This window comes from Zootoca vivipara, chromosome 3, assembly GCF_963506605.1.
Source record: "Zootoca vivipara chromosome 3, rZooViv1.1, whole genome shotgun sequence".
Taxonomy (NCBI): domain Eukaryota; kingdom Metazoa; phylum Chordata; class Lepidosauria; order Squamata; family Lacertidae; genus Zootoca; species Zootoca vivipara.
In genome coordinates this window covers 18198766-18270854 of record NC_083278.1, presented here as the reverse complement: position 1 = coordinate 18270854, position 72089 = coordinate 18198766, and positions in this window count along the sequence as shown.

The following is a 72089-nucleotide window of genomic DNA, read 5'->3' as shown; positions in this document are numbered from 1 at the left end:
GGTCTCCCTTGGTAGTATATTCCTCATTTCGGGAGGAGGGCCATGGCTTCAGGCAAGCACGTGCTGTGAATAAGAAGGTCCTGCAAACGTGGTGATGGCAGATCTGGTTTTTTAATTAACACAGACAGAGATGGCATGTAGAAAGGGGACTGACTTGACAACCAAATAGGTGTTCAGTTGAGGAGTACAGGACCCTTGCCCGACTGTAATGCGCATCCCCACAATTTTGTTCCTTGATTGTTGCACCCCAGCTGAGCTTCATAACAGAGAATGACATTGTGTAAAACCGAGTAAAAATGTCCTCCACAATCTGTTGTTCTGTTTGCCATAGGCAACTTTAGGAGGGGCAATTTAGCAGTGTGTGGGTGAGAGAGAGAGGGGGGGAGGGAGAACTCATTTTCAGGGTGGCTGTGTTTTCTTTAGGTCCAGCTTATTCAGTAGTGAATGCAGAGGTTTATTATTATTATTATTATTATTATTATTATTATTATTATTATTATTATTATTTCCTTGGAGAACTGTATCATATTACAGTGGTACCTTGTTTTGAGTCCGGGATCCGTTCCAGAGTCCCAGGCGCTCAACAAAAGGGACGCTCAACAAAGCGCAGCTCTGTGCGCACACGCAGAGCGGTTTGCGCTTCTGCACATGCGCAAGTGGCAAACCTGGAAATAACCTGTTCCGGTACTTCCGGGTTTGCCACAGTCATTCGCCAGAATGGACGGTCGATGGGGCAGACGTTTGCAGAGGTATTACTGTATATCACAGATACCATCAAGACTAAATATAGCTACTTGAGCCATTCCAGGCTAGTGTTTACAGACAACATCCAATGGACTAGAGTGAAATTTAACCTTCCAGAAATGGAAAAGTTCCTGTGATTCACAAAAGGCTTTTGATCCCACAGAGCAATCCCTCTTGTGCGATTCTTGCTGATTCCTCTGATTCCCCGCACACACACACACACTGTCCTAAAGGTCCCCCACCCCACCTGATTTTAAGAAGACAGAAGGGCTAAAAAGGGAATATGCTATTGACAAAAAGTAGACTCTGGAGGGCCATGCAAAAGTAAGTCAGAAAAAATAAATCCTGCTCATATTAAAATAAAGCAAACCGAGTGAATGAATCCAGCATAGCCCTTAGAAACCATTTATGAAAGATTTGACTACATTAGTTTGGAGAATGCATAGGAAATGTAGATAGCTACTTCCCTTTCCTGGAATGTGCTATTATTGTATTTGATTCATCTTGTCTAGACTTTGCGATAGACCCAGGGGATTAAGCTGTATTCATTCTTTCATCAATATAGATTTATTGCAATGAAGGGCACTGAAGCATGATTTCCACATTTATTCTTCCTTGCAATTTGCTGCAGAACAATATGTATTTTAAGCAGCATTACTAAAAGACAATTGTAGATCAATACGATCATGTTAATTTTTAAGAAGCAATTGTAAGGTCAGCAGGACACATTCTCATAACCCATTATCGTCCACTAATGGTTGCATTGCTCAAAGGCGCATTACTTTTCATTTCTCGGGCACTCTGCAGATAACTGCACATCACACAAACAAAATAGCCTTCATCCTGCATAGTACAGTCCAATAAAACACCTAAACAGAAGCACATTGGAAAGTCCTTCATTGCCAGCACATCCACAAAAAAGGCTCGCAACACATAATATGGAGGAAAGGCTATATTTATATAAAATGTAACAAGGAGGACCTGCAAAATAAACCCAAGGGACAAAACCAGTCAAAATATAGACTGAGCAGGAATTTTACTACGGCAAGAGGAAAGATTCCCTTCCCTACCCCTGGGCATGTCTACGGACCCGAAGGATTGGGAGTGAACCGTCCTCCTTGCCTCAAGGACTTTGAGTGTATGACTTGACAAAAATGATGTAGTCCTGCCAGTTTAGCATTCACCCCATTAAGCCTAAATCTCCCCACCCCCCCGGATCCCCAAGTCAAGCTGGCACTACGATATCACAAGTGTCCTTAACCTTATAATGCCTCAAGTTTAAAATAGATCTCATATTTTACATTTTGTCTTGACTCAAGATATATACCACTCCAACAATACTCTCAACAGTATGGAACAGTAGAGTAGCAAAAGTGGGGGTCACAAGGGCAGTTGCCCCAGGCGCAAAATTGTTAGGGGAGCAAAATTTCAACACCTCAATACAGCTGCGTGCTTCTGTCGCTGGGCTCCATTGAAAATGACTTCTCCACTCCTGGGTGATGCAGACACCGTTAGGCAGTTCAATGTGCTTGTGTACTGTGTCTGTATCCCTTCCACCCACCCCCTCTGCACAGCCTCAGAGGCTGACAACCCACGCTACACCACTAGTATTGAGCAAGTGAATTAAGAGGATCTCAAAGGCCTATCAGAGCTGCCACCCCACCCCGCTAATCCTACTAATCCCTTTCAACAGGCAGCTGGAAAAATCCATGCTCCAAATGGAGGGATGCAGATGTGCAGAGAAGAACTGTGCCGAGTTTAGGCAGGTGCCAAGTTAAATAGCCTGGCACCTCTGCAGCTATGCAGACGGAGTGGGAAGTTGGGGTGTGACAAAGATTCTTCTCCCCTAAGTGTAAGAGTGACATGGTCAACAGGGTTGTTGCTGAGCTTCATGTTCAACTCTTAACAGGGATTCGGGGTGGGTGGGGAATGTATGAAATAGGTCAAGGGTCGGCAACCCTTGGGGGTCATTTAACTGGCCCATGGACCCCCGCCGCCCACTTGGGGACCCCTGCTGCCTGCTCGGTTGGCTCCTGTGCGCCACGCTAAACCAGCATGGAGCAGAGCGGGGACCGCATTCTGCGACGCTGGCTGGCTTCCCATTGGCTCTTCTGTGCCGGAAGGAGCGCCTGAAATAGCGTTTGTGGCCCACCGCGGCGTCTGCAGGACTGTGAACCGGCCCAAGCCACAAAAACTTTGCCGACCCCTGAAAGAGGTCTTTTGTGTCCACGACTCAGATGAGGATGTTCATTGGCTTGTGTAACTAATCAAATTTGTAGCAGGCAGGATCTCCAAAATCCCTCTCATATTTTTCCCCCCACATCAAATCATGCTTCTTTGAGCTGAAATTAATGCCAAACAAATAACTGAACTTGGATTGAACCAAGGCATTTCGTACAGCGGAACTAGTTCCCGGTTTAAGGGGAAGGCTTTGTTCGGTGCCCCCTCACCTACAATGGTGGACATCACAATGACCCAGAACAATGCTCTGTCATTTGGGGAAATCTGAAATGGTGCTAGTTTCTGGATCTAGCTAACCCGCTGGGGATGGAGAGTAGGTCCAGTGTCATTGGTGGATTTTGCTCAGACACTCAGACTCAGCAGCTGCCTATGCTGATTTCAGCCCTGTCTTGATGGAAATCAACTTTCTCTGTTGACTAAAAACAGGATCCTCTATCTTCTCTTAACCCCAGTCTTCGACCCAGTGGATTCGCCTACTGTTGCAGCCAGGATTCTTGGGCTGCCTTTCCTTGGTCTTCCTGATGCTCAGCAAAGACCAGTAAGTTCAGGCAAATAATTGTGAGAGTCCTAACAGCAGCAGGAGCACCCATATCCCTTCCCCTTTCCTCTGTTGCTTCAGCAGGATTGCTGAGGGCCCCACCCATGTATTCTGGTTGCATTTGTGCAACGTAAATTCCATGCACACAAAGTCTTGCCCTACGATGCCATCTAGTGCTGCAGGACATCAGGTTCTTTCTTATTTCAGTTCCCCTTCCTGTTTTGTTTAAGCCTTGCCCTTGAGGTACGTTTCTCAACGGGGAGGAGCTGCGTGTGGAACCGTGGGGGTTCAACGTGGACATTCCAAACACAATGATTCCTGTGGAAGAAGATCTTTAAGTCTGTCGTACAGATGACAGAGGTAAAAAACGGAGATTGCTAACAACACAGAAGGACGTGAAATGAAAATAACACCTCGCCGCCAGGAGTGGAGGTTCCAGCAGATGATAGAAGCTACACTAGTAATCAATAATCGTGGGGTAGCCCCTCCTGAAGGGGCAGGCAGGCAACCCTCATTCCACCGGTGGTCTCTCTCTGCTGGGCTGTGTGAGGGGAGTAATTTTCATTGTAAACAAATCTTTACCATGCCAGAGCCTTAATGCCAGTTTCAGCAGCAGCATCTCGCTCCCACCGCTATTTTCCTCAGCAGCAGAAACCTGAGCCCTGCCATTAGCAACTGCTGAGCTGGGTCTTTGAAGAGCCTGGTATCTCTTCGCTTGACAATTTACAGGCAAGAAAGGTGCTCATCACAGCGCTGAAGACAAACCGCCTTGCTCCAAAAAGGTTTTGGGGAGCTTTCCTACATTCACAGATACCAGGCTTTGGTTTCGTTTTCATCTTTTCCCCCAAGTGGAAGAAAAGCTGGAATTATTAAGCGATGAATCAAGCTTCCAAAAAGGAGACAACATGTAATACAACCAGAACTGAGATTTGATATCAGTTTGTTAGAGCATGGTGTTGATAACACTAAGGTTGCAGGTTCGATCCTTGTACGGGACAGCTGCATATTCCTGCATTGCAGAGCGTTTGGACGAGATGATCCTCGGGGTCTCTTCCAACTCTGCAATTCTATAATTCTGTGCTGGTCTACCTGTAAACACAGGGTGCCAGTAAGCAAAATAGCTTGCTAGGGAAGCTGATTTTAAAAGGGTCAACCTATTGGCGTCAGTCACAAAATAGCTGCCACAGGAGCATGGTATAGCACAAAACACTTGCTACATCTAAAGAGCGTAAAAAGAGGCAGGGCCACAACATGGTTTGGATGCCCCCATCCTCCTTTGTAAACTGCTCTTTATGCCTCTCCCCTGTTCAAAACAGATGTGAGGGTGTCTACTGTCAGCCAATGAATTGTGGGCATAGATGTGGGCACATTGGGCATAAGAGAATCCAGGCCGGTGCAGACAGGAACTGTGCAAGACGAGCAAACAATCTCTCAAACACCGAGAGATTCCACAAAATTCCGATATCTTGCGGGCATCATAGGGGTGGAATCTAGACGCATATAAAAAAACGCTGTGAATTTATTATTTTCATAAAGATGTATTGAAAAATATATTGAATTTGCCATAAGCTCACCACCTCCATCTAGTGTCACATTTGTATAATGCACTTAAAATGTTATATTTGTAGTTGTGTAGCTGACTCCATGATCACACTCGCAGGCACAGTAGCACCCCAAAACTCTGTGTTGCATGAACCAGACAAGCAAAACTGCAATGTACTGTAGTAGAAATACAGTTCCCAGCTAGAAGCTATGTGATGGGGGGAAATGACAATACGTTTCTCTCTATTCTGGCCAAAGTAAAACCCACTGGAAACTGTAATTTATTAATCATACACAGATGAAATGTAGAAATGTGAAATCATCCACATAAATAAATAGCTGCGATGATTAATACATAACCTTTAAGCTCCCACAGATTCAGAGGAAAATTTCCCCCCATCACTTGAAAGCAAATGCTATTTTTGTCTTAAAATTAGCAAGAAGTAAATAGCTGAAAGGATCTGACCTTTCACGGCCCGCTGGCAATCTCCAGACTTTGCAAACTTCTCGCAGTCACATATTGTACTAAGAAATTATGAATTAACCCTGGGAGAGTGAGGGCGGCGGTAATTCTCCACCTCTAGTCTTTTCATTGTCTCGTTATTCTTATTTATAGTTTGTTGAGTCTGTAAAGTCTTCTGCCAAGGCTCAGTAAAGTCTCCAGCTTTTACAAGACTGGGAGACAAAACATCCAGCTTGGTCCTCTGTATTATAGCCTTAAATAAAACTATTAAGGCTCTCCATGGGGAATACAGCTCTCCCTCCCTTCCATACCCTATTAAGCTTTACAAGAATAGTTTGGGGGCAGATAAACTGCTCCGTGCTGCCCTTTTCCCCTGACTGGACACAATCTTAAAAGTTGTGGAAATACCCTTTAAAAAAAGCCTATAATTATTATTTTTTAAGTTATATAAAATGGAAAGTAAGCACAATGTGCATTTTTGGAAAGACTCCTGAACTAAGCAATTTTGTGATTCTATGTTGGTTCTATTTCACTGCACTCTTTTAAGTTTGTTTGTCTTCATCCCTGTAAAACAGCCAGAAGAACTTCGGTTGTGAGGCAGCTAAATTAGATAATTCAATAAAAGTAAATGATCAAAAAAGAGATCAGGCTTGTTTTCAACGAAGGAGAGAAGAAGAGGAGTTTGGATTTGATATCCTGCTTTATCACTGCCCAAAGGAGTCTCAAAGCGGCTAACATTCTCCTTTTCCTTCCTCCCCCACAACAAACACTCTGTGAGGTGAGTGGAGCTAAGAGACTTCAGAGAAGTGTGACTAGCCCAAGGTCACCCAGCAGCTGCATGTGGAGGAGCGGAGATGCGAACCCGGTTCACCAGATTATGAGTCTACTGCTCTTAACCACTACACCACACTCTATATTGCACTATTCAGCTCCAGCTTTTGGACAACCCATTGGAGAATCCCATTGGCCACTGTGAGAACAGGATGCTAGACTAGATGGGCCTTCTTTTGTTCTTCTGTTTCCTTGCATTATGTTAAAGTTTTGGCTGCACTTTCCTCAAGCCTTTCCCACTGAACCCAGTGGGACTTAACTAAATAAATAGGCAAATCATTACTTTTCCACCATGGCCCCCTCACTCCCTAGTATACTTTAAGAACAATAAGTTTGGGGTATTGTATTTTTTTTATGTTTCCCACCTATTACCATAATGTTATCAACACAGTACAAACTAGCATGCTTTTGTAGGGTTGCCATGTGTCCTCTTTTCCCAGGACACATCCTCTTTTTCAGGGGTAAAATTTCTGTCCGGGTGGTTTTTTTTTATTTTGCCAAAACGTCTCTTCTGGCTATTCTTTCTGGATGAGACGTAGACATAAGTGGTGGCTGAAGACTTGCTTTCCTCTTCTCTTCATACCTGCCAAGTTGCTGTCCGAGAAATAAGGGACCGGGCCGGAAGTAGCAGACCAGAAGTAGCACTGCCACCATTTTGGATCTGGGCGGAGCATGCTCAGAAGTGACTTTTGATGCTGCTTTGCCCAGTTCCAAAATGGCTGTCGCGCCAGAAGTCGCACTGCAGCCATTTTGGAACTGGGCAGAGCAGCATCAAAAGTCGCTTCTGAGTATGCTCCGCCCAGTTCCAAAATGGCCACCGCGCCAGAATAAACTGGGAAAAAACAAAAAAATCCGTTTTTTCAGCTAAGAACAGCTGGAAAAAGGGGGATTTCCCGGAAAAAACGGGAGACTTGGCAGCTATGCTTCTCTTCTCCTGCCCCCTCCCCCAATCCATCACAGCTTCTATAGCCAACATATAGTAGGGGTGTTTAAAACGAGAGTCCTCATAGCATCCTCTTTTTTGCTCATCAAAATATGGCAACCCTATTTGAGATAAAGGATTTGCGCTTTTGTCATGTGCACACACATTTCACATGTCAATATGATCCTAATTGGAGCTGAGACAAAACACTTCAGAAGACACCTATTCTGAGAAAAGATTATGAGATTTTTTGTTTTCCTTAACACCCTAGAAAAAGAATTTTCTCCAAATGTTTTTTTTTCTTTCTCTGTGTGTGATGGCTGCAGGTTTTTATTTCTACATACACACACACTGCTAGGCCCAGGAGAATGCAAAATGGCTGCCAGGCTGCCAACACAGTTACTGTTGTTGCCATTGCAGCTGCAGCAAAATATCACAACTCTAGCTACACTCAGCAGCTAGAAACACACAACCTCCAAGTGTCTCTATTTTCCAGGCACAGTCCCAGAATTATGAAAGCCATCCCAGCTTCTGATTTGATCCTGGAATGTCCCCATTTCCCCTGCTAGCACTGCCAGCACGGAGTTCTGAGAGGAGAAAGAGCCGACACTTGACATGAGCGACCATGATGGCAGTTGTTGCGACTGTGAAAGAACAGTTGCCTCCCCATGGCCACTGTTGCTGGCCTCCTTCCTTGGACAGAAGAGCTCTTGATTTTTTTTTTTTACAAAATCCTTTGTGCATCCATGTCTAATCTTGCCCCTTTCTAAAATTTATTGGTGTGTGGTTTCATTTTTGTAATTCTACCAAAAATAAAAATAAAAATAAAACATTGTCGGGATTAAGGGGTTTCCTTGGGATGATAGAGGGCTTGTGTCCCTTTGGTGTAGTGGTGGTAGAAATGTTCAGTGGGTGGTGGGAGCCATAAAGGGGGGCGGGGAGTGAGGAGGGTCATTGGGTGAGGGGGAGTGAGAAATAGGGTTGCCAGACTCAATAGTGGACAGCACTTCTGTGCCTTTAATTGTCCTGCTCTCTTTTGAGTCTGGAAACCTTAAAGAGAAACCAGCAGACCCTTTGTTTAATTTCCAAGCAAAGGGTCTGCTGGTTTCTCTCTAAGGTTTCCAGACTCAAAAGAGAGCAGGGCAATTAAAGGCACAGAAGTCCTGTCCACTATTGAGTCTGGCAACCCTAGTGAGAAATGTCCCTGTTTTCAACTGAGGAATACTAGACGATATGGAAACACTGAAAGCTGGGAGCAGACAAGCTGGCTCATTGGCCTGGATATTTCGCTGCCTAACTTTCTTTAGATCTAAATAGATCTATTTAGTTTTTAAATGAAACCTATGCAGCTGAGTCTCTGTTGACTGTGGGCCTCCTCTCACCAGCTCTGATAGCTCCTATAATGCTTCCTGGCCCTTTAAACTGCCTGCATGGCAGACGTCTGGCAAGCCATATGCCATAGCTGCCAAGTTATCCCTTTTTTTAAGGGATTTTCCCTTATGCTGAATAGGCTTCCTCGCGAGAAAAGGGAAAACTTGGCAGCTATGCCATATGCAAACTATTCCGAGCTCATTGCAAGATGGGCAGACTATACATTCAATTTAGCCAAAATGAAAAAATAGATATCATTAAAATTCATCAGCACAATCTGGTTACATTCATTCATTGATGTTCAGCAATAGACTAAAGTAGCCCATCGGTACTGATGCTTAAAAAGTTTTCAGGAAAGCTTTCGGTCCATGTAGTTCACTGGAGACAAGAAACAGAAAATCGCAAATGTTTTTGTACTATTTTGTGAGTTTCTGCTGTCAGTCTTGCCCCCCCCCTTCTTCTCCATCTTTTTTCTCCTTAGAGGAAACTAGATCATCTGCTGCACCTTCACCTTTCTCTCTTTTCCTTGCGGGTGTCAGCCTTGTCAATCACCGTGCAATGATCCAGCTCATGAAAATGTGTCACAGCAAGCAGTGCTCTGACCTTCAGCTCTCCCCTCTGCTGTGACAAACGGGTTTCATTTGCCACTTGAAGAAATGAGCTTTCTATCCCCCCCTCCCTAGCTCAAACTGTATTCTGGCTTCCAAGAAAGTGGTGTCGGGGTGGGGGTGGGGAGATACTGCATTCTGTGTGTGACTGGGGAAGTGGCTACACAATACCAGGAAGATTTTAAAAACACAGTGGTAGATTTAACTTCCCTCTAGCACAAGTAAGGAATGCAGGTGGCGCTGTGGTCTAAACCACTGAGCCTCTTGGCCTTGCCGTCCAGAAGGTCGGTGGTTTGAATCCCCGAGGTGAGCTCCCGTTGCTTGGTCCCAGCCCCTGCCAACCTAGCAGTTCGAAAGCACCCAAAAAAGTGCAAGTAAATTAATAGGTACCGCTCTGGTGGGAAGGTAAACAGTGTTTCCATGCGCTGCTCTGGTGTTGGTGTTCCGTTGAGCCAAAAGCGGCTTAGTCATGCTGGCCACATGACCCAGAAAAACTGTCTGTGGACAAATGACGGCTCCCTTGGCCTGTAAAGTGAAATGAGTGCCGCAACCCCAGAGTCGTTTGTGACTGGACTTAACTGCCAGGGGTCCCTTTACCTTTACATTTAGCACAAGTAAAGGCCAGTACAGGTTTCATTAAGGTTTGAACCAATCTTTCTCCCTTTCTCTCTCTGTCTCTTCCTTTCTCCCTCCCTCCAACCCCACATCCTTTCCACCAGGTTGACTTTTCATCTTAAAAACAAAAGACATAAACATGGTAGGAGAAAGGTATGCAGATGTGAAAATGTGGGGAGTATAAATCTTTCTAAGTCTATGGTGGTACAAAACTATCGGTAGCCCGACAAGTGGTTCATCCCTCCTCCTGTTGGGGTGGTCCTTTGTTTTGGAACGCCACGCTGAAATCTGACGTTCTGCTTTTGCGCCACTTCCCTGAAGCCACAACTTTAGTCACCTTGATCAGGGCAAAAACAATGCCACCTAAATTTATGAGACTGACTTCTCAGCACTGTCAGCAAATGCTGAAAGGAAAACGTCTGTGGGTAGCAACCTCCATTAAAGTCTATTCATTTCCATCCTCATTTTGCCCTGTAATCTTGAAGAACACATTTGCTCATTTCCAGGTGGGTGAGTGCCATGTTCTCTTGTGATGCTATTGTTTGCAAACAGGAGAAAAAGCTACCGGGAAATATCACCCTGTCCATAAAATGTTCCTTTGTAATAATGTCAGACACCACTAGGGATGGTGGCTGGAATTATCTACAAGTGGACCAAGTATTGAAATGGCCAATAGTTTGCTTTTGATTCCAGTGAATTTCTGCAGATTTCCCTAATAGCAGTTCCTGTTATGTCCCCGCCCCCACCCCAATATGATGACATTTGTTCTAATAAGTCAGCTGCCATCATCATCAATGTTGGATCTTAACTGCCAGCTAGCTGGGTTTTGCTGAAATGCACATTCACTTTACCTTCTGTCTCATGGATTCACTCTCAAGGTGATTATGTTAGCTATTAACCATCATTAACATTCATGGTTTCATTGTTCACCTTTCTTTCACTTTTTGGCCACCTATAACTTAGCCGAGTGCACACAGAAAGAACAGTCATTGTCTTACATCTTAATGTGACCCTTACCAATATAACCAAAAATGGGGCTCACTCATATTAAAATGTGAGTCCAATGCATCGTTACATCATTTATTATAACATTATAATAAACTGTTAATGTTCCCATTATCCTATTTATGCTTATTGCTTTTCATTATTAATCCATGGAAAAATACAAACTGCATTTCCCCCCCTGGGCAAATTGGGATATCCTAAGCACACCCTGCAAACTATGCCTTGAACAATGTGAACTGGGGGAATTTTTTTTGGGGGGGGGGGAGGTGATTGATCACTCATTTGCTTGACAAGTTGTTAACATACTAGCTGACAAGAAAAAAAATGGTGAAGAATGGTAACTACAGGGTGGGGGGTCCTGTCACTTCCTCACCCTCACTTAAGAATCTGAAGAAGTGTGCATGCACACGAAAGCTCATACCTATGACAAACTTAGTTGGTCTCTAAGGTGCTACTGGAAGGATTTTTTATTTTTATTAAAACAGACAGTCAGCCTAAGGTAAGACACATACTTCAATTGGCAATTATCACCTAACTGTGTTTTCAGACGGCTCTGAAATCATCATTAAAAAGTAAACAGTGGTGTTACTTTCAAACAGTTAATAGACCAGAATAGATAAAAATAATGAAGTGAAAATTGAAGTCTGTCAAATCATAATCCAGAAAGTTGTAGCTAGGCTCTGGGTTGCATTTTTCAACCTTTGCCTGAAGCTAACCTTCCATTCCCGAGTGCTCACTGGAAGGACAGATCCTGAAGCTGAGGCTCCAATACTTTGGCCACCTCATGAGAAGAGAAGACTCCCTGGAAAAGACCCTGATGTTGGGAAAGATGGAGGGCACAAGGAGAAGGGGACGACAGAGGATGAGATGGTTGGACAGTGTTCTCGAAGCTACCAACATGAGTTTGACCAAACTGCGGGAGGCAGTGGAAGACAGGAGTGCCTGGCTTGATCTGGTCCATGGGGTCACGAAGAGTCGGACACGACTAAACGACTAAACAACAACAACAAACCTTCCATTCAACTGGCTTGGACCTACTGACTCTCCAGGGTGTCTTTGTTTCTGTATGGAGGAAAAGCTTTCGACAAAAGAAACACCCAGCTATATGGATTACCCTTGGGCTGCCTCAGGGATATGAGAAGCCTAGAGTAGCTCTCAAGCAATGCATTGTATGATCTAGGCTCAATCTCCAACTGCACTATAATTTATGGAAAGCCCCTGGCCAAGAAAGCAGTTGACTTTCTTTCTGCATTCTTGGCCTACAAGCATCACAGAGTCTTCACAATGGCATGCCCTCCTGAAGGGAAGATACAAAAAAAACCACCCACCCAACCCTACCATGAATGCAAGTGTCCCTGCAACTCTGGAGAGGTTGAGTTGGTAACCCATGTTCTCCTCCTTGTGCTTTTCCTTTTACTGTGATCTGTGTAAAACCGGTAGCAAACACTTCTTATCAAACCTGCCAGGGCGATCAGATGCATTTTATGGCCTTCTACTCCTTTCAGATTAAAATGCATCTATCACTCTTAGTGTAGTGCTGCAGCAAGCAATACCAGTCGGGAACAGATATCCGACAGATATTTGTAATTTTCCTATTTGGAGATTGTGACATGATGGCATCTTTTATGTTCTTGATGCCCATTTTATTTCACTCTATGTGATTTTTAGTCACTTTTTTCTACTCTGTTTTATCATCTTTCAGTCTATTATATCCATTTTAGCTAATGTGTTTTAGGTGCTTTTCATTTTTTTCTCTCTTGATGCTGGTCATTGGCTATAGCAATAAAGATTTTATTTGATTTTGATGCCTACAAAAAAATGTTGCATGGGGGGATGCCTCCTGCTCAGAGTTCCAGCCAGCCTGCCATGCTCTCTTCAAGGATTACCAATTTTACTTAAACAAGCACACAGCTAGCCAGCACCCCACAGCCACCTATTTTGGGGGTTCCCTGCCCTTAGAAGTTTCTTTTCTTTTTGTACTTCTGAGCAACTCAGGGTTCTCCCAGGCCTACTGATACCTCCTCCTTGTGTGTGCCCTTTTTGTTGCATAGGTGTTATGAAGAGACTCAGCCATCCTATATAATAATGTCCAAGTTGTCCCTGCGTCCAGTTGTCCCGTGTGTCCCTGGGGTACTGCGCATGGGCCCCAGGGACACAGGGATTGGACAGCAGAGACGACGTACACACACGCGCACACGCTCTCCCCCCCCCGACCCCTCTGCCAACTGCCGCTCCCGGCCGGACAAGCGCCTCAGTGTGCTTGCGCTAAAGAGCGAGGAGGAGGAGGAGGCTGCTTTAGCCCCTCCCCCCCCCTACGACCAGCAGACCAAGGGGCTCAGTACCTTGGATGCCGGTCTGGTGGGACATGACGGCAAGCAGCTGCCAGGAACTGCCGCCTCTCGGGCCGGGGGCAAAGGCAGGAAGCGGCGCCGGGGAAAGAGAGCCGCAACTCAGCGCCTCGCTTGCCTTCGCCCCGGCGGAGGCTCCTTCGGGCCAGGCAGCGGCGCCAGGACTCGGGCCGGAGACACCGGGAAAGCGGCAGAGACGTCTGCTTCCTGTCGGCGGCTGCGAGAGAGGAACGGAGGAGGAGAAAGCAGCGCTTTCTCCTCCTCTGTTCCTGTCCCCCTGCCGCCGACAGCAAGGACGGGTCCCAGGGTTCGGAGAAGCGCTGCACAAGCGCTTCTCCTAACCCTGGGATGTCTGCTTCCTGTCGGCGGCTGCGGGAGAGGAACGGAGGAGGAGAAGGCAGCGCTTTCTCCTCCTCCGTTCCTGTCCCCCTGCCGCCGACAGCAAGGACAGGTCCCAGGGTTCGGAGAAGCGCTGCACAAGCGCTTCTCCGAACCCCAGGATGTTCTAGCGCCCGTTATTAAACGGGCTGAAAACCACTAGTTTTGAATATATACCTAGCACCTAAATTCTAACATATTGATTTTGTCTGGGAAGGTCTTAGATTCCCAAGGACTAGAAATTTGTGAGCGTACTTTGACTGCCCTCCATTCACATAGATCAGGCACGTCCAACTTCCAAGAGACTGCAATCTACTCCCACTATATAAAAAACAACAACTGGCAGTGATCTACCCATCAAAGTTGTTGAGGTTTTTGTGGGGGAGGATGAGCCAAAGTACGAATGTGAAAACTGTGCACTTGATCACCATGATGGGGTGGGGACCAAACTATCAGTGCAACCTACCCTCTCTTTGATCTTATGCAGGAATCTCACCTCCAAATCAAAGGTTTATAAGGGATGCTTTGCAGTTAGTTAGTTGGTTTGTTTGCAGTCCATTGTCCAGTTTGTAAGATGTCTTCTCTTTCCTTTGACTTGCATGGGATTTTCTATTTAATGCATTGAGCAAAAATAACTTTCCAAATGTAGCCTTTAACATGGAACACTCAAAAAATTCCTTCCAGCAGCACCTTAGAGCAGTGTTTCTCAGTTTGTGGGGTAAGTCCTAAATCTCAGTGAATTATGACTGTAAGAAACACTTGCCAATTGCTGTGTTGGTTGCAATCTCCTGTAATAAGGCTTCACAAGCCGCTGATTTCTCTGCCAGCACGTGCTCCTCGCCGAAGAGGCCGCTCACTCCCTCGTAGGCGCTGCTGGCTGCCCTCCGGAGGCTGTTCTGCTTGTCGGCCCGCGGCCTCGCGCCGATCAAGCCCCGGGCACCGCCAGCAAGAGCAGCGAGAGCGAGACAAACAGCAGCAGCAGCACCCGCCGGCTGCCTCTCACGTCCGAGGCCGTGGTGGTGGCTGTTGAGAGCTGCGTTCGCCCTGCGTCGTGACCCGGCCAGCTTCCTTTCCGGCGGGTTAGTGTTGGATATTGGCGGCCACCAGGCACGTGACAATGTAAATCGCCCTTCTCGTCGCTGCACGTCGTGGCACACCAGCCAGCGTCTCGCGGCACACTAGTGTGCCGTGGAACAGCGGTTGAGAAACGCTGCCTTAGAGACCAACTAAGTTTGTCATTGGTATGAGCTTTCGTGTGCATGCACACTTCTTCAGATACACTGAAACAGAACTCACCAGATGCTTATATATAGTGAGAGGGTGGGGAGGGGTGTTACTCAGAAGGGTGGTGGGAATGGGTGATTGACTGACTGATAGCTGTTGACAACTGTTGTTGTTGTTGTTTAGTCATATAGTCGTGTCCGACTCTTCGTGACCCCATGGACCAGAGGACGCCAGGCACTCCTGTCTTCCACTGCCTCCCACAGTTTGGTCAAACTCATGTTCGTAGCTTCGAGAACACTGTCCAACCATCTCGTCCTCTGTCGTCCCCTTCTCCTTCTGCCCTCAATCTTTCGCAACATCAGGATCTTTTCCAGGGAGTCTTCTCTTCTCATGAGGTGGCCAAAGTATTGGAGCCTCAGCTTCAGGATCTGTCCTTCCAGTGAGCACTCAGGGCTGATTTCCTTCAGAATGGATAGGTTTGATCTTCTTGCAGTCCATGGGATTCTCAAGACTGCAATTGGTCTTACAGGAAAAACCAAGGAGTAAGATGGCTAAAGATAGCTTCATCATGTATAAGGAGATAAGAATCCAATGTCTTTATTCAGACCTGGTTTCTCCATGACTTTAAGCTTGGAAATAAGTTGCAGTTCAGCAACTTCTCTTTCCAGTCTATTTCTGAAATTCTTTTGTAATAAGACAGCTACTTTGAGATCTTGTATAGAATGTCCTGGGAGACTGAAGTGTTCTCCTACTGGTTTCTCTCAGTCGTACTGGTTTCTCTCAGTTTAACTGGAACACTCAGTTGAACAATTCTCCCCTCATAGCCAAAGCGTGTTCAGTCTTATGAGCTCATTAGGAAATTCCGAAATGTTCTAAGGAGGAATCCATTTTTTTCTCCATTACTTTATCCTACAACCGCTTGAGGAAATGCTTCTGGACCTTGAAATACATTAGATCTCTTTCTTTGGGTTTTTTGTTGGATGTCTTACCCCAAGCTTTGGACAGTCCCTTATGATTTTGTAGATATGTCATGATGGCTTTCCTAAAGGTCTCCTAGTTATTGTAAATCTGACTTAGATGCTGTTCTGTTAATCATAGCTGCCAAGTCTCCCGTATTCCCTGGGAAACCCCCGTTTTAAACGTTTTGTTTGTTTGTTTGTTTTTTCCCGGTTTTCTTACCGCCCGGGGGAGGCTCCTTCTGCGCATGTCTGGAGTCTCTGGACATGCGCAGAAGCGATTTCTGGTACGGTGGCCATTTTGGAACTGGGCGGAGCATGCTCAGAAGCGACTTTCGATGCTGCTCTGCCCAGTTCCAAAATGGCCGCAGCGCGACTTCCGGCACGGTGGCCATTTTGGAACTGGGCAGAGCATGCTCAGAAGCGACTTCTGGTGCTGCTCTACCCAGTTCCAAAATGGCGGCAGCGCTACTTCCGGTCTGTCGATCCCTTATTTTTCCAGCAGGAACTTGGCAGGTATGCTGTTAATTAGTGCTAGCTTGATTGGTGTTTCCAGGACCCTGTATCATACAGTTACAATGAGCACAGCTGTCACAAATAAAAATAACTTTTGACTTTCAATTCACAAATACTGTTTACTATGTAGCTGGCAACACAAGGCACAGAAACAGCTAATTCCTGACAACTTAAGATCCCGGCAAGCGACTAATGTTAGTGAACCTAACGTTTTACCGGTACTTTTAACAATTATTTAATCAGAACAATCTTTAAAAAGGGGAATTATTGTTAAAACCAGAGAGCAGCAGATTGGAATGTGAGGAACAGCTGGAAGCTAACTAAGGCATGCTGCACCCTGGAGTTAAGATGACATATAAGAATTTTAATACTCAGAAATATTTGCATATATTTATTTCCACTTCACAGCTACAAGTACTTGCTCAAGCTTTGGTACCAAATGTTGGAGGCACACAGCCCTGTGTACCAAAAACCAGAAACAAAAGAAGACTTGCTAGGCTAGCCACCTTGACATATCCTAGCAAGTCAAGGATATAATTATTACTATTATTCTACGTGCTTTCTGGAGTTGTTATGCAAAGGAAGATATGGGCAAACTCTTAAGTTTAGGCAGGCAATTTGCTCAGAATCCAGGAACTTCATTTTTTTTATTTTTCTCAGATGCATCTCAACTTATTCTTGGAAATTCAAATCAGCCTCCTCACAAAAATTGTAGGTCTGGAACTGGATGTGGAGGTTGTGTATTCAAGCAAAAGTGTGTTTGGTTGGCTGGTCTAGTCACCAAGTTCACATCAACAAGCATTTGAAAGCTGTTGTACATCCATCTACAAAGTAGCTAACTTTAATATCTGCATCGTGTCAAAGCAGTCAAAGAGTTTTGTCAAGAGCAAGAGGTTCCCTTTGGCACACATACCTACAAATATTCTGGTGAATTGGCCACCTGTACGCCAGCAGAATCTCATTTTATATCCTGAGCCAGAAAATAACCGCTCTGAAAGGGCACAGAATCCGTAATCTGTCTGGAGATTAGAAGCCAGGACTGATATTTCAGGATTTGTCAGATTTTTAGGCAGACACAGTGGGAAAATCCCAAAATGGAGAGAAGGATGTGTGCACAATTTTTGGGTTGGGGGGGGGGAGATGGGGACAATTATCAAGCAGTTTACATGGCACAATCTAAAACAGTAAAAACATATTAACATAAAATGTGAATACAAATTAAGTAAGCAATTTTAAAACAATTCTACATTATAAAACGATACATTAAAAATAAATGCCCGGGTAGGTTTGCTGAAACAAAAAATGTTTTCAACAGGTGCTGAAAACAATGCAATGAAGTTACCTGTCTGATATTTATGGGTACCAAATTGGGAGTTCCAAAAAGCAGTGCTCCCAGACTGAAGGACTGATTCCTTGAAAGCGTGAAATGAACATTATGCAGCATTTGTAAAAGTATACTGTATGTTAGCCAGGCCTAAACTGAAATTGACTGAAATTGGAATGTGTTTATCTACGATTGCCCACAAATGCCCCCCACAATCCTCTCCACCACCTCTTCCAATAAGAAGATATTTGTAAAAGCTACTATCACTGATGGCAAACCGGCAGTAGTAAAGCAAAACTCTGGTCATCACCACCTTCCTTCCCAGAGTGCTTCTGGAAATAATATTTCTAACAGTTTAGAGAAAATAGTTTAAAATGAAGGGGAAAGGGATTGACAACTGAAACCAGGGAAGGGCGGTGGGAAGTCAATGGATTCTGAGAATCCTAAATGTGAAGGTGAATGATATGTTTAAATTGAAATTTGTTATGTAAAATCTAATAAAAAAAATATTTATTAAAAGAAAGAAAGAAAGATAATGGCGGCCAGATCTCTGCTAGCGGTGCTTTTCCACAAGCAGGAGTACACCTTTTTACACATTCAAAAAGGAGGGAAAGGCGGTGGTATTCTACCCTGTTATAATTTAAGCCCATTCTTCTACCACCAGAAGTTGTTTGGGTGGTTGAATATGAGCCCCCCCCCAAATGACACACACCCCTCATTTTTCACCTGCAAATGGGGTTTCAGGTATCTGTTTTGGTCAACCCCTGTAAAGCCGGACAAATTTGTATTCCTAAGGAAGTAATTATGAACTCTGGCAACATCACTATGCGAAAGGGAGCAAATGATTGTCACATCCTTTCAGAACAAAACAGTTATCTTGGAGTAGTCATAAGCAGTAGTGGAGCTGTTTTTCATGGTTCACTACTTATCAATCACCATTTGCCAACGTTAAGGTCACAAAAGCAACATTTTCATTTTTTTGTTGCCTTAGAGGAACTGTGACTTTGTGCCTATTGTCAAATGTAACCTTTATAAATGGGGGGGGGGGGCTATTTTCAGCAGTACTTTTGTTTATTGTGATGTGTGTACCTTTTCCTTATAAATTTAAAAGCCTCTGGCTGCGAATGATAGAGAACAAATCACAGACTTAGGATTCACTCATTCCATGGTCCTGCAACAAGAATGTGCAAAGCAGGATACTGTACTGAGTCTGATCATTAGCCAATCTCGCTCAGAACCATCTACAATAACTAGCAGTGTATCTCCAAGATTTCAGATGGGAGTCTTTCTGAGATGCCAGGAGATGCCAGGAAGTGAGCCCTGAGACCTTCTGTATGTGAAACAGATCTCTGGGCTCCATTGCACTTCTTCCATGTCACAGGAGCGTGTGGATCAGTACTCACACAGTTCAAAGGTGGAGTTAATGCTTTTTTAAAGCAAAAACACGATCTCCACAGACTTGCTTGCGTGTCAGGCCTATTGAGCAGAGCAGCACATTCCCAGTGGTCTTCCTCTATGAAAACCAGCTGCCAAGACTGAAAGTCCCCACACCTCCCCATAGCTGTTTAAGTCCCCTCCTCTTCAGGGCTCCCCACCCCAGCAATTGGAGAATGTGCCTGCAGTCAACCTCTCCTCGGCCCTCGTCATGCCTCTTCTGGTTCTTGTACACGAGGGGGGAGGGGAGCTTGTCACAGCAGGAGGGGGAGACACTCAGCCTTATTCATCTCTGCCTTTTGACCTTCCACCCTCCTGTTTCAGTTTCTGCCTCTGATTCTGGACCTCTTTCTGCCGCAGACTCTCCCCGCTCATTAAACCTCGTTACCTCTTCACTTCCAACACCTCCTCTTCCCAGTCTTCTCCCTCTGACCACTCATCATTGTCCCACCACCACTCCCTGGGCTCTGAGCCTTCTTCCCTTGGTGGTTCCCCAGCTTGTTCCTCCCACCATTCCTCTATGTCCAGCCAGTACAAACTTCCATCCCAGTAAGTAGCGATCAGTGGAGCAGGGTGGAGTGGCTTGATTCACCTGGTGTGGAAGTTGCCAGCAGTAACCAAGAGGGAGAGGGGAGAACTCGCAGTCAGTGTGGTGCAAACTCAGCAGCAGAACTGATCTCATGCTCATGCTCCTGACTCACATTGCACCGAGCTCCCCACCGCTTCACCCCTCTCACTCTCAGTTGCCCCACATCACTCTGCCCTTTGGGCTGCTACTTGCTCCCATGTGGCTTCCTTGCCTGGCCTGCTGCAGCACAAAAGACTTCTCACTACACCTATATTTGGGAGGTAAGCCATCTATCTGCCTGCATCACAGCACCTGCTGTAACATTCCACTAATTTTTCAAGTTTGAACCTGTGCTACAGAGATAAACCACCAAATCACAGAGCTGGTCTGAAAAACTACACTTATGTTTATCACTTTCAGCTTCCGTTAGGAACTGTCAGTCTGGCTAAATTTTCTAAAACATCCCCTCTATGTAATTAAAGGGGAGGGAGGGAGGGACCCACTTGATTAAGGAGTCACTTTTCAGTTAATGATATTGGAGCATTCTGTTGTCCAAAATGCCTGGCTTCCATTTTATTGCCAATTGATATGGTGGCAAATTTAGCACTTTGCATGCATGTAAGGGGCGGGGGGGGGGGCAGCCATGTGAAATGCTGTGATAACTGAGTCCATAGTATCTCAAATTACCACAGTAGGATGCACCCTTTCCATTAGAAATTAGAAAGTTTGGAAATGAAGGATTTCCAAGCTAGTCTCTTATAAGCAAAATTCCACAGGTGGATTATTTTCCAAATTTTAAAGCTTTACTGGCACTCAATGCCAAGAGAATTCTTGTAGTGCTTTAGTTTTGGTTCAGGATTCACAAACAATATCTTCCTGCCGGGTCTTACTCTCCCAAGGAAGGAGCCTGCTGACTTTAAAATTGCTTTGTGTTTCGACAGCTTTCATGCTTTGCTCTTTAATTCATGCCTAATGTGCTGACAAATGGCAGTGAGCTGGCAAAGCCTTTTTTTTGTTACACCTAAATGGGATTTGTAAACCACACGGTGGGTGATGTCTAAAATACAGTACTCAGAACAACTTAAGTCCATTGATTTCAATGGGCTTGCTCCAAGTATGACTTAGATGGAAATCAGCCTGTGTGTCACTGGTAAAGGAATAATTATGGATCTGTTAAATCTGTTTCTTATTTTTCCAATTTTAAGTTCAATTCTCCACATTCTCTTCAAAGTTTTTGATTAAGATAAATGGTGCAAATTTCTCCTAATATACATATTTAAATGCAATTTTGCCAAATATACACATTTTTGCAAAGCAATTTCCCCAATGTAATGCTTTTTACTGTTATCTTCACTAACATATATATACATTTATATGCAAAATATATTAGTATTCTTGGCTCGGAAAGTGAACTGCAAAATTAAGAGCTATGCAGATTTTGTTCACATACCACTCTGTCTTTGATGTTCCGGTAATCTTTCCTCGATTGTCTCCTCAGTGGCTTGGCTGTTTAGCAGATTAAATCCTCCCTCCTTGTCTGAAGCATGTCCAAAACTTAAATCTAATTATTCATTTTAAGTAATGGAACTTGTTGCGCTGCAGGGATGGCGTCCAGGAGAGCGGCTATCTTGGGTGCTTTCCACCCAGTGCCCCCCAGCCCCTCCTTCCTTCCGAATTTGGGTTGAGTGGACATCTGCAGATGAGACTGCATCTTCCCTTCTCTGGGAAGAATTTGGGAGGCTGCTTTACTCCCATAACAGCCTCTAATTAGCCCTTGATAGTTGGAGCGATGGGATGTTCAGCCATCTTCCGTCGCGCCTCAAGCAGAAGCGAGAGCTATGCAGATTTTCAAGGATGGCTGTGTTTTTGTTTCAGAAAATGTGAGTTGGGTATTATTATTATTATTTATTAAACTTGTATACCGCTCTTCATTCTCAGCTCTCGGGGTGGGTACATTTGCCTTTAATTGCAAAATGAAATGCATTTTTCCTCCATACCTACTAGTGACCAGCTTTCCCCAACCTGGTGCCCTACAGAAGGTTGGCAGTTTGTTTTCTTACTACAATTCCCATCAGCCCCAGCCAGCATGTCCAATTGAGGGCAACAAGCTGGGGAGAATATAGCAGGTTGAAGTGCTTGGTGTTCACATTTTTAGTTTTGCATAATGGGACTGAATTATATTATAAAAGGCACCACCTATATCAGGCATAGGCAACCTTGAATCTCCAGATGTTTTGGAGATCCCTGACCACTGGCCCTGTTAGCTAGGGATCATGGGAGTTGTAGTTCCAAAACATCTGGAGAGCCAAGGCTGCCTATGCCTGACCTATATCATCAGTATTTCTGAACATTGTTGGCAGTCACCTAAGTGCAGTTTGGTTACTTAAGATACAACAATTGTGGCTTTCTTGGAGGACCCTTCATATTTATTAAAGACACTAGACACCCTCATTGTTTATTCATTTCATATATATATTCACATCAATGTCAGTGAATTGTAAGCATCCATGGAGTAAACATAACATTGGGACATTGTGTGTATAAGTGTATTATTATCTACCAAACAGGCAAAATGAATATTTTCTCCATGGCAACTGACAAAGTTTTTAAAGAACACAGCCACTTGCTCTTATTTTCTTGGTTTTCCAGAATCAACAGTTGAAAATGATCCTCCTGTTACATATTTTAAACACAACCCAGAGTTTTGTGATATGCTTAAAGGGAAGAGGGAGTGATTTGCACTTTCAGTATAATTAAGACTGAGCCAAAACTACTCATGTTAGATTTTGTGAACATCAAAAAGCACCTCGTGTTTTCAACAATTCTTTGCCTTTGTTGCGAATATATTTGTAGACTTCCAGTACTATTTGTCTATGTGACAATATCTTTCTTCTTTGTTGCTCTCACTGTCTTTACCCTCTACCTTTGGGCTCTCACATCATTCCTCTCCCATGAAGATTGGCTGTCTGTCTCGGATTCCTGGGTGGGACCTTTCCTCTGGGCCACATCATTTTCAATCTCTCAGTTATTAAAGGAACCCATACTGGATGCAGGAGTTGAGAATTTCTGCCACCTCATTTTCCTCCTCTCCATCTACCACCTGTATTGGAAGAGGCAGGGCCTGTGTAATGCAAAAGACAGGGCAGAACAATGCAGTGCAGGGAAATTGGCCAAAAAAGAGAGATGTAATTGCAGCAGAAATGTGATGGGGTTGATTTGTTTCAAGGTGCAGATTGGGCCAATGAACCAGGCATCTTACTTGTGCAGAATGGTTTTTGTTGTGTTGCAGAGCGAGCTGCATTACTATGTACCAATTCAGCTGAAAGTAGGGAGGGTGACTCAATATTCCTGCTGTTAATTGATGTAAGAGCAGATGTACTGTTCTAGTGTGGTAATGGTACATTCAGCCTATCTGTCTGGCTGAACATGGTAGGCTGGAGAGATGAAGCTGAAAATGCCCAGAAGGCCCTGAAGGGCATGCCAAAATCAGGAGGTGAAAATGGCTCTGCTGTGCCCTTGACTAGCCAGGCAAGAGACGAAGTGAGCCAGTTAGGTAAACATGAAGTATGACTTTCTGACATAGGGAGATCTGTAATAAAGAGTAAGAAATCTATGGGGAAGTAAGAACGAACACATTAGCAAAGCAGAAAGGAGATGCCTGACCCATTTTCATGAATTACGTAGGATGTTCTAGGTAATGTGCAAAGCCATCAGAAAAGGGATGAATGGGAACGTAGGAAACTGTCTTATCCTGAGTGGGACTATTAGTCAATCTAGCTCAGCATGGCGTACTCTGACTGGCAGCAACTCTCCAGGATTTCAGAGAGAGTACCTTCTTAACCCTACCTAGAGATGATGATGATTGATTAAATTTCTATACTGCCCTTCATACGAGAAGCACAGTGTGGTTCACAATAAAAACAACAACACAAAAATGCAAACAAAAACAATACCAGCCACACACTGTTTAAAAGGGCATAGATGTTTTTGCCTCTTCTAAAGATATGTAACGGAGGTACCAGGTGAGCCTTCCTGGGGAGGGCATTCCACAAGCAGGGAGCCACTGCAGAAAAGACCCGTTCTCATACTGTCACTCTCCGGACCTCTCGTGGAGGTGGCACACAAAGAAGACATGTTGTGGATGCAGCCCCAAATTGCCCACATTGCCCACATGGTCTTTTGTGTTCTTTGCTTCGTATGTTAATTAACTCATCTTAAGGACAGAATTAGTGATGTAGATGGCCTATGGGTCTGAGCTACTGTTTCTATGTCCTTATTAGCATAGAGCAGGCATCCCCAAACTGCGGCCTTCCAGATTTTTTGGCCTACAATTCCCATGATTCCTAGCTAAGAGGACCAGTGGTCAGGGATGATGGGAATTGTAGTCCAAAACATCTGGAGGGCCAAAGTCTGGGGATGTCTGGCAGAGAGGTAAGGCAGTTTAAAACTGGATACAGTCATACCTCGGTTTAAGTACGCTTCGGTTTAAGTACTCCGCGGACCCGTCTGGAATGGATTAATCCACTTTCCATTACTTTCAATGGAAAGTTCGCTTCAGGTTAAGTATGCTTCAGTTTAAGTACTCCACGGACCGTCTGGAACAGATTAGTCCACTTTCCATTACTTTCAATGGGAAAGTTCGCTTCAGGTTAAGTACACCTCAGGTTAAGTACGGACTTCCAGAACCAATTACACTCATACTTTGGGTTAAGTACGCTTCAGGTTGAGTACTCCGTGGACCCGTCTGGAACGGATTAATCTACTTTCCATTACTTTCAATGGGAAAGTTCGCTTCAGGTTAAGTACGCTTCAGTTTAAGTACTCTACGGACCGTCTGGAACGGATTAGTCCATTTTCCATTACTTTCAATGGGAAAGTTCGCTTCAGGTTAAGTACGCTTCAAGTTAAGTACAGATTTCCGGAACCAATTGTGTACTTAAACCGAGGTACCACTGCACTGTACATGCAGAAATGTTTTCATCTTGTAGATCAAGCTCTCCAATAAAAACACTATAGCGCAGGCTATAATCAAAAACTTAAATCTCCCTTAAAACATGGGCAGAAATTTTCTTTTTAAAAAAGTTGCACCTCACACGGTTCGTTTTGGATGCCGAGATGCATTTTTGTTTTAATTTCTGTGTCTTCTGAACTCCCGTAAAGCCTTTGTGATTTGGTTTCCATCAATCCAAGAGATTAAAGAATGTTTTCATTTCTTAAAAGAAGAATTTTGTAATAGATGTGTTGACACCAGGTTTCTTAAAATCCCTTTTTAATCATAAAAAAAGAATCCCTGTTCTGTATGGAGTTAAAACCGCATGGATGTTGTTCTTTATAGCAAGTTTTCAGAAGACACGAAAGGATATCAGTAGTAACAGCTGGATATCCCCGTAGGTATGAACTGTTTCTGATCAGGCTAACACCATCTTAACACATCCTCCTCCACCACTTTTTAGTCACTTCCAAAGATGGTACGAATAAAGCATCTTTTCAACAATGTCACCATCTACAAAGAGACCTAACAGCTGAACAGGGTGCATCTTATCAGTGCATGTCAGACTGGAATGCATAAAAGGGAAAGAAGTTTACTAGAAGTTGTAACTTTGAATGGGGATAAAAAGTGGTGTTTTCTTTCCTGTACTGCTATCTTCTTGCTCTTAAATACACAGTTCAGAAGGAGAGAAAAAAACCCAAATTGTATAAAACCCCAGATGCAAGATGGAGAAAGAAAGCTATGAAGGATTTCATATCCTTGAAACATCGCAAAAGAAGAAGAAGAAAGGGCTTTTCAAATCTCTTTTCAAGTACTATTCAAGATTTTCATTCCCAGTGTTAGACTTGCTTAAAAATGTTCATCAAAAAGTCTGAACAGTGGAAAATTGCTTCTTCTTTTGGTAGAAAATTGATCCTATTCAAGATAGGTCCAGGAAAACCACCCAAAATAAATTTCACCTCAAACACCCTCATGTTTTTCAGATCCCTCCACTATAAAATATTATCAGTATTACCACCATCTGAAAACTAATCAACTGTAAGTTAACGAAAGGATAAAAAATGCTTTCTGACAAAACCTTTGACAGAAGTAGATAGCTTCAACACGAATAAATTACCACCACCTCAAAAAAAATTGGGGGAGGCACTGCCTAGCCCCCATGAGTCCCTGTCAGGAAAAAAGACAGGGTAACAACAACAACAACAACAACAACAACAACAACAACAACAACAACAACAACAACAACAACAGTTTCATGTAGGGGCTTTCCTACATGAATTCAGATAAATATAACTTTGGCATGATTTGTAATGTTGCACTTTCTTTAAGCAGAAGAAGGTTCACCTGACAGATGAAGCTCTACAAGCCTACTCAGAAGTAAGCACCAACTTACTCTGGAACTTACTTCCAGAGACATTTAAATATAGGATTACAATGTCCCACCATCATTCTGACCTACCTTATCTGTATACTTGGAGTTAACTGTCCACCAAACTCCACCCCTCTGCCATTCTTGCGGCCTCAGTATCCAGCTGCAAATAGCAGGCCCCGAAACCAGAAACCAGAAGATATTTTGAAATAATAAATAATGCTTAAGGATTCCAGGCCCTTTGATTCATAGCTGAGTCTTTCAATCACAAGCCGTCTGTCACTTATAGTCTCTCTACTTAATAACATGAACAAGACAAGCTTTCTTTTTGCACCTTATGACACACACACACAAATGGATACCGGCATTGTAGTACACCTGGATTTATATCCAACAGCCAGATCACCACCCTAAATTTTATATTAAAGCCCAGTGAACACCTGACTTAAGTCAGTCCGAAAGTCATTTGTTGCTTGACTTTGCTTGCTGGGAAGGCTGATGGGATGCTGCAAAGTCCACAGGATCTATAGTATCAAATATTTTGTTTTTAGTTGGTGAACATTATTGTCCTGGTTCCACAGTGATGAGGCAGAGTGAGACAGCTACCTTGGGCAGTGGAATCCAAGGGGTGGCCCCACACCACTGCAAGCACCAGAGAAGTAAGGAGAAGTTGTGGAGGTGGCACCTTCCAGGTTCTGGTGAGATCTCACTGCCAGTCCCTGCCACTTCCCCACCCTTCTCAAGCACTGTCATGGGCACCTACCCGCCACCTACCCCCAAGGTGAGGAAGAGCGACTGCAGCTTCTGGGTTCCAGTGAGATCTCATGAGACTATCATAAGATCTCAATGTAAGCCAACACCACTGCTTCCCCTTGCTTCTCCAGTGATGCTGCAGTTTTGCATCAGGCGGTGAGGAAGGATGGGCTGCCGCTGCCTGGTTATAGCTGATGAAGTCAGTGGTTCAGAATCCTACAGTTTTTTTCAATGCAGTGGAACACCAAATCAAGTGTGGGGGTGTTAGAAGAGGGGTAGTTCCTCTGATGGGGGACATGCCATGCAGCGGCGTAGCTAGCCGCCTGGCTGCCCGGGGCGGCAAACCCAAAGGTGTTTGGGGTGGGGTGTCTGCCGCGTGCATGCGTCACACGTCACGACACATGCGTCATGATGCACGATGCACACGTCACAACGCACGATGCACGTGCACACAGGAGGCATACAACACGGCGGCATGGCAAACCCCGTGAGCAAGCCGCGGAGTGAGGCAGTCTCGCTTGCATTGGGGCTTCTCCTCGATGGCGGCGGCCGCGTTGCATGGTAGTGGCGGCGGCCGTCAGAGGTGATCAGCCCCGCCCAGCCTGCTGCCCCCCGCCCAGCTTGCCGCCGGGCGGCGCGCCCCCGCCCCCCCCATTACTACGCCACTGATGCCTTTATCCTTCTGGGGTAGTTTGTCCACCTTGGGTCCCCACCCTGCACTAAGCTCTCAACTGTGGCTCCTAGAAGTTGTCAGCAGGACTCACAAGAAGCAGCTTTGACTGACTGGCTAAACCTGGCGAGGGTAGCTAATGGGTCTCAAACCCTCAGTGTGTTATGGAGTTCCTCTGCATGTGAAGATGGACTCTGGCAGATTTAGCAGGCAAGACCAATAGTGGGTTCAAATGCCAAGAAAGCAGTTGAGGGAAGGAAATGGGGGGGGGACAGATGAGACTTGTCAACCTGGGGTGGGGAAGGAGCCCATCTTGAAGGAAAACTCTGATCCTAAACCTCTGCTGTCTTGCAGGATATCTTTGGGAGAAGAAAAGGCGAAGGAGTAAATGCTACACAGATTCAGAGTGGAGTCCCTATGATGGTTGGATGGTGCCTTGTACAGCAACTCCTTCCAGCAAACTCCTGCAGCCAGGCTGGACCAAATGTATTGCTCTGCTTTCCTTTGGACCACACCAGTGAGGACGAGAAAATAGGGGGGGGGTCTTGTCATCTAAGCAACCCAGGACTTCCATACACACTTCCCAGGCTTGCACTCCAGGGAAGTCACTTTGGTGCTGCTAACACAGTGGTTTGACTTCACCCGTGGAGGCACACTCCATTGTCTCTTGAGACAAATGGATGCCAACAAAGAACACTAAATAAGCAAGCCAAGTTTATCTGTGCCATCTAAATGAGTGCTGGAGTGTTTTTGGCCCTCCAGATGTTGTTGGACCCAACTCCCACCATCGCTGATGAATGGACATAGCAGATGGGACTGACAGGAAGTGGGGTCCAACAGAAGCTGGAGGACTTCAGGTTCCCCTTCCTTGATCTAAAGTCTTGGTATGCATGCCTGTGTATCTGCTTTTCACAAAGAGTGAATTGCATGGCTTACCAGGGACCTGAAGGACTTAGACCTCAAAAACTCATTTCCAGCAATCATACTTATGCTATTTAGAAATATCTTCACACATACTGCTAAGGTAGTAAGTTCTAGTGACTCTTCATCCTCACCAGTATTTTGGCTCAAGATTAATAGCCAGCCTATGTCTCTGACATTGATGCCATTAATTAAAAACAAGAGTACTCAAACTGTTCGACAGATGTAAAAAAATCTTAAGGATTTGACCCTTATAGTTCTTACCAATTTTTGGAAAAACAAGGCCATATAAAGTGCCACTTGCTTTAACTCAATATATCTCAAAAAATCTACATTGAAAGCTTTCTGTAATTGGTCTAAAGTGCTTTCCCTAAACTTTGCTAATGTGAAACTACACTTGCAGTTCTTGTAGCTGCAAGTTCATTAACTTGTTTTTCAAGACACTTAAGGTTCGAGATGGAACCACTAACAATTCTCCAGTGTCTCTCTCATGTTTTGTCTGATAGTGCACTTCATAAAGACTTCATTCCCTTCATCTTACAGACATTATTGTTGTACCACATGCTGATGCATGGCAGATCAAAGATATACAAGCAGAATTTTAAAAAAGATCTAGCCATATCCAAGGCTAGCTGAAGTTATCTTAATTTTGTTTCCCCACAGTTTCCCCAACATCTTCTTGTATGTGACAAGAGGGAATTGTGTTTCTCTCTCTTCCCCACCCCCAAGGATTTCCTGAATGGGGGACCATGTGAATTGGGTTTCATTAAGTGGGGATGCTTGAGGAACTTTTTTTTACCATAGTTCAGTGGTAGCGAACATCTGTCTTTCCTGTAAAAAGTCCTAGGTTCAGTTAAGGACAGACAAGTGTGTCCATTTCAGTTCACCTCCGTTTCTCATTTTTCCCAATCTTAGTCATTTCATTTATTTGCTGCATCATTCTGCTTTTTTTAAAGTCCACATGCAATTTCATCAGCATTTTAGTGTGCCTAACATATACATTTTTCTATACACTTTAGCCTAAAATAAGTAAAGAAAAATTCATTGAAATGAGGCAGCAGCAAAAGAGAACAGCCCACTCCAGGGGGAAGTGGGTGTTGAAACTGAGGTGATACCAAGATCTCCCCCCACAAAATTGCACTTGCTAAATCTCCTTGTTTCTCACTGCCACTGAAAATAACAGCAGCAGCAGCAATGTTGCATCCTCCCCCTCCCCCTTTTCTTTCCTTGACTGCTGAGAGAACCTGGTTTGGATTTAAAGCACGGTATCCATTGGATAGCGAGGGAACCCAGTGCAAATGAAGATCTGCACGCACAACTTGTGAGCACTATGCTTCATGGGCACTCAGGGGCAGCTCCATCTTAGCTCAGCATCTTTTGGAATGGGCCATGGGAGCAGAGAGGTAGCAACATCACCTGTTGGACCCTGGACCTGCTCCCCACCCCAATTCAGTGATGGCTGGAACCACTACAGGAAGAAATCCACAAGGTGAAGCTCTCATGACCAGGACTTGTAAACAGGGGCATTTGTGAGGATGCTGAGTGGAGGAGTAAGAGGGGGAAGCCCAGAATGTTGGTTCATGGTGCACACAGAAGCAAGAAACCTGGATGGCAAGGGAGCTGCTTCAGGGTCCTGCAACACCTATGCCATGTTTTGCCTTCTTGCCTGAGAACATGCAAAACTATACCTGCAGCAAGTGCAGGTTCATTGCCTTGCTGGGAGAGAAGGTACAGCAACTTGAGGCCGGTCTATCCACACTTGGTGCTTTTGGGCAACATGAGGAAATTATTGCTAAATCAGGGTGGAGTATCGTGGAATGGAGATGCAGGTGGAGTGCCACGGGGGGCGGGGGAGAGAGAAAATCACCCAGTGCAGGAGACAAAACCCTGGAGGAACATGACCCAAAAAGTGAGGCTGTCAACAGCCATGCTGTGTCCCTGGAGCTGCAAAATTGATATCTAAAGGGCTGTAACATGGAAGAGGGAACCAGCTTGTTTTCTCCTGCTCCAGAGGCTAGGACCTGAACCAATGGATTCAAATTACAAGAAAGGAGATTCCAACTAAGCATCAGGAATAACTGTCTGACAGGAAGTGCTGCTCAACAGTGAAGCAAACTCCTTAGAGAGGTAGCGGGCTCTACTTCCTTGGAGGTTTCAAAGCAAATGTTGAATGGCCATCTGTCCTAGATGCTTTAAATTGAGATTCCTGCATCGCACGGAGTTGGACGAGATGACCCTCAGGGTCCCTTCCAACTCTAAGATTCTATGATATACATAAAATGAATATTGAGGATTGTGATTTTTGCATGTGGCTTTCACCAACGTATGCATTTTCATGAAAACTTCCCCTAAAATACACACATTTGAGGTATCTCAGAACTGCATTGCAAAATTCAGCGAAGGGCAAATTACAAAAGAAAACTGTGTTTTGGTTCACATATTGTTCTGGGGTGAGGATTAAGTGGGTTCTCATTAAAATGTGAACCAAACTGGATTGTTCCCCATTCCTAGGTTCAGTTGTCAGCATTTTCAGGTAGAGCTGGGAAAGATTCCCTGTGTTAAACCGTGGAGAACTCCATCAGTCGGTGTAAACTGAGCTAGATGCAACATGGGTGTGACTCAGTACAAGGTAGCTTCCTGTGCTCCTATATGAGATTATAAAGGTAAAGGGACCCCCGACCATCAGGTCCAGTCGTGTCTGACTCTGGGGTTACGGCGCTCATCTCGCTCTATAGGCCGAGGGAGCCGGCGTTTGTCCGCAGACAGTTTCCGGGTCATGTGGCCAGCATGACAAAGCTGCTTCTGGCAAACTAGAGCAGCACACGGAAACGCCGTTTACCTTCCCGCCGGAGCGGTCCCTATTTATCTACTTGCACTTTGATGTGCTTTCGAACTGCTAGGTGGGCAGGAGCTGGGACCAAGCAATGGGAGCTCACCCCGTTGCAGGGATTCGAACCGCCGACCTTCTGATCAGCAAGCCCTAGACTCTGTGGTTTAACCCACAGCGCCACCTGGGTCCCTATATGAGATTATATCGCAGGCTAATCTGAAGATTGGAGTTGGAGACATTCACTTCTCTGAATGTCGCAACACAGTTCCCAGAAGTTCATATATAAAATATAATATGTATATATAAAACAACATGCATAGCACATAAAATATATATATTTAAGCATATTTTTGAGTGGGGAATGCATATTTTATACATGGATTAAAAATGTATTCAAATAGTATTGGGGGGGGGCATTTTTACATTTAAGTCATTTCCATTCCACATTTTCAGCAACGGAATGGAATTATAGCTACAAACCTCCAAAAGTTAACGTGACCTGAAATAGATTCACTGGCAATTACCTCAGCTTCTCAGACACCTTCATCCAAACAGACTATAATCTAAAATTGTGTGTCCCTGGTAGACTTTCCTGAATAATCTGGAGCACCTGAAATTAGACAGGCACTGTATGGCGTATTGAATTGGGTTATCCTTGCCACAGCACTAATAGGCTATAGAGAAGGAGCTGGTCAATAAACCAAGGGATTTGTCTTGAAGCCCTCTTCAGAAGTTTGCCTCCAGAAACTTGCCAAATTGCACAGGGCTTCTGAGTGCAAAGAAGAGCTTCTGCACACCCACCTGGACATATGTGGGTTCTCCCTATCTTCAACCCCAAATGCAGAGGAAATGCAAATGCAGGGAAGGTGGGTCCAGTATGTGTGAGCCCACTCCCAGCTTCACCTATTCATGGAGCATGCGGAAACAGAGTGCTGAAGTGAGATAGGAGAGAGGCTTTAGCATAAACCTCTCCCTGGTCTGAGAGTTTATGACTTCAAGATAGTAGTCTTTAGATAACTGGGAGGTGGGGCAGTTAAGGGGCTGGGCCTCCTTCCCCTTTTTGCAAGCCCCCTCCTTTTAAAAGGCTACAGGAGGTAGGGATGTCAGGGAATTCAGATGAAAATGGAAATGTGAGTAGAAATTGCCAATGTTCACTTAATCTGTTCGATGTCCAGAATGGAAATCAACCAATTTGCTGCTGCTATTGCTTTTCAGTCCACAAATAATATGCAATGTGATGTGAAGGAGGAGGAGGAGGAGGAGGAGGGGTTGTTATTATTTTTTCCCATACACATTGTTTTGCTTTTGCACTGAAATGAAATAATGTAGTGACAACGTAATATTTGTAAGTTACATAATTTATCCACAGCGTACAAGGCAAATAATGTAAGCTATGGACTCACAGGGTTGGACATAAACCAAATCATACAAAAGAGGAAATCCCAACAAACTGTTGATATGAAAAAAGTGGGAAAGAAAATATTATTAAGCTGATAAAATGGAGAAGAGACCCGTGTACATTGACCTTGGTAGAAAACTGGGATATAGCCGATAATAACTAAATAATGGGCGGAATTTCACACAGCACTAAGTGGGGTATTGTGTGATGAATTAGGTCCACTCACACAATTCCCCCCACACACACACCGCTTCCTCTACACAGAAATCTGTTCTGGGGTTCCCCCGCTACCCTCCACAGGCATACACAGGGTGAGGGGGGGCAATGTCCCATGGCACGAGCAGACCTCATTCCATGCCTGCAAAAAATAGTTGAATCATGCCCAAGATGTCTGTCTCCAACCTGTTTGGCCTTGATTTTGAATTGCAGGAAGAAGTGTCCTCAAACACTTCAACGATTCAACAACAATAAATTGTCTCAGCAGCAGATAAGGGCTTAGGATCAGGGGGGCGAGTGCCAGAGTAAAATATCATTACATAGACCCTCTGCTTCAAACAGATGTGCATGGGCAAATTCTTTGACACAAAGAATTACAGGAGGTTAGCACTGATAGGACAGAGGCCCTCTGAGATTCATTGTTATGGCCGCTGTAGAATAGAGAACATAGTAATAGCTTCTACAATAAAAAGTGATTTTTTTAAAAAAAAAATCCAAATGAAACCAATGAAGCAAGCTTTCTGTGATAGCTTAGGAGTGCACTTTGGCATGGCAAAGCTGAAAGAGAAACAAAAAAAACCAAACACAAGAGGGGGAAAGTAATAAACTTCTGCTACCCATGGGCAGGGTTCGCAGCAGTCGAGCAAGACAAATAGAGGGGGAAAGCAGCTGCTGTCACTACCCACAGGGAAATGTAATGGCCCCAGTTATGACCTCCCAAAGACAGAACCATGCAGAATAAGTCAGGAAGTTACAGGGAGCAAAAAATAGAAATAAAAAGTGGGCCTATGGAGCCTGCACTGAACCATGGAAAGAAGTGGTGTTGCAGCTGGAATGAGAGATGCAGTTGACCTTTCAGAAGGCTGTAAACCAAACATTGAGGGGTGGCTTGTTTGTTTGATGACAACAACAACAACAACAACAACAACAACACCCCAGTTTTGTTTGTTTGTTTGGTAGCAGTCCCCGTCTTCTATATTCACAGAAACGTGAGTTGGAAGCCCTGGGCTAGATAAAAAGATCTGTCTAGTCCAATATCCTCCCGACCCCAGTGGCCAACCAAATGGCTCTAGGACAGGGACAGCCAACATGGCAGTGGCCAACCAAATGGCTCTAGGACAGCCAACATGGCATCCTCAAGATCTTGGCAGACTCCAGTCCTCAGCCAGCATGGTCAATGGGCAGGGATGATAAGAGCTGAAGTCCAACAATATCTGGACGGCACCCCATTGGCTCACCTTGCTCCAAGAAGTTTGCTTCTAGAGATTGAAATGAAGATCCCTTCGTTGTTTCTCCCAGGGTAAGGTATAAAGAGATCTGCTGCCAAGAAGGTTCTGTCTAGGTTTATGTCAGATTTGTATTCCATGAATATGTTTAATCCTGCTTTAAAGGAATTTGCCAGTGACCATGACAAAATCTTATCTTAGCGAATGCCATATATTAAGTACACTCACTTCAGGCAAGCTTTTACCTAACAAAAATAAATAAATACAGTCGTACCTTGGTTTTCGGACAGCTTAGTTCTCAAACATTTTGGCTCCTGAACGCCGCAAACCTGGAAGTGACTGTTCCGGTTTGTGGACTATTTTTGGAAGTTGAATGTCCAATGGGGCTTCCGTAGCTTCCAATTGGCTGCAGGAAGCCAACGGTAAGCCAATCAGAAGCTGCGCTTTGGTTTATGAACATTTTGGAAGTCAAACGGACTTCCGGAATGGATTCTGTTTGACTTCCAAGGTACGACTGTATAACTGATGATATCTAACACAACAGAAAAGGGTGGACAGTGGACAATGTGTGGACATGTCCAACTCCTCTCTATACAGCACATTGTGGTCCTACTCCTTCAGTCCATTATTCCTGTCAGGAGTCCCGGTTCCTGTCTTGATAACACAGCAAGTGTAGTTAATTAAAAAGGAAGATTTATTGCAAAAACAATCAGGGATCACCGGACTGCTCTAACAAGCTGCCAGCCTCATCAGTCATGATGACCCTTCTGAAGACTGCTTCCTGTGAGACCAGAAGCAACTGAATTTTCGCTTCTGACATCTCTTGTTTTGCTTCCTGTCTTGGAGCTCTCCCATTCACTGAGACCTTGGACTGAGAGGGTCAACTCCCACCTCTTCCTCATTATCTGAGGGGCTGTTTCTTAGCTCTTTCCCGCCTGATAAACTGCTCCCTTCTCTGTTCACAGCATTTTGCACTTTTCAAGAGTGTTGGTGGGGTTCTGGCTCACTCTCAGTCATTCCCTTATCAATCTACATTCCAAGGGGTGAGAGAGTTGGCACTAGCAGATGCTCATCCTTTCTGGCAGTTAACACTCTCTACTCCCTGGGATCTGACTGCAAACCTTCCCTAGGGGCTGGCTCATTCACGACAATTCCTAAACTTGGTGCCCAAATATGTGTGGAAGCTTTCCCAAGCTTTCCTTATATGTCCCTTCTAAATGGCATTTCCTGCCTGTCAATTTATTATTTATACTCCACCCATCTGGCTGGGTTTCCCCAGCTACTCTGGGCGTCTTCCAACAGAATATTAAAATACAATAGTCTATTAAACATTAAAAGCTTCCCTAAACAGGGCTGCCTTCAGATGTCTTCTAAAAGTCTGGTAGTTGTTTTTCTCTTTGACATCTGGTGGGAGGGGTGGGTGCCACTACCGAGAAGGCCCTCTGCCTGGTTCCCTGTAACTTGGCTTCTCGCAGTGAGGAAACTCCCAGAAGGCCTTTGGCGCTGGATCTCAGTGTCCGGGTAGAACGATGGGGGTGGAGATGCTCCTTCAGGTACACTGGACCGAGAACTTTAAAAGGGAGAACGGATGAGTGCCCTTGTTCCACACTCCATCCACCATTGCCAGCAGCAAGCATCCTGGTCTAGTCATGTACAAACACACAACGATCACCGTTCTAAAATTGCCCTGCTTCAGTGACAGGGATGGTGAGTGGGTGTTGCTGGTGCACTCATCTCTCTTCCTCACGGTGCAAAGGATTAGAAGACCTGGGCAGGGCACATGTACAAGCTGAATGCCAGATCTTTCAGAGCTTCTTTCAACATGTCATACAGTTATGTTTATAGTTACAGGTAGGTAGCCGTGTTGGTCTGAGTCGAAGCAAAATAAAAAAATTCCTTCAGTAGCACCTTAAAGACCAACTAAGTTTATATTTTGGTATGAGCTTTCGTGTGCATGCACACTTCTTCAGATAGGTATCTGAAGAAGTGTCCATGCACACGAAAGCTCATACCAAAATATAAACTTAGTTGGTCTTTAAGGTGCTACTGAAGGAATTTTTTTAGTTATGTTTATATTATTTTCCTTCTGGCGGTATTATAGCTGGTTAGATCATTAAATGTGTGTACCTTACCTTTCTAATTATTGGTGTTATTAGAATCATAGAATCATAGAGTTGGAAGAGACCACAAGGGCCATCTAGTCCAACCCCCTCCCAAGCAGGAAACACCATCAAAGCATTCTTGACATATGCCTGTCAAGCCTCTGCTTAAAGACCTCCAAAGAAGGAGACTCCACCATACTCCTTGGTAGCAAATTCCACTGCCGAACAGCTCTTACTGTCAGGAAGTTCTTCCTAATGTTTAGGTGGAATCTTCTTTCTTGTAGTTTGAATCCATTGCTCCGTGTCCGCTTCTCTGGAGCATCAGAAAACAACCTTTCTCCCTCCTCTATATGACATCCTTTTATATATTTGAACATGGCTATCATATCACCCCTTAACCTTCTCTTCTCCAGGCTAGAGAAGGTTAAGGGGTGATATGATAGCCATATTAATTCATTTTTATTTTTTACTCCCATCATAAGCCATGTGGGGCTAAAAATGCTCTTTTCAATTAAACATGGATTTCTCCAGCATCTTGACATTTCCCCATAGAGTGGATATGTAGGAATCCAACTGCAATGGCTTGAATGAGATGTGATGATTTCTGTATTTTAGTGTTTTGTTGGAAGCCGCCCAGAGTGGCTGGGGGAACCCGGCCAGATGGGTGGGGTATAAATAAATTATTATTATTATTATTATTATTATTATTATTATTATTATTATTAGGAAACACAATGGAAGATCAGTTCTGGCTCTTTAGAGACTGTGTTTATCTTTCCAACACTCTAGTCCTCAACATGTCTAACCAGCAGTAAGTCCCACGGAATCAATATGGCTTACTTTCTGCCCTAGACTATGTGTACACATTTATATGGTCACACATTTGATGCACGCTTCTAACTCTCTCTGAGTTTTAAATAGCCAAGGAGCATTTCAATAAAATACAGAGCCTGACCTTATAGTACGGGCGCATGGAACTTGAATAGGAAAGCTATTCTCTGTTACAAGGTCATTCAGTACTTCAGAGTACAAGGTGCTGTGATCTGAAGTTCAGAGGGGAGGTTGTTTGCCATGAAATGCCACATTTGCATATGGAAAGTACTTTCTTTTATTAAAAAAAAATCCATGCAAATAGTCACACAAACGCTGAAGTAAATAGCAAAGCGGAATATGCACACACTTACACAGAGGGATTCTGTTCAGCACTTAGCTCAATATTAGAAGGGCAATTTGAAATGCATATGCCAATCTTTGAGTCTGGGTAATTGTTTGTACAGTATAATTTATTTGTTATATCCACATCCTGCCCTTCCACCAAGAACCTCAGGAGGTCATTTTAGCCTCACTTGTGTTAGGCTGACACAAACAGTCATCCTAATGGCCAAAGGAGCCTGGAATGTTACTTCTTTAAAGATTGCACTCTCACTGGTGGCTACCTTCTCATGCAGTCCAATATGATGGGAGACAGAGGAAAAAGGACTGTCTCACATGCTGTCCAATATGATAGGAGACAGAGGAAAAGGGACCGTCACCCACAATGCCAGTATTTTGGAATGCCAGCCCCAGTGAGCCCCACCAGATCCCATCACTGGGTTGGATTCAGACTTAGGGTGCTATCCTGGTCACTACCCAGCAAGGCACCACTGCCATATCTGTGGAACTGCCATTCATGCCATCTGTACTTTTGGCACTGTGGTCTAAACCACTGAGCCTCTTGGGCTTGCTGATCTCGGCCTCGGTCCAGTATATCTGAAGGAGCGTCTCCACCCCCATCGTTCTGCCCAGACACTGAGGTCCAGCACCGAGGATCTTCTGGCAGTTCCCTCGCTACGAGAAGCCAAATTACAGGGAACCAGGCAGAGGGCCTTCTCGGTAGTGGCACCCACCCTGTGGAATGCCCTCCCACCAGAGGTCAAAGAGAACAACAATTACCAGACCTTTAGAAGGCATCTCAAGACAGCCCTGTTTAGGGAAGCTTTTAATGTTTGATTTCTGTATTTTAATGTTTTGTTGGAAGCCGCCCAGAGTGGCTGGGGGAACCCGGCCAGATGGGCGGGGTATAAATAAATTATTATTATTATTATTATTATTATTATTATTATTATTATTATTATTAGGTCAGCAGTTCAAATCCCTACGACAGGGTGAGCTCCCGTTGCTCTGTCCCAGCTCCTGCTGACCTAGCAGTTCAAAAGCACGTCAAAGTGCAAGTAGATGAATAGGTACCGCTGTGGCAAGAAGGTAAACGGCATTTCCATGTGCTCTGATTTCCGTCACAGTGGCCCGTTGTGCTTAATCATTGTGTGGTTTAATCATGCTGGCCACAGGACCAGGAAAGATGTCTGTGGACAAACGCTGGCTCCCTCGGCCTGAAAGCAAGATGAGCACCACACCCCATAATCACCTTAGATTGAACCTAACCATCCAGGGATCCTTTACCTTTACCTTACTTTTCTGCTGTTCATTTCCCTCTGACCTCCCTCAAACCCCACAAAACACACACATATATAACCATAACTTAGGGCAACACCATGCATCTGATGAAGTCGATTGCAGTCCAAGAAAGCTTCTCATAAGGCATCGCAAGATTATTTGTTCTTTTTGCTGCAGCTAACACTGGAAATTACATTACACGCTCCCATAAGTTATATATGGGAGCTAGTACAGCATGTCTTTGTCCCATGGCACTGGGAAAGTGTGAAAGAAACATATCACCAAGTTGGAGAAACTCACAGCAAGGTTCCTCCTCAGATTATTGTCAGTCCATCCCAGAAAGTGGGGAAACACCTGTTCCTCCCATGTGGCCTTGAGGTTCTCATGTTTACCCCGCACTCACAACACAAGAAGGCTGCGTTGCGCTCTCACACCACCAAGTTAACACACAAAAGTGCCCTGAGAATGAAGGAAACTTTATTTGCATCAGCCATCGGCCATAGCAACGAAAAGCATTGCAATATACACAGAACAAAATAAAAGTCGGTTATATAAAACACAGTTTAGGGTCCTGAATCAGCAGTCAAATAGTGGACCTTATTCTAATTGCCCCAGCCCTAAGAGTTTTGAATGCAGGGACATATTGACATTTGTTTTAGGACTAGAGACAGGCAAACTCTCCTCTGCTCCTCTTGGACTGACTCATAATTTATCTGAATTCTTTCCCTCCAGAAACAGAAATAGCATGGATCATTTCCCAAGCCCATCAGACTTCTGAACTCCCTCCCCATCACCACTGTATGCCCCAGATCCCACAAATGCAGCCATAGCCCTTTCCGTCGCCAGGATGAGCATACTACACAGAGAAAGAGAAGAAGGCCTGGCCCTTCACCTCATCTGCCATCCTGGACTCAACACACAGCAGCGTATCAAGAGGGAAAGCATAGCGGCAATGGAAGGAGCTCCTGTGGAAGATTACAGATCCCAAGATCAGCACATCAAAGTGATGGAGGAGTGGCAAAAATAAGCATTCTCCCCTCTTCCTGTATACTAGTGGGGGGCTTGTTGGAAGGCTGTTTTGCGGACAGAATTCTTCTCTGGAGCAGATTTCAACCCTAGTCGGAGAGAAATCCAGGGGCTTGCAAAGTTTATTTCTTCTTTGCTACCATCCTTGTGATGAGCCCCAAAAGTTCTTCTCCAGAGAGATTTGTCGGCATCTCTAGCTAGGATAATTATGTCAAGGCAAAGTGATTCTTTTGAATCAATGAATGATAAAGTAGAATACCCATGGTTTCTATTAATTTATACGCTCAATGGTCGTTGTTGAGTTTTGTTTTTTGTTTTTAATGTTTTAGGAAAGTGGAGCGCATAAAGAAGCCAAGCATCCTGAATTCTGCTCATTGACTCCGGAGGTGTCATTTGATTTCCCTGTCTGTGCATCAGTGCCTAGAAAAAAGGGGCAATAATGTTTATTTATCTGCTTTGTGTAGATGAATGAAGCAAGATACTGGATATTTGTAAAGAGCTTTGGTAATGTCACATCAGAGAGCTCTTGCTGCATTATGCATTAAGTTGATAGGAGAAAGGAACAGTGTCAAAAAAAGATGTCATTCTACGTGGATTCTAGCCCATATGGATTCAAGGGGCTTCTAATCTATAACTATATATTTGTTAGAAAGCACTTATAGATGAGTGATGGGAAGCAATCTACTTTTATACAACATGTTGCATATTCCCTAAAATTGCTCCAAAATTCATAACCGGTATCTTTCCCTCCAATTCTTATTATAAGGTAAACCACCATTAAACTGATTCAAAAAGGATATTGCCATAAGCATCTCTGAGTCATTCTTATATTTTCCTCTAACTTCAATATGAGCCAGGGAGTATTATTATTATTATTATTATTATTATTATTATTAGGAAATGAAAAAGAAGAACCTGAATCTATCTGAAAACTGAATCTATCACTGACCGCTTTAGCATGTGAAAACTTTCAAATAGAATTTCACATTTCATCTTTTTTTCATAACATTCCCCTACTTGGGAGAATGATTCTATTATTGAGTGTTTGGGTGTTGTTGTTTTTAATTTGGCACTGCTCCACAGGAAACACACCTGTTGTTGCTAACTCGAGTGGTTGGCAAGAAGGAGTGTGAATTTGCCTGATAAAACACTTCAAATTTGTAGAGCTTTTAGAACATGCTACTGTTACATAAGTTTCCTCTGGGGCAGCCATTAGGAATAGAGATTTTGAAGGAAAGCACAAACAAATCTCTGTTGTTTTTCATTAGTTAATGAATTTATGTACCCAGGGCTTTTTTTTTCAGCCGGCACTTCTCAGTTGTGCGCCATTGCCGTTATAAGAGAACAAGAGAGGCGTTCATGGTGAGTTCTGGCACCTCTTTTTTTTCTAGAAAAATAGTGGTGTATATCACTGTTCAAAATATGCTACCATCCCACAGCAGCTTACAATATATAAAATCAATTTGAAATGTAGACCAAACAATACATGAATAATAATAATAATAATAATAGCAGCAGTAAAACATTTCACTTATTCTAATCCAATTCCTTCACCCAGCCACCCCAATAAAAAGAGAGGCACCCTATCTGTTACTCTCACTATAAAACCAGTCATGAATAAAAATGTTTCTTGAGTCTTCCTAAATCAAGGTGTGGAATCTGTGGGCCTGTGGAGATAATGAGGCTTTAGCCAATCAGTTTGGTGTTTAGAAGGATGGGGAGATAAGACTTAGAGTCCCCACCTCCCATTGTTTCAAGGACGGCAGGGATGGAGCTGGCATTCATTATCTGAACCTCTCCTGTATGCAGTGGTGTGCGGTGAAATTTTTCGTAGGGGAACACTTAGGGCCAGAGGATCTAGCTTGCAAGGCCAATTTTTTTTGGGGGGGGGGCAACACTGTGTACGTGACGTTGCAATGTCCTGACATTAGGCATGTGAGCATCGTGGCTCCCTCCGTAAGCAGAGCAGAAGGTTCCTGGGCTTTGGGGGGGAGGTGGCCGGGGAACATTTAGGGGACTAAGCTAGTACTCCTAGTCCACTGACTGCATGCCACTGCCAGTATGACAAAAGGTAAAGGTAAAGGACCCCTGATAGTTAAGTCCAGTCGCATACGACTCTGGGGTTCTGGCTCTCATCTCACTTTACTGGCCGAGGGAGCCAGTGTTTGTCCGCAGACAGTTTTTCTGGGTCATGTGGCCAGTATGATACCATAATGCAAAAATGTAAAAAAATAATAATTATCCAGCACACTTTGATATTTCAAAGCTGAGAGCAATGTAGCACAGGTGAATTGCATTGTGTCTTGGTTCTGGAACACCTTGCGACTTGAACATTTTGGCTCCCGAATGCCGTAAACCCAGAAGTGAGTGTTGCGGTTTGCAAACGTTTTTTGGAAGCCGAACGTCCGACATGGCTTCTGCGGCTTCCGGTTGAGTGCAGGAATCTCCTGCAGCCAATCGGAAGCCGTGCCTTGGTTTCCAAACATTTTTGGAAATCAAACGGACTTCCGGAACAGATTCGTTTGAGAACCAAGGTACAACTGATTACTTCCACAGATACCCTGCTGTGATCCTCTGATGCCCCCATAACCTTCTTCAAGTGACTATGTGATAAACGGGATAAAAAAAAAACTGTGTGCAGATGTGGTTTGAGCTGCAAGCTACATCCATTTTCAAGGGTCTGTACATAGAGTTGTGCAGCTAAATAAATACCCATCCCTGCACATGTTCCGCTGAAATCAATGCACCTTGGTAGGTTGCATACTTGCAGGCACATCTAATTTACTAAAAAAACCTGTATTTTCAAAAGATTTTCATGGGTCTATAGTCATTATAAATAATAATTCACACATCCCGAGCTGTGAGCCTTTTGTGACCTAATATCCTGAGATCCTAACATGAAAGATGAAGAAACATTACAATACTGCAAGGGCTCAAACAGCACTGACATCCAATCTCTGCATTATATTAAAATGAACGCTAATATTAGACACAATGCAATTCACCTGTGCTACATTGCTCTTGGCTTTGAAATATCAAAGTGTGCTGGAGAAAAATATCTCTTTTCTCTTCTCTCCTCATCCCTCCCCCTCCCAGCTGCCCGCTTATGAAATGAGTATTCACAGCAAAGGCAGGCTTCCCTTGGGGGGATTATTTATATTCACTGCAGAAAGTCATTAAAATGTCCAATTTCTTGATTCTTCCAATAAGACAACATATCCTGAAGATTAGCAGAATACTGGGCCTCAAATCCCCAAATTATGCCTCGTTATCAGAAGCTGCTACAAGGAGAACCAATTGCAAATATTAGCTAAATAATGAAGAGCAATGCTGATCAAGGGTCACATTTTAGAGTTGACAAACAAGACTTTCACCTTTCCCCTCTCAAGAATCGTTCTCTCTCTCTCTCTCTCTCTCTCTCTCTCTCTCTCTCTCTCTCTCTCTCTCTGTGTGTGTGTGTGTGTGTGTGTCCATACACACATATTGTTTCTGATTTGTTTCCCAGATTTGGGAAACAATTTTAGAGCCGTTCAAACTTCCCTTTCCTGTCAGTGCGACAGCTGTGAGCTTCCTTCTCATTATGAAACCGTTTTGCAGGGTTTTTATTAATTGTAACGATATTTGTAACCTATAATATTTTATTCCTTTTCACTGATAGCTAACAGGATGGTTACATGGCACTACACCTGGGGTGCTGGTGGCGCTGTGGTCCAAACCACTGAGCCTCTTTGGCCTGCTGATCGGAAGGTTGGCGGTTCGAATCCCCACGACGGGTTGAGCTCCCGTTGCTCTGTCCCAGCTCCTGCCAACCTAGCAGTCTGAAAGCACGCCACGCCAGTGCAGGTAGATAAATAGGTACTGCTGCAGTGAGAAGGTAAACGACGTTTCCGTGTGCTCTTGTTTCCGTCATGGTGTTCCTTTGCTCCAGAAGCAGTTTAGTCATGCTGGCCACATGACACGGAAAGCTGTCTGTGGACAAACGCCGGCTCCCTCGGCCTGAAAGCGAGATGAGCGCCGCAGCCCCATAGTTGCCTTTGACTGGACTGAACCGTCCAGGGGTCCTTTATCCTTTTACCTACATCTGGCACATTAAACCAAGAGACTTGGTTGACCCTGAAGGCATCTGAAGGCAGGGTCTTTTAATCTTTAATCGATTATTTTATTCTTCTGTTTTATGTGAATTATGTGTACTGTTTATGTGAACCACTCAGAGAACTTGGTCAGGTGGGTGGTATTCTTAAGCGTATAATGGAAAACCTAATGCTATCTCTTTTTCTAAACAACAACAACCTCAAAAACCTGGACAATTTCTACTGGAAGCCTGTAACAAAACTTCCATGTCATTGTTTCTGACTGGCTGATTATCTGCGGAAATTCTTTTAAGTAATCCGTGTTTATGTTTGCAGGTTGAACCTCAAAGCACCACCACCAGTGGAAACGGGTCGAAATTTAGAGGGTTTATGTCTGTGCCACCCTTTTGACGACTGCAGCTTTAGGCCTAAAAAGAAAAGTGCCTTGATTATCTGAAGTAGTGGGCAGACATGGGCTCCATTGCCAGCTACAGGCACTTTCCAGCAACCTTTAAAAATCAAATGGCTTCTCTAAGTGCCTGAGCTTAAGACACTCAGCCTTTTGAACACGGCAGCTTCTGTAATGAGCATCCGAGCAGACTTTCTCTCCTGAGCAGGCCCTTAGCATGATTTCCTTCACTTCAGGCCACTAAGTGATTACTACAATTTAACATTATTTGTTACAGAAGTGTCTTGAGGGTCTGAGAAATCAGAGGTCCAATTGTGCAACATGCAGTACATAGTTTGGGGGAGAGGAAGGGAAAGGCAGAGGTAGCCTTGTGCCAGACACCTTATAGTCTAAAGGCAAGACATATCAAGGATCTATTATTGTAATTAAGAACAATACTTTGTCAAGTGTTTCTAGTGTGCTTGTGAATCTTCCTACTAACCTTTGGAAAGGAATTACTATATTAGCATTTCCGTCTTCTAGGATTGATGTGGAGAGATTGTTATCTGTGTGAGGCCACTCTCTATGTTGCCAAATAGGGGTCAACCTGGGACCCAGATTGAGGTTAGGTTGCCCCATTTTTAATTTTTACCACAAGGCAGATGTGAGAAGCTGTAATATGTACATTTCTGTGCAATGTTTTAAAGACATGTATAAGTATTTGTGGTGCATCATATAAACTTATACAAATTTATTACCTAAGAAAGAGTCCGCCCCCTGAGGAAACCATTCCTGTGAAACAGGGAAGAAGCTAGCCGCCAGTCGGAAGAGATAAGAACGCATGATAAATCATAGCACTTGATTATCGGACTTGATTATTGCACTTTATACTGGACCTTTAAGACTTCGAGGATGAGATTTTGTACACATTTTTGAATCTCTTTGTATATGTGAAGGTTGTTGGTGCATATACATGTAAATATTTGCACTTCACGGTTGTTTACCTTTTCATTGTTTTGTAATATGGATCAGAGCAGTGGCACTGGGGAATATACTTGTTTTGTACCTGCCCTTTTAAACCCTGTAGGTCTATTAGCACATACCCTCCAACATTTCTCTGAAGAAAATAGGGAAGTCCTATTTAATAATAATAATAATAATAATAATAATAATAATAATAATAGCAACAACAACAACAGTATTTATATGCCGCTCATCTGACTGAGTTGCCCCAGCCACTCTGGGTTGCTTCCAACATATATAAAAGCATGATAAAACATTAAACATTTAAAATCTTCCCTATACAGGGTGTCTCTCCCCTCCAGCTGCGACAAACTCTGGTTTCCTAGGTCCAGGAGAGGTATGAAGTGGGAGGTGTAAAGGCAGTCATTCCAGCATAGTCTTAGACTGTTGGGAAAGACCCTGGAGATGAGGAGACAGGCATTTGTTGGAAGATGAGAACCTTCAGTCTGACCTGAAATTCTGGAGGTTGCTGCCAGTCCTTGTAGACAATACTGAGCTAGATGGGCAAATGGTTTGACTTTGTATATGGCAGCTTCCTATGTTGCTTGTGTTGCCCCTGGCATGGAGACTGGGTTTGTTGAAGGATGGTACAGATCCATGAACTGGGAGCCAGCATATTACACCGATCCTGGTCTGACTGCACTGGCTACCAATTCGTTTTCAGGCCCAATTCAAAGTGCTGGTTTTGACCTATAAAGTGTTAAACAGCTCAGGACCGCAATACCTCAAGGACTGCCTCTTTCCACATGAACCTATCCGGTCCCTGAGATCATCTTCTGAGGCCCTCCTTCGTGTGCCTCCTCCTCGAGAAGTCCGGAGGGTGGCAACATGAGAATGGGCCTTCTCTGCAGTGGCTCCCCATCTGTGGAATGCTCTCCCCAGGGAAGTTCACCTGGCTTCTTCATTATACACCTTTAGGTGCCAGGCAAAAACGTTCCTTTTTAACCAGGCCTTTGGTTGATCTGATTTATGTCTAATGCCCCTTTGAAATGTGTTTTGGGGGGAGGGCTGTTGGGTTGTTGCTTTTATTTTTACAGTGGTACCTCGACTTACGAACGACTCGACAACCGAATTTTTCGACTTACGAATGGGGGTAATGGCCACACGCTTACTCATGTCTCGACATCCGGAAAAAAACTGTGGCGGTTTTAGATAGGGATTTTTTGACTTATGAATTTTTAGATAGGGTTGCTTCGACTTACTAATTTTTCCATTTCCAATGCATTCCTATGGGAAATCGCATTTCCAATTTTTCGACTTGCGAAGGTGCCTTCGGAACGGATTACATTCGTAAGTCGAGGCACCACTGTATTAGGTATTTTGTAGTTTTATATCTTGATTTTATTCTGTGAACTGCCCTGAGACCCCCTGGGTATAGGGCAGTATAGAAATTTAAATAATAATAATGCAAATGGGTTCAATTTTTGAGCCTCAAAGTTCACTACTTTGAACTAAAAGCAAAACGAAAACTCTTTTTCAAAGGCTACACAAGCTATTTCCACTCTTATTATATTTGTAAGTTTCCATTAATTTAACAAGCAATCATCTTGTAGCAACCGTAGATGCCATTATCAGATAAAATCCAATTAGTTTTATAGTGAATTAATGACTCTTTTAGAATGAAAAAATGAACATTATTTTCAGAGATGTTGTGCTGAAAATATTAGAAATGGAACTCCACCCACCCTGTTTTATTCCATCTTCTCTTAGTGGCACATAAAACTGTGCTCTGTACTTTTCCTGCATTCCTTATACATACAGGGAATGACCGTGAGGTCATTGGCATTTATATTAGTGGATATGGCAGCATTTTCATATTTACTTAGCTCACAGATATAATTTGAATGCAGGGAGTGTTTGTCATCGAATTGGAAATGGACAAATATGTGTTTATCACAGCTATATTTGCAGTGCTTGATTTACATTGAGCTATGTCCATCTGACGTTCTTCCTTCTTTTTCTTACCTTTCCCATCTTCAATTTTGTTAAAATGTAGTGTAAGTTGAGAGAAGTGGCATCCCTTGGGAACAAGAATTGAAGGAGGAGAAGGAGGAGGAGGAGGAGAAGCAGAGGAAGAGGAAGAGGAAGAGGAAGAGGAAGAGGAAGAAGAAGAAGAAGAAGAAGAAGAAGAAGAGGAGGAGGAGGAGGAGGAGGAGGAGGAGGAGGAGGAGGAGGAGGAGGAGGAGGAGGAGGAGGAGTAGTTTGGATTTGATATCCCGCTTTATCACTACCCTAACAAGTCTCAAAGCAGCTAACATTCTCCTTTCCCTTCCTCCCCCACAACAAACACTCTGTGAGGTGAGTGAGGCTGAGAGACTTCAGAGAAGTGTGACTAGCCCAAGGTCACCCAGCAGCTGCATGTGGAGGAGCGGGGACGCGAACCCAGTTCACCAGATTAGGAGTCCACCACTCTTAACCACTACACCACACTGGCTCTCAAGAAGAAGAAGTATATGCTGCCCTTCTGACTGGGTTTCCCCAGCCACTCTGGGCAGCTTCCGACAAAATATTAAAACACAAACAAGCCTCAAACATTAAAAAACCTCCCTGTACAGAGCTGTCTTCAGGTGTCTTCTAAAAGTCAGGTACATGTTTATTTCCTTGACATCTGATGGAAGGGAATTCCACAGGGCCTGATTCCCTGTAACCTCACTTCTTGCAGTGAACTGGACCTCCGTGTTCAGGCTGAACCATGGGGGTGAAGATGTTCCTTCAGGTATACAGGTATTCAGGCATTCTTGTGTAAATAGGTTGTCTTTGAATTTGAGAAGAAGCACTGCATTTTAAAGGAGTACATATTGTTTATTATTGTTGTGTATTGCAGCCCACCTTTCCTCCAAGGAGCCCTAGTTCATCCTCACAACAACCCTTTGAGATAGGTTAGGCTGAAGACTGGCCAAAGGTCATCCAATGACCTTCATGGCTGGGGATTCAAGGGGATTTGAACCCTTGCCTCTAATCACTATACTACACTGACTCATGGAGGCAAGGAAAAGGGAAAAGTGTAAAGATTGTGATTTCTCCCACAAGGGGAAGCCTAACAATATACTCTGTGTGTGCAGGTTTTCTGCAGTCATCTAAAATGTGGCTGATCAAATAATTGCTCAAAGATGTGGTGATGAAGGCAATGTAGGACCCGCTGAGTTTATTCTGATTCTGAGATTCAGTTTTTCTCCAGTTCTTCTGTATTTTGGGAGGGGCAGCTTGCATTTGGTCACCATTCTGTGTACAAACAGTGAACTTAATTCTCTTGAGTGCCAGCCCTTAGTTGGCCAAGATGGCATGACCTTCCCACAAAAAGGAAAGTATCAGCATGCTTTGGGGGGAATCCTTGTCATACTTAGGGATCATCTGCAAATGGTTTCATTTTCAATCCTCAGCATCTTCAGGATTTAGAAAGATTTCCTGTCTGCAATCCCAAACAGTTGCTATTAATCAATGTAAGCGATACTGACATGGACCAATAGTTGGATTCAGTGCAAGGCAGCTTCGCTTCCTGTCTAGCTCTGAGGGATAGCTCAGTTGGTAGAGCAGGAGTCTCTTAATCTCAGGGTCATGGGTTTGAGCCCCACACTGGGCAAAATATTCCTGAACTGCAGGGGGTTGGACTAGATGATCCTCGTGGTTCCTTCCAACTCTTGGTTCCTCCCAACTACAATTCTATGATTCTAAACCTCAGGCTTGCAAAAGTTCAAAACAATAGAGGAATAAAAGGAATAAAAATAAATCTCAAACAGTCAAAGGAGAACTGAGCATGCTCAATGGGTATGGAATGCTATTGAGTAAAAAGCAATAGTAACAGCCTGGAAAACCAGGAAAGAGGAAGAGTGGAATGGAATATGCTTGTAAAGGAGCATTGCAAACTGCAACAATTTGTTGCATGTCCCGCTTGTATTCTTTAATAACGAAAGAGTTTTCAATAGCAGGAGACCAAAGAGGAGGACAAGACAGAAGGGATATTAACTCCAAATGACTCCCAGTTAAATTAAATCCAATATTGATTAGTCTCAGTGAAGAAAATTGGTATAAACAGTCTTTGAGTGCCAGTTTTTATTTTCTCAGAATGTAGACTGCAGTTGCAACATGAAGCTAAACAAACCAGACCTAAGGTTTACTCTGCCTTTCTCTTTTATTCATTCGCACTGCCTCCTAAATTAACCTATGTCTTAAAATAGGATTTGTCTGGATTTATCAACATTGACTTCTTCTGCAAAGTAATTTATTCCTCTTGGCTTCTTTCTTTCTATTCTTTCAGTGCTACCTGTCAGGTCAGCCTGTAGCTTAATCTGATTTGAGCTTCTACATGCATGAGGCAGACAGCATACCTTTTAATGACACTGGGATTAGTCGAGTACAGAAGGGAGGCGGAGGAGGAGGAAACCCACAAGTGGAGCTAATGAAGCTGCTGGAATGTACAGGGGGAGGCTGCTGTTTTAGTCATAAAGCTTTATTAATGCATTACCCCTGGTGGCAGAAGGTATGTGCAGCTGCAGTATTTCTTGGCTTTCTCCCTATAAATTTGAGAGGTTCGGGCAAAAGAATAATGGAATCCATTATATCATGGAGGGAAGAGATACCAACAGTGCAGGATTGGCAAGTAAAAATAATAGAATTTATGAATTTAGCTAAAATGACTGCAGCTATAAGGAATACCCCCAAACAAAAAATTCAAAACATTGAAAGGCTATTTGTGAACTTCGGTTGGTAGAAAAAGTGAATATTGTCAAACAAAATCTTCCATTGGGAATGGAAGTTTCATCTGAATTAAATGTCTTGCCGTGTCTTAATCCTAGGTAAGTGCACGTTTGATTGAAGTGATATTTATTTTTAACCTTTTAAAATTAGAGAGAGGGAGGGGGAGGGAGTGTGTGTGTGATCAATAGCAGAAGCCTAACATGTGTATTGAGACGCAAGTTCAATAGGACTTACTCCCAGGCAAACATAGTTAGGCTTGCAGCCTAAATTGCCAAAAGTTTAAGTGAAGAACTCTCTCTATAGCACTTGCATGTGATAAGAATCCTTGAATAATAAACCATTTTCAACTGTCCTCAAACACATTCATCATAGTGACCCAGACCACTGATCTCTTAGAAGCAGAGTGAAGAGAATTACTTGAATTATAGTGGATGACTATTCAGCATAGCTGCCAAGTTTTCCCTTTTCTCGCAAGGAAGCCTATTCAGCATAAGGGAAAATCCCTTAAAAAAGGGATAACTTGGCAGCTATGCTATTCAGGTCACCTATTAAAATGAGAGCACAAAGCAACAAAGCATGAGATCCTGAATAGTCAATATGATTGCATGGAAACAAGCAACTGGATTCACGTGGAATTTTGAAATCTGATTTTGAAATAGCCATGTCCATTCCCCTCCCCCCCTAATACTATCTACTGGGTTTCTTAAAGGAGAAAATCTTATTAAAGTTATAGGAATAAAAGTTATTCCCCTCCCCTCCCCACCGGTTAGGAAATAGTGTAATATTCTGCCACCTAATTAGTAATATTGACTCCAATTATCTCTCCACCCCCATTACTCTGTATACTTGGGAAATCGCTTATTTTGTGTTGTTAAGGAATGGTTTCCCTGGTTGTCTATCAGTGACATAATGGACCATGGCATAGCTGCCAAGTCTCCCGTATTCCCCGGGAAACCCCCGTTTTTCCAGCCGTTCCCAGCTGGAAAAAACAGATTTTTGGGGTTTTTCCCGGTTTACTTACCAGCCGGGGGAGGCTCCTTCTGCACATGTCCAGAGTCTCTGGACAGGCGCAGAAGCGATTTCTGGCACGGTGGCCATTTTGGAACTGGGCAGAGCATGCTCAGAAGCGGCTTCCGGTGCTGCTCTACCCAGTTCCAAAATGGCGGCAGCGCTACTTCCAGTCTGCCGATCCCTTATTTTTCCGGCAGGAACTTGGCAGGTATGGACCATGGACTGCCATACCTGTATCTAAAAAGAGGCTATTGCATACGGTCCAAGTGTCCTGATCTTCTAGGGACAGTCCCTGAATTCCAAAAGTCACCCCAGCTTCTGATTTGATCCCGGAATGCCCCTATTTCCTCTGCCAGTGCTGCTGCCACTGAGCTCAGGGAGGAGGATTAGCTGGTGCTTGTCCCAAGCAGCAGCAGTGAAAGAACATCCTGTTGCCTCTCCATGGCTGTTGCTGCCGGTCTCCTCCCTTGGGCAGCTTGTAGCAGGCAAGGAGAAGAGACTGCGACCGCTGAGTCCCAGCTTCTCGTGACACTCCAGCTCTGAGGGGCAGAAAGAGGGCAGGGTGCTACTGGATGGAAAGGAAGGGGGAATGGAGCAGAGTGCAAGAAGTCTTTTTTTAAAAAATGCTTTGTGCATCTGTGTCTAATCTTGCCCCTTTCTAAAATTTATTTATTGGTGTGTGTTTGACTTTTTGTAAATCTACCAAAGAACAAAATGAAATTTGGGAATTATAGGGACGGAACTACCGAAACTGTATAGAAACTTATTCACGTACGCTACTGCAGCGGCAAGAATGTTACTCGCCCCAAAATGGAAAGAAGCAGAAGTCCCAGCAAAGGAAGAACGGATACAAAAACTTGTGGAATATGCAAAAATGGCAAAACTTACCGGAAAAATAAGAAATCAAGATAACAAACTTTTTTTTAATAAAAGAATGGAAATGGTTTATTGAATATTTACAGAGAAATTGTAAACAGATAAGAACATTGGCAGGGTTATTGTAAGAACCTGAAGTTTGATACGAGCATATATTCAAAGTAGATGAATAAATGAGCAAATCAAGTTAATTTGGATATGCAGGAGATATTAAAAATAAATTTAAGGAACCGTAGAAAGAGGGGGAAGGAAGCCAAGTTTTCAAATGTTAAAATGATTGTAAAATTAGTGAAATGCATAAATCTGAAAAGCATACTTAAAAAATAAATAAATAACATAAAATAAAATAGGGATTAAGGGATTTTCTTAGGATGGTAGAGAGCATGCATGTCCTGTTGATGTAGTGGTAGAGACACTTGCCTTTCTTCTGCTCAGGGGGGAGAATGGGGGGCTGAGGAGGTTCAGTTGGGGGGGGGATTGAGTAATGCCCCTATTTTCATCTGAGGAATGTTGGTGGGCATTTGAATGGCTTGAACTGTGAAGCTGAAGTTCAGTAGGCAGGTGGACAGGCCAAATCAGACTCTCAGGCTCTTAGTATTTATACAAAGCCTGGCCAATCGGAAGACTTCATGCTGCCTGCCAATTACAGGGGCTGATGTTCTTTTCTGCACCTGAAAAGGGCTCTGAAGCTTGAGTACCCATTAGGCTTCAGTAGTTCATTAGGATAGTGTCCAGGCCCAAACATTCCTGTTTCAAGCCAAAGAATCACTGGCAGAGTCTCTGAAACATTTAGTTGTGGCCGCTCTGCAAAACATATTGCTATCAATTAATTGTCCTCAAATAGTGGAACCACCCATTTGTCTTCATTTTGGTCTAAATAGAAAAATTCAAACAATGCTGTTTCTGATATCACCCCCATTCACCATGCAATGGGAAGATCCCTTCAAATATGGTTTGTTAGCGAAAGCTAACAAATGGTAGTGAGCAGGGAATAAACTCTGCAAGACTAGAAATTATAGACATTATTCTGATAAAGGCATAATAAAGTACTGCATGATATTGTCATTGTGGGGTGATTTTAATGCCTACTGCTGAATTAATTCCTTTTTCCAGGGCATCGAGAAATTAATCTGTTTTATATTTGCATGTATGGGAACAGCCTAATATTTCAGAACAGAAGAGCGGGTTGTATTAACTAATCACATAAAAAATAAAAATAAAAACACCTTTGTCTCAAAGGTATTGCCGAGTAGACGGAGACAAAAGAGAGGTAAGAGGGAGCCAAAAAGAATAAGTGGGCAATTATCTAATCAGCCACCAGGTTTATGAAGAGAAGATTGGTCAGTAATATATTGATAGCCTTTTCTGACAGAAATGACCTTTTTTCCCTTCCTCCCCCCCCCTTTTTGCTAATTAAATCTCAGAAGCAGTGTTTCCTTCTTCTCTGAATTGCCACTGGGATGACAAGTGGATCTCTCGTACCTCACAATTATAGACTCACAAGTTCTGTGAGTGAAGAAGAGACTTTGACCTAACTTTCTGATTCACTGACAGGAGCCTAAAAGTGACAAACAGCACAATCCGAAGCCCAGCCCTATTGAATTCAGCGGGGCTCAGAAATCAGTCCCATTGAATTCAATTAAGCTTACTCCCAGGTAAGTGGGTTTCGATACTGCAGCCTAAGATTCTTCCATCAAAATGAAAACTGATAGCAACATAGTCCTGGGCATTTGATTGTAAGAAAATATAGGAAATGGTGGTTTTTTATAAAAAAAAATCTCTTCAAAACTTTGGGCATAAATACCTGTTTCACAACAGCAGCCAAAGCCTAAATGAGACTGTGCTGCGAGAGGGCCAAATTAACCTTGAATTGTGGAGGGGAAAAATTGCTGTGGCAGCTGCAGAAACAAACCTGAATTTACAAAACAGATGCTGCATTTACTAGAGCTGAATACCATCTTGTCCTCCTGAGTGGCAAAAATCCCCAAATACAACTGAAAGAGTAATATTCTGGCAGAATTACTGTTTGAAACATGTTTGTTTAGATGAGCCTATCCAGACACATGTTGGTATGTTTCGATCTTGTTTACTGTTTATTCTAATAATCTCTTATTTTTGCTTTTAACCATTTTTATTGAATATTTTAATATTTCTTGTAAACTGTGGTTGGGTATGAGCTTGCGACCCAACCATAGAGTACATGTGTTCATGGAGGAAGATCACTTTAGATGGGTCTTATGTCTTTTTCTCTTCCTGGGTCTTCTCTTTCTCAACATTGCATTTGTAGCGGCTGAGAGATACCGTATTGGCCAGAATATAAGCCGCACCCACAAATAAGCCACACCTTTAAAATTCAGGGGGGGGGGGAGACAATACCCGAATATAAGTCGCTCCCTTAAAACTGGGTTACAGGCTGAAAATCACTGCGGTTGGTAGAATTGTAACTCTGAGCCAATTTAAGCCTTTGATCTTGCAAGCCTGCAAAAGTTACCGTACAATCGCTAAAATCGCAAATTGCTATTCAGTTGCTACAATTCTGCAGGCGCTCACACCCGTAAATGGCAAATGAACAGTCTCAAGCTCGCAAATCGGCAATAAAACATTTTCTTGTTCCATTTACCATGTGTCGGTTTCAGCAGCGAGATCATAAATGCCAGTTTTTGTAAGGTTGCGAATTTAAGCCACACTTTAACTTTTCACAGTCAGAATTGGGGGGGGGGGTGGCGGCAGTGTGGCTTATATTCAGGCCAATATGGTATTTTGGGGGCTGGGGTGTTACAGAGAGAGTCTGAGGGTCATACAATTTGCCTCTCTGTGTGATCTGCTAGAGCACAAGGCACCCTGGATGAATATCCCCCTTCCCCACCCCAGCATTTGAGTCCTGAACACATTGTTCCAGCTGCTTCCATAATGCACCCAGTCCTGTAATCCTGTAAAGAAGCCAAGCATGAGATTACAGTTTTATGGAGCAAGATTTTCCGAACGCTCCAGACCTCTTATCAAGAACAGGAGACAGCCACAATTTAAATTGGAAAAAGAACTGCCACGATCAATGAGATGTTCATTAATTTTAACAGTAAGCAGTTTCACTCTTCCTCACATTAATTAAGGGATCCGAAACTGTTCTCCGGGCTCCTAAGAATCTATACATTTTGACATCGCCCGCTTCATTCTCTTTAGCCAGGCTAAAGAACTGAAAATGAGTTGTCTGCTGTGTTTGCATAAAAGGAAGAAGACAAGACACAGCCACCCTCTGCTAACCTCCTCGCCTCTATTAGCACTGACTTCATAAGGAAACGAGATGTGGCTGTGTTCCATGACAGATGAGTGACAGCCCTTAACAGGGAACAGACAGTGTGTGTTTTTTGGTTTCCTTTCCCCCTCCATAACCTCTTCTAGCCCACTGAAACCACCTTGGATTTAAAGGGGGGGGGGAATCTTGTTTCAAATCTTAAAAGAAGAAACCAGAGATGTTCTAAGTATTTATACTAGCATGCATCAGTCAATAGCTATCTTTGAAAGAATGTCATTCACCTAGCATTATTCTGCCGGCTGGTTTTCTTTAAGGTGGGTAGGGAAAGAGACAAGATTTCCTATGATCTATGAGGACTCTGGGAGTCTTGGGTACTGATGGCAGGTACCAATGAAGACAACAACAACAAAAAAGACAATGGGAAAGCATTGTCCAGACTTTGATGGCAGGTACTGGATTTGGCTCTGCAACTTCATGGCTATTGACATAACATTTTGAACCTGGCCTGGCATCAGTGGTTGGCATACGTGGGCATCTTACTACTAGCAAGTAGGGCAGAGCTTCTGCTTTCATTTTCTGGTCTATGTTTTCAAAGATCGGGAATACCCATTGCTTCTTCATCCCAGAATGCTAGATCTGTAACTTCTACCACAGACTTCTTCTCCATTTTATAATCCAGACCCATTTCAGTCTGCTTTCAGACTTGGGTTTAGCACAGAAACAGGCAGCACTGGGGACACCAGGCATACCTGCCAAGTTCCTGTCAGAGAAATAAGTGATCGGACCGGAAGTAGCAGATTGGAAGTAGCGCTGCCGCCATTTTGGAACTGGGCGGAGCATGCTCAGAAGCGACTTTTGATGCTGCTCTGCCCAGTTCCAAAATGGCCGCCGCGCCAGAAGTCGCACTGCAGCCATTTTGGAACTGGGCAAAGCAGCATCAAAAGTCGCTTCTGAGCATGCTCCATCCAGTTCCAAAATGGCCGCCACGCCAGAATAAACCGGGGGGGATCCGTTTTTTCAGCTGGGAACAGTTGGAAAAATGGGGGGTTTCCCAGGGAATACGGGAGACTTGGCAGCTATGACACCAGGCAGTGAAGATGTGAAATAAGTATCTTCACTGAACAACTCCAAGAACTTCCAATGTCTATGTACATTTTCTCTGCAGAATTCAGCTACTCTTTCCTCAGATTAATTGTGATTTCTCTTCAATATCTACCTAAACAAACCTCATTCAACTCTCCTAGAGTCTCAACAATTGCTGTTGAAGGAAAACAACAACACTGTAACACTGCTGCTAAAGAACAATGTGTAACTGAAACCCACTGAGTGCACAGTTTTGTATCAAAAGGGGTCTTACAGAGACTACACTTGTGTGCTTCTGTTAGCATTACTTTGATATCCCCCAAGTTCTCCTGTATGTAATATTCATGGACCACTATGGCAATGTTTTCTGCTTGTAAAGAGCATATTCCGGAGATTCAAGTCTGAGGGGAGAGGGTGAAAGTTATTATTTTCATGTCTTTGCTCTCAAGGTAGTTAGCTGCTTGAGAGAATGGTAGACTGAACAGGTACTGCAGAATGTCAGATGGGGCTCTATCTAACCTCCTGGCTTAGCTTTCCTCAAGGATGCCATATTACAGTCTCTAATGCAGTGTCTAATAGGCTCCGCTGGGAAACAGACACACTAAAACCTTCTGAACCCCAGACAGATGAAATTCGCACTACATATGACAGACAAGACACATTTCTGTCAATAGTTCAGATCTAAACCACTGATTTAATTACAGGCCTAATTTCTATTTACAAACAGGCTTCCAGATGAATTGGAAGCACTGCTTTCAGTGTGCTTTTCCAGGATTTTTGTCTGTGGCTGCACGGTACAGTTCGTTCAGTAGCATCCATGTCTTCTTTCCCGGGACTTCCCTCAGAAACTGCACAGGGAGGAAAAACTTGAGAGCAGTTATGGTTCATAGCTCTCTGAAAATCCCCTTCCTTTCATCCCATCCCGATATCTCAGGGCATGCACACATTACTGGCTTAAAAGCCAGCCAGGCCACTTCCTGTCTCTGTCTTTCAATTTGAATTTGTCGCTGTTGTGCGCATCTGCACAATTTGATGTGCTATCTGAAAGCAGCCCAATACAGGAATGCCTTTCAACGTGTAATGTTTATTATGTATTTATATATGTTGGAAGCCACACAGAGTGGCTCGGGTAACCCTGTCAGATGGGCGGGGTTTAAATCATAAAATTATTGTTATTATGATTTTTATCACCAGCAGCACCACCATCAAAATATTTCACTCTGCACAGAATATTGGGTAAAGTAAAGTTAAGGTAAAGGACGCCTGGGGTGCTTCTGGTGCAACGGGACACCGTTACGAGTGCCAGAGTGCACAGAAATGCCACTTACCTTCCCACCTCAGTGGTACCTATTTATCTACTCATCCTGGTATGCTTTCAAACTGCTAGGTTGGCAGAAGCTAGGACAAAGCAGTGGGAGCTCACCCCATTGCGCAGAGTCAAACTGCCGACCTTATGATCAGCAATCCCAAGAGGCTCAGTGGTTTAGACCACAGCGCCACCCACGTCTACTAGTGGGTAGACATGGGGCAGGAATCTTAGCCCAATTTTCATCACCTGATGTCGGGGACTGGGTAGATGAGGAAGAATGGTGGAGATCGCCTCCCCAGACATCACCTAGAGAGGAGGAAGGAGCAGATAGCATAGACCTCCAGGAGTGGTTTGGACACAGGGCACACCTCAGAGGGAGATGAGGGCAAAAGTTGGGAAATAACAGGAAAGGAGAAGGAGGAATTGGATAGCATTCAGCAGGCAGAGCCTGAGCAGCAGTTGAATGAGACACTCTCATTCATCCGTAAAGTAAAGGGACCCCTGACCATTAGGACCAGTCGTGACCGACTCTGGGGTTGCGGCGCTCATCTGGGGTTGCAGCGCCCATCTCGTTTTATTGGCCGAGGGAGCCGACGTACAGCTTCCAGGTCATGTGGCCAGTATGACTAAGCTGCTTCTGGCGAACCAGAGCAGCACACGGAAACGGCGTTTACCTTTCCGCCGGAGCGGTACCTATTTATCTACTTGCACTTTGACGTGTTTTTGAACTGCTAGGTTGGCAGGAGCTGGGACCGAGCAACAGGAGCTCACCCCGTCGCGGGGATTCGAACCGCCGACCTTCTGATCAGCAAGCCGTAGGCTCAGTGGTTTAACCCACAGCGCCAGCTGCGCCCCACCTCATTCATCCGTACCCTACTCCAAAACCAGCCATTTGCTGAGAATAGCAGAACAGACAGCTCAGAAGCAACTGTCATGTAACAGCCATGGTCAGAGCCAGGAGGAGGAGTCTGATGAATAGGGAAGGAACAGAGAAGCGGGGTGGAGCTTCACTCGGGGCAACGTTAGGCATGACGATGCATCTTGGATTTGTCTCTGCAAATTGTATTAATAAACAAAACTGAGAAAGCTTTCTGTTTCTCTGTCTCACTGCTTTCCTGGGAATCGGCCAGAAGCTGCCAACAGCACCCTGGCACCAGGTTTATTTCCCTGCGCAGTCTCCACCCAGGATGTGTTTGTGCTCCTGTCATTTGCACATGTTCACAGGTGTTTATTTAACTGTATGCTTGCACCTTTCCTCAACCCACACCTTCCCTCCCCACACCAGTTTCTGCTAGTCCTGAAGTTCCCTTCACCAGCATTGCCATTTTCTCCTGCCTCGAGAGAATGACTTCTGAGAAAACATGCAAAGGATTGCATTGCTAGGTGTACTGTTATTCTTTAGTATGGAACTGGCACAAGTGACAATGGCACAAATGCGTGTTTGGAAAAATACAGATATGTACACCAAAGTATGCCCAACAGAACTGGCTTTGGCTCCCTATTCCTCATACATTTGGTGGCAAGAGTTAGGTACCCTGATTTGTGGAATGTTGTCCCTCATATAGGAAATTTTAAACTTTGGATTTCCAATGACAGATATTTTATTATTTTAAGTAGGGTGGAGGGGCGGGTGTTCCATTGTTCTGGATCCACTTTAGATTGCATTTGCACAGCAAAAGCAAAAGCAAATCTAGATTGCATTTGTTTCTGTGTTTTTGCCTTTTTTGAAAAACAAACAAAGGCTACCATACATTCCGATAATGAATAAATAAGAATAGAACTGCACATTATCAGAATCCAGCAGGCCCATTTTAAGTGCCTCTTCCACATATGTAACATGGAGTTCAACTTAATTCATGTCCTGACATCACTGTGATGGTGGGAATTTTCCCATTGTGGCTCCACATCACTGGTTGCCACCGGTAGGGGAGTGAGAAACAGTACAATGACATCAGAACACAAAGCAATTTGAACCATACATCCCAAGGAAGGTAACAGAAGCTGAATAGGGCTGCTGATTTCAGCCACAGACTTGTGTATTGATAATATGTAGTTCAATAGATAGAAGACCATTTCCACTGATAAAACTGGGGGCAGTGGGAGAGAAAGAGGGGTGGGGATGGGGGGAGGCATCTAGGAGAGTTAGCAATTTCTATAAAGAAACTATTCCGGATGCTGAGGCATGTGCAACTAAAGAAAAGACAATGAGAGCCACAAGAGAGCAATGTGATTATAGTTTACTGGGCCCATTTTAACAAGCTGAATATTAAGAGGGAAACATGAAGAAAAATAGAAGGAAGGACATGGTAAAAAGATGCATAAAAGAATAGTTCAAGCCAGCTGAAAGAAGAACAACAACACAGGCACAAAATGAGCTACAAGTGCCAGGGGAAGGTAGGGAGAATAATAAGTTAGAATGTATATTAGGAGGAAGAGTAGAGATCCCCTTGGAATACTGCATGCCAGGGGTGGGGGGAAGCAAATAAAAGTTACAAAAAGATGCAGGAAAGGTACAATTGTTCGATGGCTATTCTGCTTCAGTGGGGAGCTGGGGGTACACCTGAATATATTTCATTCAGTGGCGCTGAACGAATTACACACCAGAGAGGAAAGTAGATGGGAAATATCTGACGGTGCAATCTTATATGCATCTTCTCAGAAGTATATCCCATGGCTTTCAATAGGGCTCACTCCCAAGTTAGTAGGTACAGGACTGCAGTCTGGATTTGTGTAGGTTTCTGCGTTTGAAATTTACAGAAAAAGTTGGCTGTAATTATTGAGGCATTGGTGCATCCCCCCCCCCCCACCTCCAATGGAACACTAATGAGGTCTGGGCTTTTTCATTTAGGAAAATGACAGCTAGGGAATGGGAGCCCATTTTGGAAGTTTGCAAAATTATGCATGTGTGGAGTAAATGGTTTTTGTTTGTTTTTTTGGTGGGCACAATACGTTCAGTAATATTGATTGACAGTAGTTTCAGACAACAGAAGACAACACCCTCACTTCTTCCCTCAGTGTATAATTATGGAAGTCATTGTCAAACAAAAAATATGTGATGGCCACTCACTCTGAGGTCTTTCTAAAAGACTGGGCAAATTCATGAATGATAGGTCTATCAGTGGATGTTCACCATAATAGCTAAATGAAGTGGATATTTATTCAATTTTTCAGAAGCGAGTATATGTCAGAGGACCAGATGAAGGAGGCAAACAAGGCAGAGCCCTCACTACCATACTCTGCTCATGAGATTCTGGAGATATTTGGCTACTATTAGAAACAGAATGGCAGACTGGACCAGTTTTACCATTCAACAGAATGAGGCGGGTTCATCATCAGGTAGCACATTGCTAGTTAATTTACTGTTGCATTTTTTTTTTACTGCCAATAATGAGGAAAGGTGCTTGTGAGATTTTGTGCCTTGGGTGCCATAAAAACTTGGCCCTGGATATTATGCAGCTGCCGGTGTAATTTGCTGCTGCTGCTCAAGCAACTAAATGTATTGGGCTGGTCCTGCTGGTGGAATAGATGTGGAGAGAGAGGGGGGGGAATATTAGCTCATTTATCTGGCCAGATCTTCAATGGGTGAGGTTCCTCCCCCAGCTCATGGTTGACTAGGTCAGAGTTTAGAGCTGAGATGCAATGATGTGCATCAGAAGCAAAGCAGCAAGCTGGAGCAATCTGAGCAATGTTTGATTTCTCTTTGAATCCAAGGCTATGGCTATGGGAGAAACCAAGGCCATATTGGGGTGTTAATGCTGCGAACCTTTCCATCATCGTTGTTGTTGTTGTTGTTGTTGCTGCTGCTGCTGCTGTTGTTTAGTTGTTTAGTCGTGTCTGACTCTTCGTGACCCCATGGACACCAGGCACTCCTGTCTTCCACTGCCTCCCGCAGTTTGCTCAGACTCATGTTGGTGGCTTCGAGAACACTGTCCAACCATCTCATCCTCTGTTGTCCCCTTCTCCTCTTTCCCAACACCAGGGTCTTTTCCAGGGAGTCTTCTCTTCTCATGAGGTGGCCAATCATATCCATTATAGGCTCAGGTATAAATAAACCATATATAATAAACCATATATAATAAAGACAAGCTTGGGACGCGGGTGGTGCTGTGGTCTAAACCACAGAGCCCAGGGCTTGCCGATCAGAAGGTCGGCAGTTCGAATCCCCACAATGGGGTGAGCTCCCATTGTTCTGTCCCAGCTCCTGCCAACCTAGCAGTTAGAAAGCATGTCAAAGTACAAGTAGATAAATAGGTACCGCTCTGGTGGGAAGGTAAACAGCATTTCCGTGTGCTGCTCTGTTTCGCCAGAAGTGGCTTTGTCATGCTGGCCACATGACCCGGAAGCTGTACGCCAGCTCCCTCAGCCAATAACGCAAGATGAGCGCCGCAACCCCAGAGTCGGTCACGACTGGACCGAATGGTCAGGGGTCCCTTTAATAAAGACACCACAGTCTCCGCTGTGCCTCATTCCGAAGGAAACACGAACCCTGGGTGAGTTGCTGGAACCCCTGGAATTTCACACCACTCAGAGTTTAGGGTGGCATGAAACAATATTTAATTTAGGGTAAGACGCTTTGGACTGTTGGCAATCATAGTAGCACATAGCAGACATGCCATACACACACAGAGAGAAATAAGTTCTTCCACAGAGCTTCAAGAACTGAGAAACGTTCCTCTAGACATTGCACATTTTCTGGAGTGCAACGACCATCACTGCTGATGAATATTAATGAATACAGATTCCGATTTAATCACACCTTATCAAACCCCTACCTGGATCTCGCTTCTGATTATGCTTTATCAAAATCCTGCTTTGGCATTCTGCTCCCTCCCTTGGCTTCCTCCCCCCCCCCCCCCGCTGTTATGCAGGAAGCCACTGATGAGCTTTAGCAGCAGGAGAGTGTTTTATCCCCTTCTGAACTTTGAGGAATCAGAGGAGAAGGAATGGCTGAGATGCTCTGAGATCGTGCTCTGATTAGTGTGGTGCCACAAGTGGAGTTCTCAGAAAGCGACTACCCCCGTTCTGATTTTCCAAGCATGACACAGAGGCACCTATTCCAGACACGTTTGTTTGTTTGATTTTGATGAGACGCACAACGAAATGGCACATCAAAAGGGAAGTCATAAAGGAATGCCCCAGGCAGTACTTGCACCTAAAGCATCCCAAGCAAATTATATCCTGTTGGCGAGAGCAAGGACAGGCTAGCTGCAACTCGAGGAGAAGAAAAAAGCTGAAGAATTTGAACAGAGAGGCATCCAGAGTGCCATCCAAAATTTAATGAAGGCTGTAAGAGCAGGGAAACTACAGCAGTCAGAATTCATGGTTATAGCGATTCAGAGTTGGAATAGGAGAGAGATTAGATTCAGTTCACATTTAAAGGCAAACCTATCTAATTTGTAGTTTCCAAAACAATATGTGAACTGAAACAAGGCAATCTAGAATTCCCAACCAAGTAATGTGTGCAAAAGTGCCCACGCATTTTTAAAGCAGGCATAAAAATGAAAATGGTGAAAATAGGAAATTCCTTTGGAAAAAATCTATATATTAAGCAAAATTGCATATAAAGATGGATCTATCAGGAGAAATTTGCAACATGATGCTGCCAAATTTTCGCGAGGTCTTTAAAAAATAAATAAACACAAACTGATTTGGAGAACTGAAGAGTGGGGAAATGTGAAAACCAAAGATTGACAGATTTGCCCATCCTTGGTTGATTATAGAATTCACAGTGGTTTTTAAGCTAGTCACACATGGCAAACATATCCCATGAAATCATCAATAGCAGTATTTTTCAGTGAAGGAGATTTTTGCGCTGGATTCAGGCCATTGCTAGCAAAGCTAGAAATGAATTCATAAGAACAAAACACAGCTTGCCTCATCAATATTGATATTCTTTTATGAAAATGTTGGCTCACCAAGTGGCTCCAGAGCTGTCAATCAAAATTAATGGGGCGGGGAAAATAACTAAAATTCTTTAAACATTTAAAGGATTTTAGTATTCTACAGTTTCCAGACACTGAAGGAAGAATAAATATATAGGTGATCAGATGCAATGATTAAAGATGGTCGTTCTTTCTATTTCATTCTTTATTCTGATAGCAGACCAGAAGCAAAATAGTCACCACAACAATGAACAAGTGCCATCACTTCTCTGATTAAAATTGGCCTACTCTTATTTTTTTCAGATAAAGTTTCCCCTAGATTAATCTACTAATTAAAATGATATAATCTAGCAGCTCTGTTTTGGGCTCACCACATGTACAATTACTCCATGCAATACATTTTCCTGTGTAACCATGTTCCCAAATTTTCTCTTTCATTTTAAGAAGGGACCTGGGAATTGCAATGTGGGAGACTTCCTTCTGAGTTTGACAGCCTCCATTTCAATATACAATGGCCTCTATCCGATGCTCCCATTCTGCCAGCAAATGTCCTGGTGGAACAGAAGGTTCCCCTCCCCTCCTCTCCCCTGCAGTATCCCCCCCAATGCACCCTCAAATTCAACCTGTGGGGTTTGAGGGATCCTCCAGAGAAGATGTAGCTGTGGGAGAGGAGTGGAAGAGCTGCTGTTCCAGTGGAACTCCCTGGCACTGGTGTAGATACAACTCAACACAGTGGTATCTTGTTTCTCAAAAACCTTGGTACTCAAACAACTTGGAACCCAAACACTGCAAACCCAGAAGTAAGTGTTTTGGAAGCCGAACGTGCTCTGTTTTGAGTGGTACACTTCTGTTTTGAGTGTTATGCTTCCGATTTGAGTGCTACGCTTCCGATTTGAGTGTTACGCTGAGGTCTGTCTGTTTCTGCTACTAATTTTGTGTGTGTTATTTTTTTTTTTTTGGTTTTGTGACTGTGTGGAACCCAGTTCAGCTACTGATTGATTGATTGATTGTGTGACTGCAGTACATTGTTTATTGCTTTCATTTTATGGATCAGTGGTCTCGTTAGATAGTAAAATTCATGTTAAATTGCTGTTTTAGGGGTTGTTTTTAAAAGTCTGGAAGGGATTAATCCATTTTGCATTACTTTCTATGGGAAAGCATGCCTTGGCTTTGGAACACTTTGGTTTTGGAATGGACTTCTGGAACGGATCACGTTTGAGAACTAATATAAGCTAATATAAGCAGGTCTGCCCAATTATTCCACTGGGGTCAGAGAAATGAAAAAAAATGGGCCTGTGAAGAGCTTAAGGCAGCTGGTTCCTTCATGGGAGGGAGGGAAGTTGCTGCAAAATGGACTGCCCAGTGCTGATAGCCATCATGGACATGATTCTTTGCAAGGCGGGAGTGGTGCTTCCTTCCCCCACAATGGCTCCAAATAAGTCACACCGGTCCTGCCTTGCTCTCTCCTTGAAGGGGAAAGGTTTTTTATAACAGGAATGGAGTGATGGTTGGCCCTGTTGTTTCCTGTTGGCCCCATCCCAGCTCCCATCATAGAGAACAAGGACCCATACACCAGGTATTAATGGTACCCTGGTTGTAATTTATTTGGTCATCTCTTGGAGCCAATTCATTCAACCATTACTGGCTTTCAGGCATAGTACAGCTTTGTGAAACAGCTCCCCAGCTCTCTTGGTCCCCCTCCAATGCAAACCTTTTTATTCCTTTTATTCACAGAATCAGCCAAGCACTAGTCAGCACCCATAGGCATTAAAGATCGTGCACATTCATCATATACCTGAGAAAACCATGATGATAGTCACTGTGGCGAGGTTACCCGGTAAAGGCCCCCAGACGTTTCACGGTCTATTTACCCAGTACCTCCCTCGCCTATATTCTTCCCTTGCTGCCACCAACCAGTAAGTCTGTGTACTGGTACACATATATTGGATTCTAGTCAGGTGAAAGGTAAACCAAACAATTAAGTTTATTTAGGTGATGATCTTACAATCATATAAATTATTCACGGTTTCTCAGGTACTTTTGCTTAAACTTATTCTATAGTACTAAGTTTTCCCCCTTTTCCTCCCTGACTGAAGTTCCCTTCTTATTACTCTCTCAGATTCAACACCACAGCTCACCTCACTAGCTTCTCTAACCATTTCTCTATCTCAAATCCTCTCCACCTCACTCATCAACTCCCTCTTCTGACTGCCTGCTTCTCCCTATATATCCCCCTGCTTCTGCCTGGAGAGCTCCCATGCAACTTAACTCTTGCTGGTCCCCTAGAGGTGAAACGCCACAGTCACCAACAGCCATTAGACAGCAAATTCACAACGCTATGTACCAGTGCCATACATATACTGAAGTAGGTTGATAATAGAATCATAGTTGGATAGAGGCATCATTGTGCGTCATTTAGACCACTCCCACTGCTCATTCTAGAAAGTCTGGGGCTAGAGAATCACAAGGGATGGCTCTTCAGTATCTGGTTGAAGACCACTTGTGAGCCCACCACCCATCTAGGTAATTGGGTGGCATTGCCAGCTTGCTTTTACCAACAATAAGGTTCTCCGAATGTTCAACCCAAAATCTACACTCCTGTAACTAAAGTCCCCTGGATCAAGCAGGAGGAAAGTCCTTGTCCTCTTCTCTGGGGCAGACATTTGGGTATTTGAGTCTTCTCTTCTATGGGATAAACCAGTGGTTTTCAACCAGTGTGCCGTGGTACCCCGGGGTGTCTTGAATGATGGTCAGGGCTGCCATGGGCAACCGTAGCCTCTGCCCCTCTTTCCTTCCTTCTCTCCTCTGATGCCCTCTTGCGTCTCTGCTTCTCAAAGAACTGCACATCTGCTTATTGCAGCAGCCCTGGGTACAAGCTACACAGGCATATGGTGCCTCTGGGAGTCACCTCTCTTCTTCAGCTCAGAGACTAGGACTCCTGAGCCCCACAGGGGTGCTGCAGAAAGAATGTACTGTAGTTGGTTAAGGGAACCCTGGACTCAAAAAGGTTGAAAACCTCTGAGTTAAGCATACTTGGTTCCTTCAAGCTTTCCATCTAAGACTTCTTTTCCACACCACTGATCATCTTCACTGTCTTCCTTTGAACCCTCCTCTGCATACCACATTGTGAAAATCCAGTGTGCCAGAGAAGGAAACAGTAGTTTAGAAATAGCCTATGTGCATAAAAAATACTCTAGGACTTCTCCAGAGCAAATTCTCTTTCCTTCACTCATATAGTAAAATGTTCTTTCATTGGCGTAAGCCCTTTTGTCTGATTAAAGTTAATCTCAGATGAATCATCACAGTACTTTCATTTTCATTTCTCCAGCTGATTTTTTTGTTTTTGTTTTTGAGATAGACCTTAGGATTCTATCTGCAGTTTCTTTATGCTATTTCACCCCGTGAAGTGCATGTTAAATGGGAAAGTTTTATAAGATGATTATTTAAATCTCTCTCTTTTTTTGGAATTGCATAAGCTTTTTGTGTTATGTATCTCATCATGTATATCACTCTGAGGTGCTGGATGCTAGAAAACTATATAAATCAGAAAGCCTTTTCGCCATTTAAAGCTCACAGGATCAGGCCTAGTAGGTGCTTGATTGAATTTATTCACATTACTAGATTACAGGTTCTCCCTATTTATAACCCCCTTCTGAGCAAAATAGGAATAGTGGTAATGGGAGCAAGATGTGTTATTAATAGAAAAACTGAAGTAATATAGTGTAGCTCTTGGCTGCCTCCTAAAAATTGATGGCTTTGATAATGTTTTTCACTTGAAATGGAATTTGCAGCACCATTCAAGCCTTACTTTCTGCTCCACGTGGTAGCTGTGGATTCTAATGAGTTTAAATGTTCTTTTAAAAATAGATATATATTTTTTAAAAAGTAATGCTCTCCAGTTCCATTGCCTACATACAATTGAAACAAAAAGGTGCATCATTGCAATGTTAATATAATTTTTGAATTGCCAGATCAGTAACTTTGTTATTGTGTCATTCAATGCACCGGCCAAATGACAAAAATATAAAATCGCACTGATAAAAACCATGTTTGAATCGAAGAATCAGTAACAGAGAAATAGTTAACCCAAATTCTAGAAAAAACATGTGCACCTGTCGTGTCTTCAAAAGGAAATAATGTTATCATATTATAGCTAAGCCAAAGTGTTGTACATTATTGCTGGAATTACAGAAAAACTCTATATTCATGTTAACTCAGAGGAAAGTTTCGATTTGTGATCGTTACAACAACGGCAGCAGCAACAACTACTAACTACCACAGCAACCATCTACAATTGCGTGTTGTGCTTTACAGAGCACAATAGGTCTGGACCCTACCCACAAGGAGTTTGCAATCTAAAACACAGGGTGCCACCACTATAAGGATTTCTGATTGTGCAATGGGACTTTCCCCCTCTCCTCCCCTGCACCAAGTGTGTTCTACGTCCTCCCAAAATCTCGTCCAGCAGGTTGGCTTAACCCCTACAACATATTTAGTGGATCCATGTGGAAAGGAGAGGGGGAGAATTAATGTTCCATTGCGCAAAAGCAGAAATCCTTGTGCTTCTGGAACATTCCCCATTGAACTACTTCAGATACCAATTCAGAGAAAGGAAGGAGTGGTAGGGATACATGGAGAAAGAATCTGAAAAGGTCTCTGTTACATTTGCTTAGGTTTTGTTACAGAATTAAATGTAGCTAAGAGTGGATAAATCTGTCCATTTTCGTTTCTTTCAGTTCTTTCATTTTACCAGTATTAAGTTTAGTTTGCTCTATTTCTGCATCAATTTGAGATTTCGTTTTTTAAAAAGCTTGAAAATGTTACACATTTTTGTCTGCATGTCTCTAATTATAGACAGGTTTGTATGCAGTTATATGATGTACAATGTACAGTAAGCATCTTTGCAAGTGATTTCCGCTGTTATACACTTTTGTACATTAATTTCCCTAATATGTGCCTTTTTCAATGCGTTTTTAATTGAGAATTGCATCACAAAATTCAGAGAAGTGTGAATTTCAACAGATAGCTACCATATATTTCCATTTGTGTATTGCTTTGGGAAGTGTGAATTTGGTAGTTTGACAATAAAATGCTATCTGAACCTTCAGCAGTTCATACTTCACCCCTCCCTTTGTCTAGCTAGAAATGCTCTAGAAGTAGATGAACCCAGGGTACCGCTAGCAAGATTTTTCTCTGATTTCTCTCTCAATAGGACTCAACAGCAATTCACATCTTTCAGAAGGATTAAAAACAGAAGAAACTTGACATTGCGAGGGATCAAGCTGTATGCTTCCAGCAATAATAATAATAAAAAAACATCAGAAGCATGAAGAGATGTCATAGCTTGTAAGATTTAAGGCCTTAAATCTTAAAAACATCAACCATACACAAAACCATATACATACCTAACCAGTCCTGCTCGCTCAGCTATCATCAGCTTCTGAAGCAAGTGAATCAATAAAGCATCTCTTGAGATTTAACCTCATACCCTAGAGCAGGCATCCCCAAACTGCGGCCCTCCAGAAGTTTTGGCCTACAACTCCCGTGATCCCTAGCTAACAGGACCAGTGGTCAGGGAAGATGGGAATTGTAGTCCAAAACATCTGGAGGGCCGGGGTTTGGGGGTGCCTGCCCTAGAGATTGGGTCAGAAGTCTGTGAGCCCTATCGCTCTGGAAACAAGCAAAATATGAATCCAGGTGGAGCTTATAAAATGACTTCAATTCCTGGTTAAATATATGGGAGGTTTTTTATCAAAAGCATGTGCTCTGCCACTGAGCTATGGCTTTTCACCTAATCATCAGAGCCAAAGCTTCAGACTGCGATTCAGGGGTCATCAACACTTCTGAAACAGTGGTGTAGTGCATGCTCTCAGTGACCGAGTGTCAGGCAGCAGAAAAGCCAACTCCCACGGCAGGTTGCCAGGAATGGACATGACAAGGAAAAGTCCTTACCGTCTGCTTTTATTCACTATTCACAGAAAGAGGCTTGGGAATGCAGCCTCTCAGAATTGTCCCACGTAAATCTCCACCCTACTTTTCTCCCACATCCTCATTCTCATCAACAGCACCACCCCTTTACAGTTTCCACTTAGGGCCATCTGTCTCTGAGCTCTTTGGTCTCCTACTTTCAAGGCCCGCCAGGTTCTGGGAGATGGTGGGTCCGGAATGCTTTCTAGTGACAACGTGTCAGCCAGCTGCTCCGGCTCTACCTCATCCTCCTCTCCCATTATTTCCCAACTCCCCCCCCCCATCTTCTTCTGAACTGTGACCTCCCTCAAACCCCTGTTATAATTCTGAACTGTCTTCTTCTTCTCTAGAAGGGTCAGGCTGGGAAGGAGGTCTCCACCATTCCTCCTCTGCCTAGTCCCTGACACCAAGGCGCATGCGCATGCTGGGGTGTGGAGCATGGCCACACCAGCACAAGCCCTCACTGCCAGCCAAGCTGCAGTGGTTTGAGCTGATGTCAAGGGAAGGGAGAAAGTGGCTCAAAGCAGCCATGCAACGAGGGCAGACTTGAGGGCTGTGGGGCCCCTTTCACAAATAAGGAGGCAGCTACCAGACTCTTTTGCCTCTCCTTGGTGTGCGGTGGTGGCAGTGGTGCCCTCCCCCTCCCTCCCTCTTGACTGGCCCAGGGACGGGATGTGCGCAGGTGTCCCATCAGGGGCCATGAGGGGAAGGATGCTCCACCACTGCCCCAGCCCTGAAGGCCCATCCCGGCCATGGCTTGCCAAGTGTGGGAGCCTGTAGCGGGGGCGCCTGGTTGCACCCCCTTGTGCCATCTCAAAAATCTGTGCCCAGGGCCATATCCCCTACTCTTCCCCATGCTGCGCCTCTGCCAAGAAAGCATGGGTCTGAACAGTTTTGCCTTCACTCCACTCCCCCCCCCCCAAAATCCATTCTTTAGCGCTAAATGGGAACAAACAGCAATCCGTGGGAAACCCAAATGCCATTTCTTCCAATTCTTCACTAAACTGTGGGCTTTCCCGGCAAACAGATGAGCCCTCAGTTGAATGACATTGCTTCCCCCCAAAATACTTTATAGATCCTGAAATATGGCAGCGTTGTTTTCGTTGTCTGATGGCTCCGAGTAATGTTTGAGACAAATTGCTTTCCATTCCAATGAGTTGTAAAATAAACAAAAGAACCTCATTCCTAAATGCTGTAAAGGCCCTAATGTATCAGTGAATGAAATGCAAGCAGCTGTCTTGCTCATCAGCAAGAAAGCCACTTATTTCAATGAGAAGTGTTTCTCTTGCATTTCTGGATTTCTTGTATGCGTGTGCTGATTTGCATAATAAATACAGGTAGTAAATAAGATTCTGGAGAAATCAAATTATCTAAAACATTAGTATCAGCCCTCTCAATATGCCAAGTGATTCTGAAGATAACTTTTAAATGCAAAGAAATACACAGACTTCAATAGCTTGCTTTATTTACAGGGTTCATTCTCTTCCATCTTCCTCCCTATTTCTCTTAGCTCACATTTATAGCTGAGCTATTCTTTTCATATTGTGCCCTGAGACTTCAGCTGGCTAGTATTCTTTTTTTAAATAAAAAAAAACACCAAAAAGAAAAAAAGAAAACCCTCGAATATCTCTGCCAAGTCTTAAATGAAATGTGTGATGAGTTTTATTCTCTGTTTGGATTTTTAAAAAGTTTAATTATTTGAGGAAAGCATTAAAATATGTAAATGTATTTTAATCAGTATCTTTGAGAGAAAACACATAATTAACACTGTGTCCAGAGTGGCTTATGTTAATCATGACTGCAAACACAGCAGAATCATAAAAACTTTTCAGTAGATACATTTCTCTGTTTGCATCTGCTGGCCTAGGTAAGAATAATGCTTTATTGACAATAATGGAAGCTTCAGACTCTTTCTTTCTTTCTTTCTTTCTTTCTTTCTTTCTTTCTTTCTTTCTTTCTTTCTTTCTTTCCTTCCTACATCAACAGGAAGCAAAATCCCCGAACCACCTATTGTAGTGGAAGCCCTGTTAGTGGATTTCCAAGCTCTCAGTAGGATTTCAAGAGTTTAAATTCCAAAGTCAAGGGATTTCTTCCAAACAGGTAGACAATCAGGACTTAAATCTGAAGGGATTTTCCTTCTCTCTACTTCCATCAAGGGCGCAGTGTCCAAGCTGAAGACATCAATCAATAAAGGAGAAAGAAATTGAAGAACCAACCACATGCCCCACAAGCCCAGTGAGATATTTGTCAAGCATCCCTCTGAAAGCTCTTAAATACCCTTCTACTCCCTCAATCAAGATTCCTAAGCAGAGGTGCCATTTTGATGTAGTAGGAGTGTTTGTGAACCAGGGACATAAAGCGAAGAGCTTTATAAAGTCAATGGGTTTTCTCTGTCTGCTGGTGTGTTGGAATTTTAAAGCACAGCTGCCGTTATTCATGCATTCGCACAAAAACCACAGATGAGATAGATGGAATATAGGACTTTAAAACATGGAATGCTTACAACACAGTTCTCTTTAAGCGCTGGGGGTTTAAATCCCCTCCTTTTTAAAACCCAGGCAGAGAAACTAATAGTTAAATATATACAAAGCAAAGGAACTGTGAGATCGCAAGGGAGGCTGAAATATATGTTGAAATACACGCGCACCATAGCAAAAAGCAGTAAACAAGAGCGGGGAAGGCGGGGGGAGAGAGAAAGAGAGAGGAGGCTCTCGAAATAAAATCAAAACAAGAGCTAAATAGAAAAGCGAGAGGAGGAGAAAGAGGACGGGATCGATGAGGGGAGAAATCAGGAATACGAGGGAGAGCGCAGGAGATCGCCGAGAAAATAAATAAATAAAGGATTAATGGCGACGAAAGAGAGTTAAAAAACGCTGAGTTCACTTCCGCCTTCTTCTTGCACAGAGGAACGATAGAGTCTATACATATTGCAGACCTGGAAAGAAACCATAGGAATCTCACAGAAACTT